The sequence below is a fragment of the Opisthorchis viverrini genome (assembly GCF_000715545.1).
Source record: "Opisthorchis viverrini unplaced genomic scaffold opera_v5_1, whole genome shotgun sequence".
Classification (NCBI taxonomy): domain Eukaryota; kingdom Metazoa; phylum Platyhelminthes; class Trematoda; order Opisthorchiida; family Opisthorchiidae; genus Opisthorchis; species Opisthorchis viverrini.
In genome coordinates this window covers 4,088,691-4,154,748 of record NW_008751657.1, presented here as the reverse complement: position 1 = coordinate 4,154,748, position 66,058 = coordinate 4,088,691, and the positions used below count along the sequence as shown (strand labels likewise).

At 42.0% G+C, this 66,058-nt stretch overlaps 1 protein-coding gene across 1 annotated transcript; it reads left to right on the top strand.

Moving 5' to 3' along the window:
• Window positions 1-29,694: 29,694 nt before the first annotated feature.
• On the top strand, window positions 29,695-38,648 carry T265_00064 (hypothetical protein; the record flags this gene model as incomplete). Its single annotated transcript, XM_009163721.1, is given in 5 exon segments — window positions 29,695-29,807; window positions 29,854-29,952; window positions 37,535-37,697; window positions 37,709-37,868; window positions 37,900-38,648. The coding sequence occupies 5 exon segments, from the start codon at window positions 29,695-29,697 to the stop codon at window positions 38,646-38,648; spliced, it is 1,284 nt and encodes a 427-aa protein (XP_009161985.1).
• Between the last annotated feature and the right edge of the window lie 27,410 nt (window positions 38,649-66,058).

The window sequence follows — 66,058 nt, the reverse complement described above, 5'->3', positions numbered from 1 at the left end:
TTCCTGTGGGGTATCGGGGATGGTATCGGGGAAATCGGCGATGTTACACCGATGAATCTTCATCAGAATTCTAAGAGGTGCAGTTGACCTCCCAAGCTGGCGATGAACTATCTGCCCTCTCGAGAGAAAATTAGTGCATGCTTAGAGGATTCTGGGAAACCCAGAACTTATCGGTTGAAAAGTTTTGGCTTCTATCCAAAGAACTGGTCATAAATTAGCTGCTACTGAGTAACCACGCCTGCCGCTTCCGACTTGTACGACAAATTAGCACCAAAGACTAAATATTCGCCCACTGCCAGTCATTCGGTTTTTTGGAAAAACTTAGGGTCTTGTCTTAAACCTTCATGCATGTGTGTCATAAGTGCCATCCAGTTGGCACTTGATTACTACGTTTATCCTGTCTGCCCGAGAGCTTTGATTCGAAACCAATGTGTCCCCTTCAATCAGTTTGAAGTTATTCACCCGGTCGGGTAAGTGACTCTGGCCGTGCTCTGTTGTCAAAATGATTAGTCAACTGTCCATTATTCATGACAAAGGAAATTTAGAAGTCCTATTGGATTTTTCTGGCACTTAACAAGTGCCTTGTGCCATCTTAAGTTTTCATTCACAACATGAATGTACTCCATATGTATCCAAATGCTGTTTGTGGAAGTTAAGTTTCTTTCGGCAGCTAGATAGGAAAAACTGACGATTGTGCAAGCTCCTTGGGACTGATTGTGTACACTATCCATTAGAATTATCTATTAGAATGAATTCAAAGTTGTCCGCCATTGTACGAAAACCGCGTTTGCAAATCACGACAGCGAATATTTGCAAGTTCGCGATATGCCAACTTGTTACTATAGCCTTCAGTGCCATTTGGACCGGTAACACGAGAATCAACTGATTCGAAGCAAATCGTTCTTTTACAAAGCCCCCAAGAGGATGGATTATACGCAGTCTGCTTTTTGTTTCGTTTGTAATGATCTTCAAAATATTAAAATACATTTCTTCACACAGCACTACTTACAATGTGGATGGAACAATTACGATCGAGAGATTCAGGTGAGATTCCACCAAAGATCGTGTTAGCACTAGTCTAATTTGTAAACAAATACACAGTCTACAAGAGCCTGTAATAGGACCAGCAGAGCTGCAGAGGTTACATTCCTACAACAGCCATTCCAATCAAAAGTCCCTGCCTTAGACATCAGACTATCCCCAGCTGCTTTTGACTACTTAATCCAAAACCCGCTTCCCAGGAGATGGTGACCTACATATATCCTTTGAGTTGTTCATTTTAGAAAAGGGCAACTGTATTTTAACAACTTGTGAAATGTGTCAGTAAAATACAGTCATCTTACGAAAGCAAACATCAACAACTGCTACTCATCGGAAGAACCAAAACTCAGTGTTTGCAGTGTCCCCTTTTTCGTGGATATACGTCTGAAAGCTCAGTGAAAATCAGTGAAAAAATCTCAAACGTAAACTTAAAATAAGGTTGCTGACAACTACTCGACAACTATCAGAAAGTGATATAATATTGCTCTTTCTCGAATATAGTACCGACTGAAACACTGAGGCTTCAAATTCAGTTGAAATGAACCATCCTAAACGGAAGATTCAGCTGGATTAAGCTGCATCTCCAGTCAAAACCAACGTTCTTTGCAAATAGGAGTATTTGGTAAAATCACGAGTCTGATTCACGCGATAAGACGTAAAGATGCGAGATAGAACGGTTGGTTTTTCTGACGTCCAGACATTGGAAATGCGTCCTATTTGCATCATGTCCAATGATGTCTACGTCAAAACCGGTCGACTCCCACAAATATAAGATGCACTAAGTCGATAACTCAAGATGCTAATCACCGAAAAAGTGACCCTTTGCGCAAATTTTTTCATTGATCTTGTCCATGAAGTACTCGATTTTAAGCGATAAATCGCACCGAATGAAAAACACACCTCACATGACGGCTGACAGCGGATATATGCCTTGAAGCTCAGCCCTGCCACCTGTATAGTAAATGCATCTGATGATGTGCAAGTTCATTCTTCCTAGCCAGAACATCATAGGTCTGAGACCTAATTACTTGCAGTTAGTATGGAATCTTTCTTATTAAAAACATTTTACCCTACAAATGGCGGAAACGAAGACAAGCAACCGTCCGGGTTGCATTTTTCAGAATCCTTTTTTTATATCGTGGTAAATCGCGGTAAATTAAGGGACCATGGTCTTCACCACCACTACTCCAATACTGGGGTAAGTGAAGGGTGATCGTAGAACAAGGTTAATTGGACAGACGTTTATTACGGCTACTTTTTATCGTTCTTGCTATTAGACTAGCAATCCACCCCCGAATAATACTTTGATCGTTCAGTGTAAAATATGCGAAGATATGGACATAAGTATGGAACTACTCCATTATGCCGTCCCATTAATAAAAACCTCGGTGAAATTTTCCTGATTTCTGCATCATGACCTTCATAAATCACATTGCTGCACTTTTGGTGAGCGTCTGGACAATACTTTTAGTGAATATTCCCTATTCTCGCTTAAGGCATACCCAACTCATTTTTATGGATTATAGAGCCACATACCTTCCTACACTCATTCTGCGGCGCTTCATTAAAGCGGAGATTCATTTTACACGCTGACCTCTCATACTAGAAAACATGAAATAACTCTAGTGGTTGCAGTTACCTTGGAACCATTCACCGTCCAGTTCAGCTATGCCACCCTTTAGTCTGTTTATGGCAACTAACGAATTCACAGAGTCCCTTTGACCGATAAATATCCTCGCTTATTTCGATGACTGAAGTTTCAAGTAGACACTATATGTTTCATCTTGATCTGTTCCCTGCAGGTCTAACTATTTCATACTCGCTTCATTGATATTAAAACCCACCTGATCATCGGTGCTTATATGGCTGCTTCAGTGAATTCAAGTGAAAAAGGATTTCGTCCGAAATAAGGGTTACTATGTATGGATACACCCAAAAGCAATGCGCCATTTTGTTCACTTTCAATCCAAGATTAGTGCAGCCTTATGCGCTTTTCCGAATGCACGTATTGTCCATACTGATAGAGAGCCATTCGATGCCCTGAAAATTGAAATCAATGCCTTAACTTGTTAAAAATGAGCCAGTTAAGGAAACTTTGTTGTCAGTGAGACCCTTTTAGTGAACTAAACACCGTAGCTCAGTGGCAGTCGCCAGCCGGATGTATCGTTTTAACTGAAAGCAACGTGTTCTCGCTGCCTATAGTAATCTACTGAGTGTTATGAAGATTCGTTTTCTCAATAGGTGATTTCAGCTTAACTGACCTCTTGCTGACCACTATTTCTAGTGCGTAGAGCATTGTAGTTACCTCGTTTTCAAAATGTAATTTTTTGCTCTCGAGAATTTCAGTTCGCAACCTTACCTTGAGGAAAATGTTACCTGTCCGTATTGCGTTTGTACGCCCAAATAGATGTAAATCGACAGTGAGTGATCGTTTGACATCATGTGGGAAGATGGGTATTATCTAATCTGCTTGAACAGTCGTGAAGATTCTGCGTTATACCAGAATTATCAGAGTCACTTAGAGTGATGGAAAAAGGGTTCCTTCAAACGGTAAGGTAGTCTGTGTTATGTTTATCCGGATTTCAATAGCTTTTAGGCGCTTTTCACTCTGTCGCACATTTGACTCCGCTTTGGAAAACTTCCGGTTAATAGGTTTCCGTCGTATACGAAGAAAAATGACTAAACAGGAATATTTCTGAAGCGGTTTTGTCCATTTTTCAACGGTCCATTTCCTGTTTCTTTTCAAGGACATTCCAACAACCGTGTATAACCTCATATAAAGGGAACGAATGTAACGAATGACAGCGTCACCGGAAGGAGCCTGTTCAAGTAGCCGAGTACCAGATAGCTTTATCAACCGTGTCTGCTCCCCATTCGACCTGCTCGACAGGAAATTCGAGGTTGCATACCTCGGTGGATGCAAAAATAACCACAGCTTGGTTGTATTCATGACCATCTGGTTACCAGATGGCCGATACAAACACGTCACCTTGTGCTTTCCTTCAACTTGGTCACGTTTCTGTCACACCGTGTCAACTGAAACAGATGGTGTCCGTTTACCTACATGACAGGCACGGACTCGATCGAGATTTGTTTGTCCGCAGATTGAACACGCATGTCTCACCTGCTGTTTGTTTGCTCAAATGCATATACAAACAAGTTCCAAGCACTATTTTTCTCACACGCGCTACAGTCTATACAGCAAACACGAGTTAACAGTTATTTGTCAGACATGTTTCTAGCCCTGGACACTCGCTAAATCAAACCGTGGAACTTAATGTGGTCGTGCAACTAGTCATAACAGATAATTTGTTGCGAGTCTCTTTGGCACGTTTGTATACAATGTACCGCTGGAAGACACTGTCATTGCGAACTGACATCTTTCCCCTCCGCACACCGCCAGAGGCAAGTTCGTTACCGTCTCATTAACGCGCTAGAAGGTTTTTCACGCGTAGATAGACCACCTTGCTTGCGCACACAATCGGACTTTCTGATTAGAAAGCAAGCATAAATGATTGTGAGAAAAAACTCTGAGGCCTGCAGCTCTTGTGTTGAGTACATTGAATCTGTACCTGAGTCTGCAAGCATGTGGTCAACAAGGACCATTGGAGGTTGAGTGTTTATAGTTTATGAGCGATGAAAATTCAGTAAGACACCTATCATCAAAACGAAGTGACCTCCTTCACACACCTCAGTCACAGTCTCAGTTACATAGTTCCACTTGTGTACATGTAACACTTTTATCGGACTCAGATCTATAATGCTACAGTGGGGTAGATGAAGTTCCGATACCGCTGTTCTTATCTGTTGAACGGATTGTTATCTTCCGCACAATTAAGTGATCCGTTTAGAATGAAGTCCTGAACCAACAAGATCATTTGAGCCAGTCCCACCGTTTGTTTGTGGACTAGATTTCCGATAGCCATCTTGAAAGTAAGGAAGAGCTGCACGGATCTCCATTTGAACGAACCACCACTAATCAATTCACAGCCGTTCAGTCGATCGTCCATTCAGGCAGCATCCTAGTAAATTGCATTCAGCTAAACGCGTAATCCACCACGTACCCTTTTCTTCTTAGCAATCCCCGTCTCATTCTCATTCTATCATCCATCATTATCCAATCTTTCCGTCAAGAGGGCACCCAGCTTGATGCTGCATCATGTCACAATGCTTGGCATGTTTATTTATGGGAAAATATGCAAAAATTCGGTCGGATTTTTATCCTTATTATTATAACATGGTCTGTTCGGAATCTGAAGGACCAATGGTTCCGAGTTCCACAGCCTGACATCCAAGCGTGTTATACTACCACCGGGCACTCCTATTTGAATCGGTGAGTAGATTAGACGTTGCAAGTATCGCATGGGTACAACATCATCACTGAGTTGCAGGTTTCCCGTTTGTTTGTAGCGTGAATAGATTTAAAATTTCTTAGCCTGTCAGTAGCCGTTCGTGACTGCAAGTGGCTGCTCTTGGTGGAACGGTTAACCATCCAAACCACTAGACGAGGGGTCGAAGGTTCGAAAGTCCTTACTGAAGTTCCTTGAAATGTGCACCGCTGATGGTTCCCAATAAGGACGAAAAAGCTGTACAGTGTTTCTAATTTTTAAAGCATAGGTTAGCTTCACCTGCAGGACGAAACCTCTATTAAGCAGTTTTCCTAATCTTTATGAATGCTCATCCGGCTACATTCTTTTGCAACACAATTCGCAGCACTAGAAACTATGTGCCAGTGGATTTCCGATTAACTGTCATTCATTCTCTACCTTTTTCTTACTCGTTTAGTGAAAATAAGTATTGTACCACTTCAAAGTGAGATGTCTGTGCAAGTAAAAATGGCTGTTCGCTTTATTTTCACCCCCGGTTGCAGGACCAAATGGTCCCAGTTGGACTGTATCCGAGTGCAGTTCCGCTGGCAAACTGTAACGAGTAGGACGGTCGGTGATGATTCAGTTTGTTCTATTTGCTGGACGACCTATCCAGATCAGTGATCGTTTTGTAAAAATTCAGAAGGCAGTTGACTGACCAGTCATCAGACGATTCGGATTCCATACGTTTTATGCTTCAAAGTCGAATTTTGTTACACCAAGTTTACAAAAGTTTGTCAAAATCTCGGATTATACAAGTCTGCATTGTACCCAAAAGGCTCGACTGACTTTTTCAATTCTTCTTTGGTGTAACTTTAACTGTAGACATAAAAATTGTTAGGATTTTCTGTTACTTTGTTTTTCTCTCCTGCTTTTTTCGCTTCAATGGTGTTTAGTCTAGTTGTACAAAATGACGCCCCTGCAAGGGGTAGGACGAAGCCTGTTATTGAGTGACATAAACACAGCGGTCTGAGAACAATAACTGCAAAAATAAAAGTGGCATGTTTTGCTACTTAGGATTGTGTAAAGGACTGTGTAAAGTTCGAATGTTTCACTTCATTAGAGCAGCTACTCGGTGTGGACAATACCACCATATTGATTTGTACTTGCATCAAACAGCTGATTTCGTACGGCCACAGTAACCCTTAAGGTGAATGGCTTCATATGGTTGGAGTGTATCATATTCATCATGAACTTGATATTTTGCGGCCGAATTTAAACAGTCTACCCCAATATTACTGGTTTATGCAGGTGGCTCTCCAGAGTTACCAGAAATTTGTTGTAGCTGATGAGGAACGCTATCGCAGCCACACAGTTAGCAACAATTCTATACAGGAAGATCGCTTATGTATAGTACTGTTTACTGACTAGCAAAGCCTTGGCTGCTCAGGTTTTTTTGACAGGATGAGTTTTGAACCAAGTTTTTTCAGTCCTCCAAAATATACAATTTATCAGCTTACTTCATACCGGAATTTCTTTGCCCATAATCGTTCTACTTAAGACACATGAGTAGGTTTCCCAAAATTTTTTTGATCTGTAGAAGTGTCTCAATAAACGACATTTTATGGTTCCGCATGATGCATAATCTGGCAAAAATGCCTCCGACACACTAAGAATTTTTCCACCAAACTGATGGTGAATTCATTCACAAATGAGCTTTGTGGACAACGTTCATTAAATTTTGTGTACTCTCACCTGTACAAGTTGTCTGATCCACGAGATATTTTGACCAAACGCCAAAGGGACCCGCTTTTAAGCGAAGTTCGATAAAAAATTAATCTCACGCACCCTGCTTCTGGAACTTGTCGCGCAAACCGGTTACTTGATCATCTACAGAACACCCGAGTACCTTAGGAAGACCCCAGTCAGTTCGGCCCTGGCAAACGAATTCCAAACCCACTTTCTTCAGGTTGTTACCATTATATTCCCAACGAATGCTCGTCACCTCTGTGGACACTTTTAACTGCCAAACATTTTTGGGGGTTCGAATTTCGTTTCCCATCTCTAATGGGCATGTTTCAAGTGGCCAATCCTCAATCACCATTTTGTAAAGAAGAATGAGCACAAGAAAAAAACGACTGCAATAAGAAACACAAAAGTTCTAGAATCAACATGACTTTTTTTGTGGCAGCATTTAGAAAGCACCCTCGTCCAAACCCCACAAGTTGACATAATTTGTAGGATGATTCTCCAGGACGTAAACACCTCTTTCTTATCGGGCGGACTACAGTACAATAAGAGCTACCAAGTCCATTGACTGAACAAATATGTTCATGAAAAGCAAAATAACTCTATAACATTTGGCAGTGGTTTTTATTTTTTCTTATGATCTGGAAATTTGAGATAATTTAACGCAATTTAAATGCGCCAACGTCACAATGGATCGACTTTGGCCAGCATAAATTCAGTCCAATGATAGTGTTGCCAGCGACCATATGTCAGGACTTATTGAGCATATAGATGACCTCAAGTATTTCACTGGTTATGGCCATCTATATGGAGTCGCTTTCGTAAAACCTCCAAAAGTCAGAAAAGCTTCCAGGTGGTGAGGGTATAAAAGGCATTGAAGCTGTCCACCATCCATGTCTAAAATATATGAAAACAAATCCCATTAAGTATAAGGTTCTTTAAAGTAAGGACAGAAAAGTTTAGAACCAAGGGTGCAATGAGGAGCGGTCGTTTCTTGCTAAGAGATGTTAGAATAAGGAAATGAGTAGCTTACTCAAAATTTTAGGTGTGTTTCCGTACTGATTGAGAATTACGTTAAAAGCGGACAGTCGGACGGTATGAAGCACAGTCATTTGGTCCACACGAAATCCCAAACATTCCCACATTCCCGAAGCTTTCAAGAATGGCTTTATTAAGTTCATAGAGTTTTTCGTATCACCACAGTATCGATTTTCTAATCTGCTTGTCATTTGGGCATGTTCTCTGTCAGGCATTGTCATACATATGTCAAAGTAAAACACGATCGCCGGCATCGCACCAAACTTGTTTGACTTCACAGGGATAAAGGCCAGAAAAATATCACAGTGTACTTACAAGGCTTTAGGAAAGGAATTTCGATGTCCACACTCTAGAAGCGTTAACATGTGGGGGGGGGGACTCATGAATCTCACAACACTGTTCAACAAGACGTAAACATCCGTCGTTCATATGTTCAGCAACCTATTTTGTTTGGGGCAATTACATCGAATTCTGCATTGGCATTGACACAGATTTCTGTTGGATTTATTCGACCGGATCATATCGCCACACACTTGACCGTCTGGAGTACCTTGACCTCGTGTTTCAACCAGGGGGTGAATTCTATGTGCAAAAATATGGAACAACTTGTCGCACTGTGTTTAAATGGTCTAGCGCAATGTCAGCGCCCCACGTCCCAAATTGGATACCAAATAAAACGTGACGGACTGAGGCTTTTACAGACGAGACTCGTAAGCTGCTGAAGCCTGGCTTAAACTCTATTGTGTCCTTATACACTACGGATATACTACACAACCTTGTCTGTAATAGAGCCATAGCACCCATCCACCAGACTTCGTATAACTTATCGCTTCACGTGAGTGTTTGGCTACTGTGTGAAGACGGACACCTTAACTGGGCCCTCACCGCAAACAACTTAAACTTACTGACCTCAACTCTCGGACGTAGTTATCATCGCGACATAGCGTTTGAAATGCGAACAGATGGGTCTGTTCGTTTTTGTGCTAGTAACCAGACAATTGATCGTAACGATCCTCACTACTCACAGAGGACCTTATAGCTATCAAACCATAGTCCTATGGTTTTGACCAATGATGTTTTCGAAGCGAAAACATGATACTTGTTTATTAGATGTAGTACACATTTCAATCTATTTACTCAAACTTAATCGAAAATGTATTCATGGAGTGGACCAGCAAAGAAGTAGCGGGACTGCGAATCGCAAGTTGTCCAGCGTGGAACAACAGTTCATTAGGCATTTCATGCGTACATGCGTATTACATAGATCAATACGTATATATTCTGTATTGGTTCTGTCTGTCCTATTAGTTGCAATGGGCAAGTGACGAGACGCAGCGAGACAAATTTGAACTATCGACCTTTGTTCACTGTCTTAAATCATCACAATCAAACACAACGACTTACCAGCAAAACAATATCCGAACTCGGTCGTCAGCTGTCAAGACGTTCAACCCAACACACAAAAACACCACAAGCTGTCGACAGCGGATCAACGAATAAGAGGCCCCGTTTACTGATCCGAATGCCCTCAAGTGTATGAAACATTGCTTAATCTATCCGTTTTCTCCATCCTCCATGAGGATCATGTCTCTCCTGACAGCTGGTGAAACACCTGCAAGTTCACTCAACTCTGTCAGTCAGCAAGCGATCCTGAACTTCACCTTGCTCAACAGTTCCTACTCTGAGACTAAGACTGAAGCATTCTTGACTGGGTCGTGACCTCAGCACCAGTGTCATGAAAGTTCATTTGAGTCAGCTGATGAACAGTACACGAGTGCTCATCATCCTATGGAGATAGAGCAGTAACATCTACATGCAGTGTACACTGCAACAAAATTCGTCTGCTAGGAAATTTCGGTGACCATTTCGATGAGAAACAATTAAGCTCGTCTCACTTTGGGCAGCACCAAGAAAATCAGGGGACACTATAAGTTCTTTACCACCCTGCTCAAGGTTGTGAACAAATAGAACCTGGTGTATAAATTGCCCTTAAGATTTGTATATGGTGGTCGGGCGTATCAAGCCAGAGCTCAGATTTTGTCTGCGTTCGAAGCGCACAAAAAATTAGAATTTCTGCCTGACACACACCAGTCAGCTACCCAAACTGGCAGACTGTCCTAGTTGAGAAATCAATGAGATGAGAAAGTGATAGTCAGAGTTAGTGGAACGATCTATTCAAAAGTTTTGGAATGCCTGATTTTCTGTTTGTGAGAGCCGAATGAATAGAATGTACATCAAAATATTCCAAGTATACCATAGGAATTTCCATAGATTTCTATTCTTTTGTACGGAAACAACATGTATTAAAAGGGTATGTGGAAACCTCAACCACTTTTCACGTCCAGAAAATTAACGATCACTGTTTACCAGTTTTTATCCGGAAGGAACAACTAAAAGAAACTGAAAGAAACAGAGCAAATCGTACTGCTCAACAAGAAAATTCGATGCTATTTATCCGAGTTTTACCCTGTAAGCCTACCCTGTACAAATTTATGGGCGAATACACGTACACACTCACGCAGAATGCGGTGACACCTCTGTGTATACACCTAAAATGGGTCTCTCGGTAACATGGCTGGACTGGGTTAGACAATCTACTCTCTGCTCTAATCTCTACTGCTCTGGTAAGCTTGTAAAAACACCATATCTTGTGAGGAATAATCGAGAATGACGTAAGCTCTAAGATAATTTGATTTCTGAACACGTTCCGGAATGATAAACGTAATGTTTTTCACCCTTTTAGAAAGCAAACTTGTATTTTAGTAGTTACGTATATTCTCATTATATTGCTTTTAAAGTTGACTGTTCTTATTCGGATGGGAGCGACGAAAATCAACAAAACCGGGCTAACTTAATAGTAACGTGTGTGAAGGGTGTTCATTTTGATTCTCATGTCTCCTAATGAAAGTGTGGTTGTGTTAACCGCATGTCTCAACTAACATCCTTTTTTGAAGTTGTAAGCGGCAACCCGATGTAGAACGGAAACAAACAAGCTCAGCCGATGTGCGGGTAGCAGACGAAAGAGTTCCGCATTGTTGTTTGTCTGACCACTGTGGAAATCGTGGCAGCGAAAACAAATTTTAGAATTTGCTCAATTGTTTTTTATTCTATAAGAGTGGTGGGTATTACCACATTGATGAAAATCGTCCGTCTGGTGATGAGGCAATAAAATGCCAAATGATTCTTCTGTCTGATTTTGTCTGAATGTTATCATGATGACGAACCAGGATTCCCAACCATTTGCGTGCGTAGAAACAAAGGTCTTCTACTGTGCTATCTGATGATGGCGCATATTGTCCCAAAAACACAGGGGCAGTTAAAAGTGCCATCTACAGCCAAGCATTTTCAGCTCAAAATTTATGGACAGCTATTTCAAAAATCACGGGATTCCATTTGACTCTGTATCTGAAGAACGGCGACTCGTTCAGCTGTGGTATTGTTTCATAGGTTTCACAACCTGTATGATTTAATTTGGGATATGGAAAGAAGCAGCTCTTATGATTTTCATTCCGGCGCTCAGATGTGGTCTACCACAACATACGTCTGGCAACCATGTATGAATTGGCGGTCTGGGAGGTCTGCACCAATTGCGACTGCGCAGTGGAACAAATGGGATTCAAGTCCATTCTCACTTCAAGTTTGAACTGACTAGCCCTGAACTTCTACCTGATCTGTACAGAATACATTCTTGTATCGAACTGCTGCTGGTGCGAGTTTAACAAAATTATCGCCTATGACAGTTTTTAACAATACAAACTTTGTTAAGTGGAGCCTTATAGCCCGATTGGGCCTACTTTTAATTTATCTTAATACTTTCGCCTAGTACTATACTGATGAAAAATCTTCCATACTACAGCTCCGGACTGAAAACCTCAGCCTGCAACTGCCTCTTCCAAGCCACGTATACCCATAATAAAGAAATAAGGCTAATCGAACTGCGGGACTGGGCGGGATTGGGACTTTTGGAAACCAGTCATCCATCCGGTCATCCAGTCTATTGAGTAGTATCGTGCTGTGGAAAACTAAAATTTTCTCTTTCCTTCATGTGCAATGGGGAAAGCTTAATTGAAGCACCGTGAATTGCTTCGAATTAAACCAAGTCGTCATCTTCCTTTGAGGATTTTATCAGTGACTCGTCGTCGACTGCTTGTCGGTTGGTTCTGTTTTTCCTGCTCATCAGCGTGAGGTTTTACCAGGCTACGCTCCTAGGCAAATTTAAACAAACTGCTCTCAGAATAAAACAACTGTTGTGGGTGTTAATAAGACACAAATATAAGCCATTGCCAAGCTCATCATGCTACACTCCTTTCCCGTCCGTGCCACAAATTCCCAGACATTTCAGGCTGTTTTCTTAAAACATACTGTATCATTTTTAACGACATCAGCAACTACTGCCACATTATATCGTGACAGTAAATTGGACGCCCCCATCGAAAGTGACCGTGATTCTGGTTGGTTTATGCAAGTCGACATCCATTCTGAGTTCATTAGGCGAATTAATTGTCTGCATGCTTTTGTATAACCAGGCTAATTCATTTGCTTTGGCCGGATAAAAGGATATGTCTGCGTTGGACTGTCTGGTTGAAATCGTGCAATCAACTGAAGTAAGCCAAGGTTCGTAATAAGAAGCGTAAGCCATAGGAAAACTCCCTTCATCTTTTGCCTAGGGCAATACTACCAGGGATCAAGCTGACCAGTGAGGAGAGAAATTCGATGTCCGAAAACCAGGAAAGGATGGAAGATGATGTGATATCTCTTTTGCGGTTGCATGGTCTTACCTTGGAACAAAAATACTGTCCATACAATCACACCGATAGTCTTCATTTAAGGATTCTGTTGAGTTGTACCTATTTTCTGCTACTTATAGACTAAAATCCAATGACCTTACCAAATTTATCAGACACTGAAGAAAGAAAAATATTGTACATGTTCGAATTTTGGGCGAAGAACGTCACTTTACCATCCAAGTTTCGATAACCATGGGTGACCTTGGTCAGCAGCGAAATAACCAGGAGAAAAAAACAAGGATGCATAAGTGGACTAATATGTATGTATGTATTCAGCTGGTTCTCTGGTTGGTCAGCGTGAGATGGTCGCATCTGTGGGTTGAAGTTGTAGGCGTCCAACCAGTTTCTTTTGATAGTATCATTTATTGTCCCGACAAAAAGCTGCTTCCTTGACGTGTTAATCAGGCTTGATTGATTCAATCGTCCCACAGATTGCATTGACTGGAACCTTGTTCAACAAGATGCCACCATGTCAGGAAGTCCAACATGGAGCAGCGGACCCCTTTTCCTAAGCTTACCGTAATGTGAAATGGTCTACTGTCATAGGCTACAGGAGTGTGAAGATTGTAAGTGCTTACTCTGGGGAACCAACATGTCCATATTCACGACAAAAGCGTGAAGTAGACGATTTACGGAAGGTCGGCTTACGACGACTGTCGATAAGTCAATAATACGCTTGAAATATGGCGAAAAATCACCAGGAATCCGATGCGTTTCCAAAACGCATGTGTTCATGAGCAAGACGTCCATGACCTACTTTTTGTGCCACTGGGCTAGGCCAGTCACCAGCAGCCAAGCAGGTAAGACTACTGAGTTACTGGCGCCAGAATGCCCCCTCCCGAAGTAGGCACTGTCACCAAACATCTCGTGGATCAGAATTTCGGATCCGCATTTTAAAAAGGAGTGCCCCAAACAGACTGCCTTTCGATCCCGGATAGTTGGGAAGTGCCATTCGGCGTTACAGCTTTTTGTGCATATGCCGTCACCGCCAAGACTTCCTCAACCCTTCGCAATTCCGTGGCGCTAAAACCGTCTTCCAGCTCCCTAACTACTGTTGTGTCCAAACTACGCCAATAAATCAAATTAATCCCCTACTTAACTCAAGAGATCTAATTCACTTTGGAGCTCTTAAGCTTGGATATAACGTTGGATATTAACAGGTATCTCAATCGTGCTCTAATGATCCCTTGATGCACCATCCCTGATGCTCCGCTTCATATTCATTCCACTGCACATAGGCCGATTTTGCCCACTGCTAGCAATAATGTTATATTTCTTGCCGATTTATGTTGCTGGTGCTCAGTATTTACGTTAAACTGATTTTTTATCCAATTATGGTTGTCTTCCAACAAGTCTAGTATTCCTTTTTAATAGAAAAATGAACCCCCTTCATCATCCCTTGCTAGAAAACTACCATCCTGGAGTTTGAGGGCTACTACAGCATTAAAATTGAAGACCTCCATCCGTAGTTTAATATTTAAGGGTAGTATGAACAAAAATTTTCATTAAGCAGCTTGAGCAAGGTCAAAATGTTTCACTGATCTCCAAACTATGCGCTATTTTTCAGGTCCAATCCTCACAGGGAACAATTAAATCAGTGATTACGAAAAAATTGAATTAGGCTTATTGACAATCGTTTATAATAAATGACATTCTGTGGCTTCCTACAGGAAGTTCATTCTAGCAGTAGTCTTTCCAACAGTTTCCTGTCTGTCTCATAAAAAAAATGGAGACTAAAATTCGGACACAGACGTCATCGAATTGCGTTTGATCACATCAAAATCTCAAACGCAGTCTTCGTGTGCATAGGCTAAAACGCGACTAGAATAGCAGCGAACAATCAGATTAAATTCTGCCATGTGGTATCATAAACACCAGGATGATCACTCTCCTGGACGAAAGGAATATCCTCCGTTTTCGGATTCCGTACAATGTCATAAACAATTAATCCCCTGTGGAAATTAAATGGCCCTGGATTAGTTCATAGATTTTTCGGCACAAATCGATTTCGGGCTCAAAGAAATTTCAGGTGATTTCAATTCCTGGCAGCAACTTATTCATGTGGACCCTAGTTTTTATCCACACATCAAACTACTGATTAAATTCAACAGAATTCACATCGACGTGGAAAAACCCTGCAATATATTTCAAAATATAATAGACAAGTAACAGTTTAAGCGTTGTGTCATAAAAAATCCTTACAATAAATAACAGGTAACTGAAGTGGATTACCGAATTTAATATTAAATATATCATTTAGAACTGTTTCATTTAATTCCATTGGTAAAAACACAAAATGAAGTTGTGTCATTTTTTACATACGCATTTTCAGCTTGTGTAACACTTTTCTGCATCTGTGTACTTGTGTGTGAGTCATACTTGAGGGTAGAAGAAGCGGCTTGCACTCTGTTTTTTTGTTTGCGCTTCCTATGTGAGCATTAGCAAACAGCCAATGATAAAAACTGTAAATTCGCTCTAGTAATATTAACCCGGTACAGGAGCTAACTAGTGAAACTTGAAAATCAAAGCGGGATGAGCCTCTCGGTTCAGCGATCCGGTGAATCGATAAACAATTATTCAACTTTGTTTGACACTTCATTTTTTTCATAGGTTGATGAGAGCTCTGTCATTTCGCTACTGGTCTGACCCTCTGAGGTTCAACAAGTAACCACACCGGACACGTTTTAGCTACCATTGTCCAAATAATGTTCGGTTAATCCATAGGGTCCACTGACTTCCTCTGCACTAAACTCAATTAAACCAGTACAGAACCAGCTATCACCTCCAGATTAACTAGCTACTTTCCTGACTGACAGAAACAAGTCATAGAGATTTTCTAGGTTTTACATGGAATGTAATAAATAACCAGCCCAACCAACTGGACTGATGCCGACCGATGACCTAAGGTCACCAGTATAGAGAACATCAAGCCAAATTCTGTACAAATATCACGATAATGAGGCCGAACAAGCCAGATGTCCCAAAAACGCACAATATATTGATGACTAGCCTATCTGGGGTGAAAACCACGTACTGATTCTGTAGAACTGGGATGTACAGAAGGCAGAACCCAACCACAGCTTTATCCTGGACCAGAAACGATCCCAACATCATTGGTTTTCCGATTTATCCCTTCCCAGACTGTATTGGCTTTTGGCTTAAGATCACGCACACACTGGCTATACAGGTTATGAACTCTTCGAAAGTGTACTTACCGCTTTTGGCGAGATACACTGGCTTGAAAATTAAGTTGATCTATTCCCCCAGTGGCACATAATTCGGAGTTCGAGTAAAACATAAGTTTGACTGAAATTTCAAGCAGTGAAAAAGGCGAAATCGGCAATGAGTTTTCAGAATGATTTCAGCATGCTTGTGAGCTTTTATGCTTGTATGCTTGTATTCCCTACTTACTGCTGTTCGGCTAACACTTTTCAAGCTTCTTCCGCTTCTGGCTGCTAGTACTGGTTCATACTTCCAGTCGCTTGTCATTGTTGTGTGCTGGATAGCCCGAGTAGTAACTCATTACAAAAGTAACTGGTGCGTCAGTCATCGGTAACGGGATTCATTTTCCCAAAATGTTATCGGAATTAGACGCTCTCCATGCTGAATACCAAATTTACATTGGAATAACATAGGGATTCATTTTCCCAAATGCTGAATACCAAATTTACATTGGAATAAAGCAACACTTATTCGATGACCTCTTGATTGCCAAGCATATAGCTTGGTGTGGCTACCATATTGTGATTAATTCTCGGCAGATTTCGGCCCACCGATCATTTGAAAAATTGGATAGAGTATCCGTTCTGGCGCCTACTTTCTTTTGCATATCTCTGGTTTGTAAAACAACCCTCTGAATATGAATTTCATATTTGTCACAGTAGATGGTGTTAATAGAGATGGCTGTACCAATAACGGCTTCATATAAACCTGAACATTCGACAAGTTTTTATGTCCATAGCGCAGCAAGTAGTCATGAGAAACTTCCAGTCAGGAAAGCTAATACTTCATTGTAAGAGTGAGAGTGTTATAAACAATGTGGGGAGACTGTAGTGAGTCCTCTCCTTGCGGTATCTTAAAAACTACATGTCGGATGGATACAGAGGTTCCACGGGAAAATTTGGTTAGAATGTAACAAAGAAAACACCAACTAAAAGGTGTTGCTGGAGTTCTTATGACAACGCCATCCGTAAGTTGGTATGATTGCTTGGTGGAAGTGAATATGATGCTCACAAGGCGTAATTTTAGAAGTTTGACTAAACTATGTAAAAGGTCCATGTACGAGTGAAAAGAGAGAGGCCCTTTGCTGCAAACCCAAACACGAACTAACAGGTGACAATTCATCAAATATGAAAATAATATTCTCACATGCACAAAGTTTTTGTAATGTGAACATTCTCACGCATCCTTTTGAAATCCCATGGACGTTTACTAACTATTAAAGAATAGTAAACGAACACTGCAAAGTGGTTTGATGATGGCCTTCAGCTTCCATCAACTGCGGGGTGGAGCCTGGACACTACCCCACAAATTACTCGTATGCATCATCAGTAGTACACACAGTTACACCGTTATGCAGCCACAACTCCAGAATGTATGTATATTTGGAACCACGAAAGTCATAATTCCTTGAGGAAGGATACATTTTTTTCGTCTCAAAGTTATAAAAATTGCCACACAGACCCAAGAGGTCCGAGCACTGTCAGTAAGCACATGTGCTCATCAGAAAGGCGCAGTCCTCAAGGTCTTGTCAAATCCCGTCAAATCACTTCCTGTCAAAATGCGCAGGATTCACGACATATACGCAGTTGCGCACCATTTTGGTATTTTCCTACAAGAAAATACACTGCGGCGTGCTGAATATCGTATCAACTGGAACGTAAGGCGGCAGCTTATTCAGTTGAAAAATGTTATAAACGAAGGGATTGAACTGGGATTCAGTTTGGTCTCCCGTGGAAACCAAATTAGTATGCAAATGAGTATTTTCCATCAATACGTTTGAGTTTTTAATTATATGGTTCCAACAGAAGGTAATATTGATTGTCGTGAAATGAAAATTGAATCCAATTTTTCTGGCTGCTAAAGTCTGGTGATACTGGTTTTGCCTGAAGGGAATACTGTGGAGTAAAATAACAAATATAATCGACGTGAACTATTCACATGTCCTTATCTGTTTGTGTAGTTTCAATCTCTTGGTCCTTCTTCTAGTTTTCACGAGGCCCATTTCTTCCATGGTCATGAGGATGAGTTTTGTGGATTTGTACCAGTTTCTTCCGGACGAAATCAGTTTTTCCGCGTCACATATGTTCGTAGGTCTAAAGGAGTAGGCGCAAAATGTTACATCCAAATGCAGAAAGCTCCCTTCAGTATTGTAGTCAGACCACGTCTGATCAGCGAGCGACTACTTTGTAATCGTTGTTGGTTTCTGAAATTGTGAATTAGCTTCTCACCATTAAGTCCTGATCCCCCAGGAACTTCGAACTAGCCAACATTTTGATGAAGATTTCGCCTCTAACATGCTGCAAAATGCACTGGACCCCATCAATGTTTAAACAAAATGACTACAAGATAAAGTAACTATTCAGGCACTTAAGACCGGCCAACAGTGAACTGTTTTGAGTAAAAATACGTGCGAAGCACAGAGTAGTTTTTCCACAACAGAATAGGTTTTTCACAACAGAGTTATTCATCTTGTAGCTTCGATATTTCGTTACTGTTGCATTTGCTTAATATGTTGATACTTACAGGTTTTCCCATAACAGAATAGGTTTTTCACAACAAAGTTATTCACCTCGTAGCATCGATATTTCGTTACTGTTGCATTTACTTAATATGTTGATACTTACCTAACCGTTGTTCAGTTAAACATCCTTAGGATTTTTATCCTCCTGGCACCATTGATTACATCCGGACAGATGTGCTTGCCCATAATTTCACTTGTTTCCTACTTTGCAGTATGATCGTTTACAGATTCGGACCAGAGCGAAGACGGAATCAAATAAGGTATTATATTCCACCTGTTGTGAATTTACACACCAAATATAAACAGTCACTATAGTTTAACGAACGCACTTTCCACGTGGAAAAAAGAAGGATATGCATGGTAGCTTACCTTACCATCCAATTTAAACACGATGCCAACATATCTGCCCTAGTTTCAGGATTAGGTATTTCCTCCGGCTACTTTAGACAGTATTCCATTGTTTTTACACTTTATTGGCCTCCCAGTGTGTCCGCAATCCAGGTACTGCCCTGTTACAGATCTTTAAGACGCACAACATTTGTCGGTGAAGGACATGCAGTTCAATGAATGAACCGTCTAAAAATACCTAATTGTTGCCGTGCAGCTTTAGCGAATATTGCCTTCTGTGTTGTACAGCAAAATGACGACCCCTTTCCCTGCCTTATTTTATTTTGAGTGAGTAAGCTTCACTAAAAATACCTAATCGTTGCCGTGCAGCTTTAGCAAATATTGTCTTCTGTGTTGTACGGCAAAATGACGACCCCTTCCCCCGCCTTATTTTATTTTGAGTGAGTAAGCTTCGGTTTATTTTGTTCTATTCAAAGATGCGAGTGAGGTTTAGGACAGTGGTAAACGTTTCAGTCAGGATGTCATGTTCCTGAACTAGAGTCGCACCACAGAGGCAAACTGTGTCCAACTCGATTACTGAAAGTTCTGCTAGCAGTCGGGTCTCAAAACGCAACAAACTGCCAGGCGGAAAATCTTCCATTCAGGTTTCCTCTTAGTTCATGGTACTTTATAAAGAGGAAATCATTCCAGAAATTGAGAATAATTTGAGGTGTTGCCTTGATAGGGTTTCCTCTAGACTCACCATGTACCTACACCATGAGTACGGCGCTTGTTTGGTGTAAGTGCTTCCAGAACAGCTTTCCGTACATAAGCCACTCCTAGACGCCTGACTGATGGATATCTACCTAATGTGCTCCCTATAGCTTTTATATGTAGGAGCAGCATCAGCGATCAATCATTATTAGGGATTCGAAAGTCTTAGTGGATCTTCAACCCCGATTTCCTATGCGGAAATTACAGCAAACCATAAGTTGCATTATTCTTTTGCTAAGGTCCGATAGAGGTGAAAACAGTCAGAAGCTGCTTTGGGGAAAGGTACGCAACTCTGAAACCATGTCCATTCGTATTTGACAAGCTTATAACCATCGGAATGGTGGTCACCCTGAAAATGATGTGATCCCCACGCTGAAAATGGTGACTCTTTTTGGAGACGCAGAAGGCATGTGAACTGTAGTGTAAAGTTTCTCCCCTGGAGGTAATTTCTGAAACGCATCTACTTTTAGGTATAGTTCACGCTATTATTTGTGTGACCGGTGGTCTAAGTACCTTTTTGAACATGCACTAAGTCAGTCCTTTTTGGGCACCATGTGGTGTCAGCGCATTGCAAATTCGGCCAACCATTATTGGCTAGTTTTATTATGGCAGCCAATACATTCTTAAATGTCTTTTAAAGACAGAAGTTTTGCAGAGGATTCGCATGTAGGATGTTCAAAATCAGTCTAAACGCTAAAGGGGCTGCATGATCTTAAGGAGCTTTGTAAAATTATATGAGCGTCCAATAAACGGTCACCTTAAACTCCTTCTGAAGTTGACTTCTGGGGTCTATTAATCTTGGTCAGCTTCGCTGCTGAAAACTTTCCAATGTTTTGCGGCTCCATGTTTCCTTTCAGGAACACCTGCGCAACCATCGCCTTAGCTATATGGCCGATCCAACCAGCGGCCCTAGGTTTTTTTCGGCGGCAAAGCGAACACTCAAATCGTGCCCGGTAACATCCAAATCGAATAACGTAAGTGGTTGTAGCTTGATATACACTAGGTTTGTCAGATGCCTTTCTACAAAAAAAGACCCAAATAGAGGATTTCGCCCACCGGACATGACATGAGATTTGACCGCAACGAGGAGTTTAATTGCATGACGAACATACCCTGATGCGTTTCGGTGCCCGTAGCTACAAACTGCAAATTTTCTGGCATGAACAGGATGCAGTTCTCCAGCAGAGTACTTAATCAGGTCGAAACTTGCGACGAACTTTTATGTACATATGACCCATGAATAGGTTATGTGCATTTCGTCAAATAATACCGTTTGAGAACAAGTGTTGTAATCAAGTCCATCCAGCACACCAAAACTAATAATGTGCATTACTGTATGTATAGAGTAGTGCATGTTGATAACGAACTAGCTTGAATCATTGCGATTGTTAGGCCCAGTTAGATGCCGCAAGCACCGGAACGACTGTATTAGACGAAGGTGCTCGTGAGTGGTGTTATGAATGCCAATGCATTTTCGGATGGATGGACCGTTTAAAGCAACAAAGCGAATCAGCATTTCGACAAACGGAACGGCTATATTGGTTGATTACACGTTCGTAATAAACACATTTCTACAGATCGCCGCCTGCTCGTCCCAATCAACTTTGCTTTTCCCCTATCTTCCCTTAAGAAAATCTTGGCTGGAAGGTCGCCCATACTAAAAACCCTCAAATGAGATTTGATGCTGACAGTGAGACCAAACTATGCTGAAAAGTTTAGAAGCACCGTTCAGTTGTTTCATCCTTTCTGGAAATCATCACCAGCATGTATCTAAATAAACTTACTCTCGAACCCGGGACCTTCTAAACAGTGGTTGAGCACTTAGCAGTTTGGCCTAGAGTGGTTTAACGGCAGTGTGATTGACTCTCACAGAATAGTGCGCTACTCATCCTTCAATCACAGGAATCTTACCGCCTGGTCACGTACTGACTGGCTCCCCAGGTGGTGACTTTACAGAAGGAAGTCTTACTCGTCATGTGAAAGTATCATTTAATGACTGATCATAGTGCGAGATTCCGTAATTTTCAATTGAAACTTCGTCTTCATGAAGTATTCAACCATTGACCGGAGGGTGGCGGGTTAGAAACTCTGAATTTTGTGAGATGCGCGCAGCTGCTGATTCCCAAAAAGAATGAAGCAGCTGCACCGTTCTTCCCCGCTTCTCAGCATAGCAAACAAGGCAATCCCATTTGAAAATTACAAAATCGCCTCACACTATGCACAAAAATCGATTTGGGAATTGATTCACATGTTCCAGAAAACAGCTTTATTTATCTTAGCGCCATTTATTCATTGTTGCCTTGATAACAGCTAGGAGGAGACAGTTGTTCGAGGACAGTCCTCCTGGTACACGTTTGAGCCCACCTTGGCTTGTTTGCGTTTTTGATGGCATACACCGAAAAGCGGTTATCCAATAAAATAGGTGAAATAGACGTGGAGGGATTTCATCCATGACGCTCAAAATTTGCTGGCGGCTTCTCGCGGGTCTGAATCCCGTGCAAGGTGATTTTTCATTTTGTTTGCACTGGGTGTGCTTATTCACACCCCAACCCTGAGTTTTCCTTTGGTGGAGTGTGTGCACTTGCTAAGTAAACACAGTGAATGTTTGTATCCTTTTATATAAAAGTCCATCACCTGTCTTCAAATACGAAGAGCTCCCGGACTATTCTCAGAGTACTTGTAAATACATACTTCGCTTGAAAACCACTGATCGCTCGCCAGTTGTCTGCTAGTACCTCTGAAACTCCTCTTTTCATTTTTAAGAACTTGCTGTGCACATTTGTGATAAACAAGACATGATTACGAGAAAAATTGTTAAACGGACCATTTTGAAGAAATGTACGTGAGAGCTGTTGGTTTTAATCAGTCAATTGAGTAAACGGATACATCGAATAGCAGCGACAATGGGAACTGTTGCTACTGTTGTTACACTGGCCAGACCACCAGCAATGTTTAACCAAGTTGTATGTGTTTCCTTCTGGTTTATCTTCGGCGAAATTTTTTTATGAACTGGCATTCGTTAGGAGAAGAATATGAGTGTGGTGAATCACGAGGAACACTGTTGGCCAAATTTTGACCTCAGTTTATTAAACTTTTCAGGTGAAAATATTAGCTCTGTTATAACCACAGTATGCAAGTCTGAGAGATTCAAGTGTGACAGGCTGTGATTTTCTGCCGTTTAAAAATGGATCTGTGACGAGGATTCGGTCACGCTTTGGTTCTGATTTACAGACGAGTGTTGGTTCCGTCCACAACTTGATAAAATGAAAATGTGCTGGCTCACTTAGAATACTGTCTTACCTGTCATTGCTTTATCCGTCTAGAAGTGCATATAGATGGGACAATAAGTTGTTCACAATATGTTGACCCGATCTGAATGAGATACGAGGAGAACCATTTGTTACCGACCAGCGTGTAGTTCTTCTGAATTGGAACTATCAACTAATAACAAAAGATCACTACCACATAAGTGGAAAGTACTGAACAAAGAACGAATGAAGGAATCGATGAGACAATAAATCAATAACACAAAAAGCAACACTTGGATCGATCTACTATGCACATTTAACTGTCATGGCACATACAAGGGCGTGGCTAACATTAACAACTACAATGTTACCAACTACCAAAAAATGCTACCAAACTTATGGCCAAGTTACATAATGAGGTATTCGATTATCTACCAGCACCCACAGTAGGAAAAATTTGCAGCCCGATATTATCATCCCGTTACTTGGGATTAGCCAATCGGAATATATATGGATTTAAAGCACATCCACAAGAGAGCGAAGCAAGTACCAAGTACTTCGCATGTGTCCAACAGGCCTAAAATGATTCACAGAGCCCAAGGTCACATGAACACACCTGCGAGAACAATAAATTTCGTGATTCTCATTCATTACTGCCGCTTGCATTGACCTGCGTCCGCTTATGACTACGTTTATGGATTGAAGATCAATGGCGAACTTATTCCCCATAACGACAGTGAGGACTAGTTGCCAGGTCCCGTTCACATCGTTTCACCCACACACGAATCTTAGGCTTAGCCTGAAGCGCACGCAAACACAGGCCAGCGAGAATTTCTGTGCGATGCATGAAAATTTAATGCCCCCATGTGTCTGAGCGGTAAGCAATCCTGAGAGATATGATACCCGCCATGAATTTTAGGCTTAGCCTGAAGCGCACGCAAACACAGGCCAGCGAGAATTTCTGTGCGATGCATGAAAATTTAATGCCCCCATGTGTCTGAGCGGTAAGCAATCCTGAGAGATATGATACCCGCATATTCAATCTACAACAAACGGGTTTTATTTGGCGCATGAAACGAAATGACGTTGAAGCTATAAACTTGTTGGCACTGGATTCAGAGCTGATTAGAAGTCACAAAGGTTCACACTATTAAAAAAATACCGTAAAGGGGCCCGCCTACCGAATGGAGCACGCATTTTACCAACTGATATAAGCTGCATGATTTTTTAGGAGACACCGCCGAATGGAAGCCGCAACAAAAGAGAATTCACAGAAATTCCCACCAGATTTACGTCGACATTCAACTGCTCAATAGGCCACCTGTCCTCACTAGGAACTCTAGTCCGAGCAACATTTTAGCCTATCATCATACGGCCTATAATATATGGGATATCACAGCACAAATAGCCTTTCGAGTACCGGGCAGCAATATCAAGCAAAGTAACGTAGAACTGGGCAAACTTATTAACGGATTCCAAAATCCTCAGGACCATTTTGAACATAACCAAGCCAATATTCATAGGAGATTTCATAAAGGAAACTACTCACAAGGTTGCTGAAAACTTTTCGACAGCCCACAACCGGTTTCGCCCTTCTTGGGGCCCATCAGGTAGGCGCAGTCCCCGAGTTTCCGTCAACCTTATCATCTGCTTGAACCCAAATTGCACTGTTTTCGAGAAAGACACTCATTTGCAAATCAATTTGGTTTTCACGGGAGACTCAATTGAATCTCTCGTTTATGATGTCCACCAGCTGAATGTGCTGCACACAGGCCGCCTCATGATTCACTTGGCACGATATTCCAGATATCGCAGTATGTTTTCATAAGAAGGGCGAAACCGATCGTGGGCTGTCGAAGAGTTTTCAGCAACCCTGTGAGTAGTTTCCTTTATGAAAATATACTGCGATATCTCGAATATCGTGCCAACTGTAACATGGGGTGACTTGTGTGCAGCACATTCAGCTGGAGGACGAGATATTCAATTGAGTCTCCCGTGAAAACCAAATTGATTCGCAAATGAGTGTATTTCTCATAAGAGATTTCCTCTATAATGTTGATACCTAGCTATTTGAAAATTCGTGAGTACCTTATAGCCACTTAACGTGGAGTTCGCATGAACCACTTACTGGTCTTAGGGAACCATACTTTATATGGTGACTGAGACGAAACAAAAAATGTTGGCATCTTACTGTTATAGATAAAACGTCACACTGAAATTTCGAGGAACATGCGAGGTCTTAATAAAAACAGAGAATGTATATAAGGAATGTGATCAAGAGGGTGTCGAAGTCACTGGAAATTAGTAAGACGAATAAATGAGAATTATGTGTTGAAGTTAAGTGCCGCAAATCTGATCAAATCGGAAGCCTCCTCAAACCTCACTTGAAATTCGTCAGGCATACAACGAGCGAAAATTGCTGGCTAAACAAGTGGACTAGGATCTAGCAACCTGCTGGGTACCCCGATCAGTTAAATTCTGGGTTTCCTAGGGTTTGAAATCGCATGCAGCGAGATCCACTAGGAACCTGAACAGGTAGACACATATATCCCGCAACATCCAGGTTCATGAATTCCGCCTGCATTTCGTGTTAATATGTCACGGTCCGTTTCTCGCAAAATATTCGCCATTAAATGTTTACACGCTAGAACGCCACATAATTAGTTAGCGGTTTTTGGGAATTCGTAGTCTATATCCCGAGCGAATTAAACTGACGGGATTGATTTTTCACTTCCTCTATTTTGATTCCTAACCATGGTCCACGCTTAAACACCATTTCGCCACAAAGCACACCGAATTCAACCAAAACCTGCTCCCTTGCAGATGCCCTAATGATCAAATATTTCATGGAAAAATACACTCCCTGGATGTATTACCAGATATCAACAAAGTGAACCGAAAACTAGTTAAACCTAAAACAGAAGCTGATTACTAAACGCCACCAAAAATTTTAGTGTGGTTTCTGGATATCCCTTCAAGATATTATGTCTTTAGTTCATTCAACAAAGATTTTGAATTACAAAATCGTGTGTATTAGAATAATATGAAATAGAAGGCTTATTCAGACACAGACACACTATAAAAAGAAATAAAAACACAAAACAAGACATGCGTGGCGCTAACAGGCGTTATCCAGTCCCTCAGGTTTGTAGCACAATTGCAGCTTGGGATTGAAATTAGAGATATTCATTATGATTCGCACCACTCCAGGATACAGACTATTCAAACACCAATACAGATTTTGTGTAAAAAAACAATCTCTGGAATCTCCCATAAGTTCTATGAAACTTTTCCTTGTTTTGATTTGAGAAACCCCGAGCGAAGTATCCGAATTAGGGCAACAAACCCTTCTCTTTTTTTGCCATCCCTACTGGGAGAGCAGAGCCAATAATCTGTTCCCCGTACGATAAAAAAGTACGATGTCAGTTGATCCCGAAGTTACGCCTATTCCGTTTATGGTGCAACTGACGTGTCTGCAGCATTCCAAAGTGGGACTGGCAGAAAACTGTGAGGTGCCCAAAGGGATTCGAGCCTGGGCCGTCTAGACTGAAGTTTTCAATATCGTCTAATTGGCTACACAAAGTAGTAAGCCTTCGAGTTTTTTTAGTTTCTTGCAGCTTGATGGCAAAATGTAGTTTACAGTGATTGGAAATAATTCGCCAACCCAAAAACGGAAAATGATGTCGCACAAAAGAGTTTGCTTCTAAGGAGATTTATCTGGAAGGTATGTGAGCAATCTGATCTTTTTTCTTCGAATGATGATGAAAATCCTGATGGCAGAAATTTGTACGAGCAATCTAGCCTTGTTTCCATTAAGGAACTGAGTGGTTCGATAAAATATGTGCGCCACTGATATCTCCCTCATCAGAAAGATGGTAATCAAATGTCTCCGATTCTGCAGCTCGCTTGCTCAAAACTTGGCCGTTATATGCTCTTTTGGCGAAATGGAAAATGCATCTGTCTACGGCTCTAATCCCGTGGGAAATAACAAAGTTGTTTCGAAAACGTCTGCCTAATTGCCATAAAAATGTTTTGTCAGAAGAGCGCTCCACTAACAGGTGCAGTAAAACGGCCCTGTTTGGAGGACAGTAATTAGGCAAGGGATGACAGTTAAACAGAACAATTATTGTGCCAAAAATATGAATGTTACGCACGTGTGACATGTGAAGAGTGAATCGACACACGCATTAATGTGTGCGTGGTTTCGCACAAGGCTGTTTTATGCAGCTCCATCAACGATGAATATTTGCCAAAGTCACACATTTTTCAGTGCACGAAAAACAGCTCTCGACTAACAGCTGACTTTTCGCCCTATAAATATACACGCACCATTTTGAATGGATTCAGATCTTCGGCACACATTTCTGCTTTAGCTTATTTCACTCTTATTGTTAATTCGTAAATTAACTAACGCAGATTAACGTCCAGTCAGAATCATCCGACAAGAAAAGAAGCGAAATCGTGGTTTTAAACGCCAATTTTTACGTGTCCGCCTTTCTAACTGATAACTATTACCTGGCATCATTTATTATTCTCAAAATTTAACCTCTCATTAGCTTTTTCAAACCAGCAGAAACTCAACTGATCGAGCGACTGCCATACCTATGACATGGATTCAAACTTGAACCGAGATAAACAGGTTGTATGTCAGCTGATCGGCATGATGATTCGAAGATCAATCCGGCACGCAATAAAAAAACCCGTAGATAGTTTGGGAATTGAAACATGATATAGTAACATAAAAGTCTGTGGATCAGAATTATTCTCGAAGTTTGCTTTGTGGTCAGTTTTGTCCGTTCACGATAAAAAAAACCCGTAGATAGTTTGGAAATTGAAACATGATATAGTAACATAGAAGTCTGTGGATCAGAATTATTCTCGAACTTTGCTTTGTGGTCAGTTTTGTCCGTTCACTTTCAGACCCTTCGTCCCCGATGGACCGAATCCGTGCGAACGTGGTATTTCTCAGTGGATGTTGGCATCCTTCGAAAACGTCTATAATATGACGCATCTCAAGTCGTCGGGAAGGAAATAAACCATTACGCAGTGTCATGGCTGTTCGCTAACTAGGACTACGCATCTACGTGGTCTTTTCTCTTTGGCTTGTCCACTCGTTAAAGTGGAAGTAAACTAGTTTCCTGGTTCTTCATTTTGGAATTGGCGTCCTGCTCTGTAAGCCCTACACCGATTGTCACCACCTTGACAATCCGGCCGGAATATTGGTTTGTTGTCCTAATCGTCCAGACTCGGGGGCGTGGGGTGGTCCGTTTGTTGTAAAGACGTGACCGATACTCGTGAAAGTCACTTCATACCATATCAGCCATTGTGTAGTCACACCAGCTTGGGCGTCCCGCTGGCTGCATAGAACAAGGTGAGTGAAATGTTAGATTTAAATAGGGATGAGATGGCCCAACTGGTTAGAGCGTGGAAGGTCCGTGGTTCGGACCAGACCTCTGCCTCTCCCCCTGTCTAGCTTGGACAACCTGGGAGTATCCAAGCCCTCGTGCTTCCTTCGGACGACATGGCAGCTAGGCAATGAAAGGGTTTACAGTTGAAGGATTAATATTATTTATTAAAAATAGCTTTATGTTGTAAATCTGGTTCAATCTGTCTAGGATTGGTGTTCATTAAAAAATGTATCCATTTGCTGGTGGACCCACATATGGCCACACTTCATCACGGAGGAAAGCAGCCGATTCGAAGCTATTCCCCTAATTTAACCACATTGTGAGAGAACTGGGTTAAAGTTATTTCCGAATACGCACCATAACCACAATAACCTCATTCAGATCAGTTCAAATATTCCTACTGGTAAAAAAACGATGCTCATTTTAATTCAAAGTCCAACATTCAGTCAGTTTCATCTGACTCTCTATCTGTTCTCGTGATACACCAGTTGCTTCCGTAAAAACTGCTTTAAATTGATGTTAGGATATTTCCTGATCCCGAACGAAGACTTTGTGGCCCTCAGTTTGAGGACAAACCACGTGTCCATAGACCAATTTTCGAGCTCAGATATAACGCCTCAAGGTTTGAATAACCATGCGAGTGGAACACGTCGCTCAGCTCCAGTCATATTTTTTCCGTTTTTTTCGAATTGAAACCTGCCATCCTTCTGATTGTACATCATCTCCATTGCACGCCCTGATAGAACAAAAACCCACATACCACTGAAGCAGGAATTGGCCAGAAACTGTGGCATCACAACTGATATGTAGGTCTGCAAAGTCCGATTTTGCTGGTAGCTTGTTCTGATCTCTCTAAGTCTACTGATCCCTCAAACCAAGAAATATTTCCAAGACATGTCAGGCTGTTATCTTGATCCGTGTTTATTCTCGGTAACAGGTTGACGGGAACCCTATCTTACGCCATATTCACTTCATGAATAAAAATTAATATATCTTCAAGCTGCTTAGCAGCCTACACCGAAGTGTGAAGAGATATCTTACTTTTCCGGACTGCATAGTTCTAGGTATAGTAAAACATCGGAGTCATGTTGTAGGTCACTGCGAAAGGGTAATTATTGTTTTCGAGAAATACACTCATTTGCAAATCAGTTTGGTTTTCACAAAAGGCTCAACCGAATCTCTCTTTTATGATGTTCTACAACTGAATATGCTGCACACAGGCCGCCTCATGTTTCAGTTGGTACGATAATCGAGACATCGCAATATATTTTCATGAAGGGAGCTACTCACAGGGTTGCTAAAAACTCTTCGACAGCCCACGACCGATTTCGCCCTTCTTGGGGATCATCAGGTAGGCGCAGTCCCCGAGTTTCCATCAACCTTATGTTCCACTTGAACCCAAATTGCATCGTTTTCGAGAAATACACTCAGTTGCAAACCAATTAGGTTTTCAAAAGAGACTCAACTACCTGATGAGCCCCAAGAAGGGCGAAATCGGTCGTGGGCTGTCGAAGAGTTTTTAGCAACCCTGTGAGTAGCTCCCTTCATGAAAATATATTGCGATGTCTCGATTATCGTACCAACTGAAACATGAGGCGGCCTGTGTGCAGCATATTCAGTTGTAGAACATAAGGTTGATGGAAACTCGGGAACTGCGCCTACCTGATGATCCCCAAGAAGAGCGAAACCCATCGTGGGCTGTCGAAGAGTTTTCAGCAACCTTGTGAGTAGTTTGCTCCATGGTAATTATTGTTATTTATTCCCGCTAAAACGGTCATGTCGGAAAGAAACCTGTTTCCACGACCTAAACTTCTGAAGGACCGAAACCTCCTGGGGTTCTGTCTGTTTAGGAGAAAACTCTACTGCATTTTGGCTTAGATATTTCTAGGCTCATTCCGTTGGATAAAAACGGAAACAGTGAACGAATGGCAGCTGTCAACTTACTGCTATCTATGTTATGAAGAAAAGATACAGATACAGAATGGAAAAGACAGACTAGGGGAACATCATAGTCGAGACTCATATTTGTTAGTTTCTCTGTCAGACACCACAGCAATGCTAGCAACCCAATAATCTTGAAGCCCAAATGAATTCTTGCGGACATTCTGGCGGTTTTCACTAGAACCACATTTTACCTCTCAATTTTAGTTCACTCGCACGGTACATGACATAGTACCAACGGTACGATGTCTTTCAAAGCTGTCTGTGTATTTATGACAAAGTTGACGATAGCGGCTATACACAACGATTACTATATCATTGTTATACGTGTTCTGGAAGGCTAAGTACAGGTAAAAACACTTTCTTGACCCGAAAACATCAGTGAGCCCCAGAAGGGTTCCCGAACACCATGTAGGATCTAATTTCTAGCCTCGGGATAAATTTTTCCCAGGTCCCTCTCTTTGCTGCTTTCAAGGAGTCAAAATTAATCCCCCCTAGGTATTCAATGAGGTTTGGAATCTGTGTTCTATTTACAAGACCAGGTTAATACCGGCTTGCATGACCAAGCTACGAGTATAATTCTCACGACCTACAGTTCATGTATGAGGCTCGGGTAGTATTCTTCCCGCGGATTCTGTCACAAGTTGCACCGGAAGGATTCCACCGACGAACGAACGTTTTGGAACCAAAAACTAAATACCTACGCGTATGCCATATAGATAAGCATTCAAAGCCTGTTAACACAACAAGTACTCGCTGCATGCATATTGGCCAGATGGGGACTCTGCTGAATAATCAAGTGCCTGACGAACAAGTGATATCATATCTTATCCAGTTCTGATTTCACATCAGTCCCAGTAAGCCCTCCACAGCTGAAGTCTAGGATGCTGAACACTCCTCCGAAAGCTTGTTGGTTAAATTCTACCTGGAGATCCGTTAGACGTACGTTAAGCTGATATCATTCAATAACGCGGAAACAGCCTTACCGTATTATCATTCTGTCATTGGTTTGGCCAACCCGCCGGAAAAATCAAATAAGCCGTATCTGCCTACAGACCAGTTTAAAAAATATCACCATATGTACTCATATAACCCAAATTTTCCACATAATTTCTTATCCAGGAATTGAAAACAACTTTGCTTATTCACAACAGACAGAGTAGTGCACAATACTCGAAAGATGTATGTACTAAAAGTCATTAAATAGAAACCTGCTAAAATAACGTGTTGAGTTGCAGTTAACTTTGATAACCGCCTGTCAACTCCTGGTGTTCTGGTGTACAATTGTTTTTGATGTCTCCTAGTACCACATTTTTCTGATAACTGACACTAATTTGTTGGCCAGGATAACAACCGAAGTCGAGAATCAGTTGGGTGGGAGAGGCGTCTGGATTCCCAAATTGACAGTATAATTGGCACTATCCTACTACTGGTACTACCAAAGTGGATGACTGTCAAAATGCATGATGTACGATTAACACAAGCTGAACACGAATCTCATAAATTTTGTGCTTCAGAAAGCTTGTAAAAAAATGTCCGGATAGAATGCGTGAGGACTGATGTGTAGGTTCACATCTTATTTACGTCCATCATCAAAACGACATTTAAAGTAAACTGAACTGACACACACAGCTGCTAAGTGTTGGCTAAGAGTGATGCGCGCAGCGGAAAGCAAACAAAGACGCTTGTTAGAACGAATGCAGTGCAGTGCAACACAAAACAACGCAGTAGGTGGGCTTTTTCATGGTCTCCGATGCCTGAGGGATGCGCGTGTGCATTTTGCTCCAAACAACTACTATACTTTCACAGCGAATGGAAAAGTTAAAGGCAGCTATTTATTATTGTTCTGGGTTTCAAACGAATGTAACCAGCTATTTTCGTTAATATATAAACAGCAGACGCAGTTAACTTTGGGCTCACAACCCTGCTTCCCATTTTCCGAACATGTTGACCAGTTATCCAGTGCGAATTTAACTTACACAGCGTTCCGTTGCATTGGTGGCTGATATCAGTTTCCTCATTCCAGACGTCAATTCTGTCACTAGTACTACTTTGAGGAAAGTAGCCTTCAAGCTGACAGATGGCCAGTAAAACAGTTAAGCTGGGTATTTTTTGTACCTGTCACCATATAGTCTACTGATGGGTTGGGATTTTGATTGAGTGGCTGAAGATGAAACGATCAGTTGATGCTGATCGCAGACGTATACAGCCCGCTACTGACTGTCTATCTGCGAACAAGTTTGCATGCGAACAACTTATTCACTTTCTCGTCCTATCAGATGGCATTTCTCCAATAAATGAAGGCATTAGATGAAGTTCAGGAGAGGCGTGTCAAAATCCAACACTGCCAGTTTACCGCAATTCCACTAATTGGTGCGTACTATCCGGTAATGGATTGTTAAACACACTTGTACACACGTTTTACACTAGGCGGTTTTTCCGGAGCTATATCGCATACCACCCATGAGCATAAGAAGTTAGTCGAAAATGAAAGGCTGAAGTTGCTGAGCTGACAACAGTTGAAAATCCTCTACCAGTTTGTACATAATGATGACGATTATCAGTTATAGCAGTGACGGGGTAGCTTACGCCACCAACCGAATTCCGTAGTCGTCAGTATAACTGATGGTTGTGTGGGGGGATTTGGTCGTTTTCAATTGAAATTTCGTCCTATCACTGAAGCCATTCTATAGTAAAAAGCCAAGAAGCACTGCACAACTGTTTTGTTATCATCAGCACTTCGCACTTCACGGAATTCAGAGTTCCGAACTCAAAACCTTGCGGCCAATGACTGAATACCTGAACATTTGGACACGAGCAACTAAACGGAATTTTCATTTAGAGAAGATATGCCGTCACTCATCCTCCAAGAACAGAAACTATATTAGTAAAGTACTATCTGCAAAGGATATCCAATAGCTCCATCATATACCAGTGTGCTCCTGATCCATGCACAACGCTGGGATATTTTCAGCCTGCAAAAGCTCACATTATCTTCCGTTCCCGCGCTTCTCGCCTCTAGCTGGTTAACCATACCTAAATTATTTTCACATGTGCTAATGCACTACGCACGCAAAATGACTGAGTTGGGGTACCTGAATTTCCACGGGTGACATAGTTCTGTTTGTCTAATGAGATATGCCTTACCCTTTATTACTTAAACCGTCCATCGTTCAGTTGATACTGGAATCTAAATCTGCGTGAAAAAACGTGTGACATTTTGTAAAACTCAGGAGGAACTACGGCAGTGGTGTGCCTTATCTACTTGTAGATACCAGAGTCTTCTAGTGCAGTCCCGAATGTTCACAGTTAGACCTTAGCACAATTCTGTGGTGGTGTCTTGATAAAACGGAAGCATAAGCACTCACGTTACGAATTTTCTCCGTGTCAATTCAAATGCGAAAATGGTGGTCTTAGTAACGTGAAATGTGGAAATGTCTCGTACAATTCATGCACCCCAAGATTTTCTGTTTTGCTGCAGAGGTATTGAATTCACCGCTAATTCCCTGTACTTAGAAATCCACAAAATTAAAGTAGCTATGAGGTGAATCACGTGTTAACGCCACTGTTCAGCATCCGCATTCTAGACTGTTGAAAGCTGTCAACCAATACACGAATAATTTGTTAACCACGTGGCAGTGGACTAAGAAATGTAACCTAGACTTAGCTTAAGAGAGTTTGGGCAGATAAGCCACTCCAAATTGCCTTAGGATAGGTTTACACGCAGAAAATTGAAGGGTGGTGCTGTTTAGATCCGAAAACGTTCAGATGTGGTGCGCGGTTTTGCGCTATGATGATAAATGAAACAATAACATAATTTGATCTTTAGATTTTCAGTGAGAATGAACTATGGAGAGTCACGAAATAATTGCTACGGGTTAGGGGACTGAAGAAAATGTTCGCACAGATTTCCTAGCAAGCATTCGAAATCTTTGGGTCTACTGTACGGTTGCAGCTTGTTCGGAGACTCATTGAACCAAGCCAATGGTTTTCTACTTCTCCAGGAGTAATCACAACCAATCACTCTGGCTGCTGGCGCACTTTCCTCATGAATGCCGAAGCCGTCCTCAATGTTGAAACAGCATTTGTACACAAAGTCCCTAATCAAGGTTTTTGTGTTTCGCTGTCAGCATAATCTAAGGCTTGGTGTTTTCTCGTATGGGAAGTGAAACGTTACCGAAATATGAAGATGATCTAGTACTGTCTTCACTTTGCTCGGTATTCTGCGGTCTAATAACAGCAGGCAAAATTGTCCGAGACTGTCGATCAACAGTTCGTCGGCCGTCACAAGAAGACATTTCTACCGCTACCATATCAGTGAATTGCTTGACTGACTCGGCAAAAAACCTACTATGCACAGAGCTGAGCAAGAACAACACTAGGAACATCACGGTTTAGGATATCCAAAGATATGATTCTTGTGGTTGAAGTGGTAGGTGCTCATTGGCTGATCAGAGGAGCGCACACACATGCAGAAGCGTCGCATATGTCCAGCTGGCCTCACACGAAAAGCTTCGATACCCCGACTATCATTGAAAGCAAATTATTGCCAGACCGTGCCCTGGACACTCAACCGAGTTGCAAAAAAACCAGGATAAACTCTAGCCTCACGTCATCGCTAGTTAAGAAGTAATCCTACCCGGTTGTTGATCGATCTTCTTGAGGAAATATACGTCCTATTCTCCTCCGTGAAGTTCCACCTGCCTACTTTGCTGTTGCGGAAAAACGACAATTCCATGCAATACCACTTATGTTAAGTTCGTTTGTGGAGATGGAGTAACTTTCTGGTAAATGGACAGATTCACTAGCACCAGCAGAAAAAAAAGATAACTTTTTCGAAACTTTTTACTTTTGAACCGATAAACCAAGGAATTAGTTGTTCTCCTCTTCTTTGGAAGAGATTTGTGGGAATTCGGGTGAGTTAAGACACACTGCGAAAGAAAATAGGGGTTTAGTTTGTTATATTTCATAATGTAACATCAATGAACACCCGATTGCATGCCCTCTCTTCAGGAAAATACATTCCAGGCAGCGAAGGTGATTCATCCGGTCGCTGACCAGTGGGAACATTATCGCATGACGTCTGAATGGGAACAACAAAACGTTTGGCCGCTCGATTCTCCACTTCCCAGGAAGCCGTTTCAAGAGCCAAACAAAAGTGTTTTCTACCGTGAACGGTCCGTTCTGAGAGTGGGTTCATCACTGGGTTACGTCCACAGAACCAGTAAAAATGATCTATACTGTGAGTCGCTCTCTCTAAATGGTAGACCCTCTCTGGGCGTATTGTTTCCGAATAAACCAGCGATACGGAAACCACTGCCATATACAAATAGTTAGCCTCCAGCGTCTATTGATGCACGAACCTGGACGTAATTCCACTCACAGCGCACTGATGATGTCATCTTGATTGATGATGAAACGTTAGCAATCAAATTTCCCAGCTTAGCGGACATACCAGCAGCGGTCGGTGAGTTCCTTCAGTAATGGAGAGGCCTGTATTGCTTCCTCAATGAACATACAGTCGATGCACGTATCCCAGCCACCAGAACGTGATTTTTCGACGGTAGACTGTAGAATGTTTGCAGATATACACGTGCGTATTAGTCGTAAGAAAGCTGGAATGAGTTGTGATGCAGTGCTGCTTGAAAAGTTGGCTAGTGATTTCATATTCAAGGTGAAGGTTTTTGAATTCACTTTTCTGTTTAGTCAAAGTGGCGGCAGACTAGGCTTTTCAGGACTGTGATACCGTAAAATTGCCACATATATTACACGAATCTACTCCCGGAAACAAGCAACACAGCCTAGCTGACGTCCAAGAATTTTGGCAGGCTTAGTTGCGGTGTATAACAATTAGAGAATACCATCAATGAGGAAGACGTTTCCCACTGGTTCATTGTAAAGCTTTTCAGCACACTGAGTATTTCGTGCATACTCGTCCACCAGTGAATGAAGCAGTCCGAGGAATTATCTGCATTGATTGGTGTGTGAAACTGTTTTTGACAATTAATGATTGGGACACGGGTACCATGGAATTATTTCGAGTATGGAAGAAAGGAAAGTGAATTTAATAAACCCGGAATACTGAAGCATGACTCAACGATAAAATTACCACCACTTTATGCAGTATACAGACAACTAACAACTTAAGCAATACTTCAGTTACTATCGAGCAAGAAACTCCAAGTCTCAGTGGTTCCGAAATTAACATTCTAGAATACGACTCAAACTTGGAAAAATTGCTCAAAAGTATTCTTTCAAACTTGTCGGGAGAGCTTACATGGTTCCAAAAATTACCACCTTTCTTATTTAATTAAGTCCGTTTTTGAACAATGATCCAAAGCGGGATCAAAAGTTCCCACCTAACTTATGAACTGGGGCCTAATTTTCGATATATGATGATGATGACTTGTAGCGTTCTAGCAAATATTCGGATAGGTTGATATTGGTGATAACTGTTCTCCTAATTCCTTCACATTCGTTCACTTCGGAAACAATGTTACCATCTGTTTGAAACTGTTTTCTCTGCATCCAAATTGCAATTGGCTGGTGGACAAGGACTCACTCAATTGTGTACAATAGTCACTCACAAACAGACCAAATGAGATGGATACAACGCGTGGGATAGGAATAAACAATATTCAATACGTATGCCTGAACTAGATGGTCTATATTAAAATGAAAATAACCTTAACCTAACAAGTGCTCAGTGTTACCCACATTCAAGGCAGCTTACAACTGTGGTGTCGGGAATGCTTCCCGAAACCATTAGAATAGGGTTGTGGGCAGCTGGTGTTCTTGGAAAAAAGTAAGACGGTGCATTTTAGAAAGGCTGCGGGAAAATCCAAGGCCTCATAGGAATTTTAAATGGCCAAGAAACTGGAGTTGAGCGAGAAACCAGAAGAGCTTGACAGCACATGTGTTCTCAAAGGGGAAAAACGAGCATTCGTGTCGGCGGTAACCAAGCTCAGTTTCATCTATGGCACCATAAAACGTTCCATACAGGAATTAGTGTGCAGGGTGGATCGAGTGAACAGCTTTGAAAATAACTTTGTTCATCGAGAAATACTCTCATTTACAAATCAATTTGGTTTTCACGGGAGACTCAGTTGGATTTCTCGTTTCTGATGTCCTCCAACTGAATGTGCTGCACACAGGTCGCCTCATGATTTAGTTGGCCCGATATCCGAGATATCGCAGTATATTTTCATAAAGGAAACTTTGTTCATCTTTCAAAAAAGCAAACTGCTGGCTACCTGTTCATCATCATCATCATCGACAGCATAATATCAGTGTTCAACACTGACGCTTCACTGTCGTACAACCTCGATTTATTTGTAAGCTTTAGTGTGAAGAAAAGAATAGAGGTGGGCGAGGATGGACTACAAGCATTCAGAGGTGCTTGCACCTACAGACACTGATTCAGTTAATCTGGATAGAAACTGACAACAAAAACGCCAGTGACATCGGTTGGCAGCCATATTGTGCAGCATTTCCAACCAAGCGCAGTGAGTATCACGCGGTCCCCATCCTAGAAAGCGATTAGCACTGACAGCACCCAAGCTTTTTGTAACCCCTCTGCGAGGTCAAGGGTTGGCCACCTCTCTGCTCCCGCCACCCTTAACTGCGCACGGAAAACAGCACTCCCTGGCAAACAATGGTTGGATATATGTAACACATGTCCCAACCAACGCAGCTTCTGGTGCCGGACACACCCTTCAACTGAAGTACCCGTTGCACAACCAAAAACTCGCTTTCGGATTGCCTCGTTATGGTTTAACCGATGCCAACCGACACGTGCTATGGTTCTGAGACAACAATTTCTGAAGACGTCCCAGCTATGCTGCTCGAACAGGCCAAGTCTCACAGCCATACAACAAAACAGCCTGCACTGTAGCTTGATACACACCTCCGTTGAGATTCAAGGATATATCACTTCTATGCCACAGGTGTCCCAAATTAGCAAACGCGTCCCAGGCCTTGCAGATTCGTGCATCGACCTCATCTGTCACACTATAATTAGACTAATACAACATCTAATCTACGTAAAATGCTTTACAACTTCCAGTACCTCTCCCTGGATTGTGAGTCGCGTGTTCAGTGACTGCATGTCCATGAGCATGACGTTACACTATGTAGGTACAGAGTGCATACCAAAGGAGGGGATGGCTGTGATCAATTCATCCGAAAACAACTGCGCCTTCTCTTCGAAAATGAAAACGATGTTGTCTGCATATTCTAGATCAATAAGGTTTTCGTCAAAGGCTATTTTAACACGACAGTTTTAGAGACCTTCCAGCGTTCATGTCATGATTTCATCGATGGAGAGCGTGGGGATCCCTGACGGACAACGTTTTGTGTACGGAATTTTTTGGAGAGCTCACCATATACACTCACACATCCGGAAGTTTGAAGATACAAAGAGCTTATTATGTTCACAAACTTCCTAACCCATGCAGTTGGACAAAGCATGCGGGTGTGCAATGTTCTTGTAAATCAAGGTAAATCAAGGTAAATCAAGGTTATATTGGTCTAAAAAGCATTTTGCTTTACGATGACCAAAGGATATTGGTGTGTGTGTATGTATACAGATAAACGGAATGATATGGCATATATGTTCTATTGTTTGTAATCTGCATCTCAAATATTGATGAGGGAAGTTGGGTGAGATCGTATGTATTCGTCAAGGAGTTTAATGTACAGCACCTTTGTCCTGTGGATCGGTTGTAATCGTACACAGTGAAATACAGAAGCGCACTTGTGTTTCTCTTGCCTTCCTGGAAGTAAGGATACAGCACCCGTCTGTCTTCAATCTTGAGTAGTATTACTTTAACAACGTTTGGCTAGACCGATTTATTGTGGTCCGCATACATTAACGTGAACTCAGGAATCTGAAAAATGCCAAGACACATCTGTTAATGTAAAACGGTGCTGGGCATCAAACGCACGAGCGCACACCTGATTCCCAGAATCATCAACAGAACCACTCGCTCCATTAGAATTGTGGGGTACTGTTGAATTCTGACGTGAATTAATCGGTTGTCTAATGTGATCAAACCATGTGTCGCTAGGCTTAACACACTGGTACACGATCACCGGATTACGGGACGCAAGAACTTGAAGTCATTCCCTCGGAACTATCCGCGGAACTCCATCTGTTGAAATCCACCATCCCGGGGGCTAATGAGTTAGGATCCAACGTTTGAGTTATCCTTCTGGTAGGGTGAAACCTGACGCGGGTTGACAACTTACGGGGATAAACATTACAAAGAAATCTACCTTCGGGAGGAAAAACATGTGTTGTTTACTTTTTAGAGGAAACTGAGTAAAATGATTTATGTGCACCTGATTTTCAAGTTATTCATGCAAACTTGGTTGTCAACTCAGGTGGACGGAGAAAAATATAGTCTGAAACTTGACTGATTCGCGCGAACAATTCGTTTCAGTTGCCTACACCTGAACGCATCGATCAACACTGGCCACCCGTTTTCGGTGCGACTATGCTTCTGACTTTCATCCTGGCTGTTACGCGCAGCACTCTGAACAAAGGTACGGTCCAAGTAAGTAAACAATGGAAACGGTTTTTTTTTGTTTGTTGAAAAGTAGGACGTTAGATTGTTTGTAGGAAGGACATACCAGGCTGGCTATTCATTGAGACTAGAAAAGACTTGCAGTGAAGACTTCAGCTTTGCGAATGATATAAATATATTCTATCTTCTTTATTTTTTTGCATTACACGAACGGATAAATCAGAAGGGGAGCATTGTTTTCGATATATGTTTATCCACGAAGCCACTAAAGAACTGATCATAATTATGGTAAACCCAGGGCCATTCTAGCTCCAAAACAGCGTTCATGTCATGATTTCATCGATGGAGAGCGTGGGGATCCCTGACGGACAACGTTTTGTGTACGGAATTTTTTGGAGAGCTCACCATATACACTCACACATCCGGAAGTTTGAAGATACAAAGAGCTTATTATGTTCACAAACTTCCTAACCCATGCAGTTGGACAAAGCATGCGGGTGTGCAATGTTCTTGTAAATCAAGGTAAATCAAGGTAAATCAAGGTTATATTGGTCTAAAAAGCATTTTGCTTTACGATGACCAAAGGATATTGGTGTGTGTGTATGTATACAGATAAACGGAATGATATGGCATATATGTTCTATTGTTTGTAATCTGCATCTCAAATGTTGATGAGGGAAGTTGGGTGAGATCGTATGTATTCGTCAAGGAGTTTAATGTACAGCACCTTTGTCCTGTGATCGGTTGTAAATCGTACACAGTGAAATACAGAAGCGCACTTGTGTTTCTCTTGCCTTCCTGGAAGTAAGGATACAGCACCCGTCTGTCTGCATTCTTGAGTAGTATTACTTTAACAACGTTTGGCTAGACCGATTTATTGTGGTCCGCATACATTAACGTGAACTCAGGAATCTGAAAAATGCCAAGACACATCTGTTAATGTAAAACGGTGCTGGGCATCAAACGCACGAGCGCACACCTGATTCCCAGAATCATCAACAGAACCACTCGCTCCATTAGAATTGTGGGGTACTGTTGAATTCTGACGTGAATTAATCGGTTGTCTAATGTGATCAAACCATGTGTCGCTAGGCTTAACACACTGGTACACGATCACCGGATTACGGGACGCAAGAACTTGAAGTCATTCCCTCGGAACTATCCGCGGAACTCCATCTGTTGAAATCCACCATCCCGGGGGCTAATGAGTTAGGATCCAACGTTTGAGTTATCCTTCTGGTAGGGTGAAACCTGACGCGGGTTGACAACTTACGGGGATAAACATTACAAAGAAATCTACCTTCGGGAGGAAAAACATGGGTTGTTTACTTTTTAGAGGAAACTGAGTAAAATGATTTATGTGCACCTGATTTTCAAGTTATTCATGCAAACTTGGTTGTCAACTCAGGTGGACGGAGAAAAATACAATCTGAAACTTGACTGATTCGCGCGAACAATTCGTTTCAGTTGCCTACACCTGAACGCATCGATCGACACTGGCCACCCGTTTTCGGTGTGACTATGCTTCTGACTTTCATCCTGGCTGTTACGCGCAGCACTCTGAACAAAGGTACGGTCCAAGTAAGTAAACAATGGAAACGGTTTTTTTTTGTTTGTTGAAAAGTAGGACGTTAGATTGTTTGTAGGAAGGACATACCAGGCTGGCTATTCATTGAGACTAGAAAAGACTTGCAGTGAAGACTTCAGCTTTGCGAATGATATAAATATATTCTATCTTCTTTATTTTTTTGCATTACACGAACGGATAAATCAGAAGGGGAGCATTGTTTTCGATATATGTTTATCCACGAAGCCACTAAAGAACTGATCATAATTATGGTAAACCCAGGGCCATTCTAGCTCCAAAATATTGGCTTATTGTATCGCTTGTTGTGTAGGCCAAAACATTCCGACCTGGCAGGTTGGTCATTTGACTATGAACATCCGAAAATCGTATTCTGTCGGTAACGGGTTCGATGCGATTGTAGGACTTTCTGACCGCCTATGAGAGCTAAGTGCTTCCAGCAGTCTAAATTACCGGCTGGGATCAACATGTTTTATCGACCGACTAGGACTGTACGGTCATTTGACTCATCCATTTGCAGCTCACTAATCACGGCTCGATTGAAAGGGCTTAAGTCAAATGCCTGTCTCAGTCGTGAAGCCTGTTCCAGTTTGGTAAGGTATCATGCTCAGTGCAAGCAATAAAATGAGTGGGTGCGCTAATAAACGGTCAATTTAAACGAATTCGATTACTCGAAATCGCCTTATCGCCTCTCAGTGCTTCCATCTTACTTTCACCTGGTCGTCAGCTCATTGACTTTTCGTCTTATCGAACCACTAAGCCATCAAAACGGAACTTACGGTGTGTTAAAAATTTAATGCATGACACCTGAGTAGCCTCAACTGGCTAGCTTTCTCAAAGCGGGTGCGGGTTCAAACTACCTTGACAGGATAGTTAACAGCAGGTAATCAGTTCTCCGGCAAACAGGCACATTACAGTGTCAAAGTTCACAAAGCAGATAATGGTGAGCGGAATGGGGCTCGCTTGTTTCGGCTGCCAAACCGGGATCAATTTCACGGTGCTGATCTCGTAGTGCGACCACCGGGGCGTCGCGTCACGACAAGTCAGAACAGGCAGAGCAAATGTGGACGAACGCGGCTGGGAAAGCGGGCGCAATAGGGCACACACACGTGCAGTCATACAAAGCGCTCGGCAGCTTTAGTTTCGATATGCAGTGCGTTCTCAGCAAAGCGACCGTGCTCCAGATGTATTTGGGTATTTGTATACACCCCTGCACCATAACGTGCCATCCTTCGGTTGACTTATTTAATCTCGCACCGACCAACTTCAATCAGATTGCCTTTCGTAATTGTCTATACTTTGGAGAGTGAACTTCGCTCAGCACTAGCGAATTTGTCAGTCTCAGTAGTTCTTTTTTATCTACATTCTTTGATGCTGCTTCAACAGGGCACCTCATTGAACAGTTTCAGCAGCTACTGTCGGTGAAAACGCCAAAATATGCCACGGTGTCTCTCAGACCCCAATGATTTAGGAGTTCTTCAGAAAAGCAAAAATGTTCGATTGAGACCATGGTCCTCTGATTATCACTGCCCCACAAATCACCAATAATTTCGTTTTTAGAACATCTATTTTCACATCAACTCTTACTAACTCGACTGCAGCAACTTCAAGCTTCTCTTTCAAGTGAGCCTGTACTTCTGCACACATGACCCAGCCATCAGCGAAGGCAAGAACAATGGGTACCGGTATTGTTCACTTGGCCAAGGTTTTCTGTATTTCGCTGGGTGGGGTGTGCGTATCGGTGGTTTTGACTCAGGCCAGTCTTCGTCCCAATAAGGCGGCAACAATTAGCGCAGGTCAAATGGATGACCACATTCTTGTTGGCACATTCAAGGACGTGAACACGATGATGGACTATTAGGCCAGCCTTCGATTTGAAGCACTTGTTACAGTCTCTCTAGATGAGCCCATGGAGTTCTCCTGTGTACTGTTTGGAAGCATTGCAGAGGCGCCAGATGAATTGCGTTATATATTTTCGAAAGCGGCCAACACGTGAAAGCCACATAATATGGTTGGTCCTGCCTAGAGTTGCTGAACTCTTAGCTGACTGACGTTCTGGACGACTACTACGACTACTGTTTATTATCATTTGTATCCGAACAGCATGATCACCAGCATCAAAAAGTAAATCCGGGTGAATTGTACAAGGGCATACAGAGGGAAATTAGATAAAACGTCAGAAGCGTTCTATTCTGAGGCATATGTCCAACATAATACACAGTAATCAGCATATATTTTTCATCCCGGAATAAATGCAGCTTACAACGTTCAGCCTGACGAAAACTGCCAAGTTCAGAGAGGTGACCGCTTGATAGCTGAACTCTTTGTGAGGATTCGATCCTTTACCTCAAAAACGACCCCTTCCCCCGAAACCAGCACAATCAAAGGGAACAGAATCTCCCTCGACTAAGAGCAAATTTACTCCCAAAAGATACCACTTTGCTTTGTCACTTCATCTGGTCTCTAGCCTTTCTCAGAGTTTTCCCTAAATCATGTGGTTTTTGTAGATTCCTCGGAGAAGCCCAGGGAATCGTAGAACATTATGGTGTACACTATCCTGCTGCAGTACTGCATTCACTTCCAGAGAGAGGGGATCTTAAACTTTTTCTCCTTTCGAGTCGTTTATTAGGACTTCTGACCTACTCATTAGGGACGAATTTTCTTTGTCCCCTCTTACGTTCTTAGAGTAAGATTACTCAGGTCCCCTCATGAAGAATGAGTTACGTTGTGCGACTCTCAGGCAGGTGGATCATATTAACACAGGGCCATATTGAATTGGTCTTAGTTGGAGGGGTAATTTCCGTTGAGAAAACTTCACAGGATGTCATTCCGACCTAACCGTAACATCTTACTTTCGGCTTGATATGGATTAGTCATCAGACCATCGTCTTTCAGAATGCCACCCGACGGCAATCGTAGTTCCTTGAGCTCAAAATAACTCAGTGGCTAAAGCGCGGAACTACTGACCGGAAGGTCTGTTTGACCGCAAGTGACCAAGCCTAAGAACCCTAGGATTATTTCGGGCCTCACATATGCTTCGAGCTGCACGGCATCTATGCGCCGAAAGGATGCCACGACAGAATGGTTGTTTTTTGTCATAGTTGTCTGCTAAAATTTTGTTTAGAACGTGGTTCCCAAACGCAGTGTTCCGGATTCACACGTGGATAGTTAATGACCTACTGTTACCTTAAGCTAATCAAAATCTTCAACTGGTTGTAACCCCGACATTGTTGGAATGAAACGCATCTGTACATTGATTCTTTGTCAAAATTCTTGACGTGTTGCCTCGAACTATCTAAGTAATGTCAACCACTTGGCCATATCATAAGTGTCGATGAGTTCACCATAACATGAAAACAGTAAAGTAAACAGAGAAAATGTTCTCAGATAACCTGACAGTAAGTTGGTGTTTTTGAACAAACCAAAGAATAAAGCCCATAAAAACAATAACGAAGAATTAGGGACACAACAAATTAAATATTACAATATTGAAATATCAAATATTAAACATACCAGGTGAAAACTACTGATGGAAACTGAAGTCACAAAGCATTTGTACGTATGAATCCACAGCGTCATTAAAATGCCACTTTGTTGCACCAGGCTATAGCAGACTGCAAGGATGACGCTGTAAGAAAGTTTGTCGTGCAAACCAGTCTACAACCCAATATGATCCGCTTATCAACTATCAGTCCAAATTATTTTTGCTTCCTTTTTTCCGGAGGTTCCTCACTTCTAGGTCTTCGCTACCCTACTAGTGACTGACTAGTCAACAGACTAACAAGCGCTGAGCGTTTGTCATTACACAAATGACTTTTCATAATATAGTAGAAAATCGTACAAGCAATGGGGCTCTGACTTCCGAACAAGCGTTTACTTGGATAGCACTCGATGTTATGTTCAAAATCAGAGAAGTATTTACACCTGCTCCAGTGGTACAAAATTCAACGGTTCGTTTCTTTCTTTCAAGATATGGTGCATTCCCTTAAGAAAAGTACCCTCAGGAGTGAACAAAACCAAGAGGCAACTTCCATTAGTAAACTCCCTCGGAGAAGGCACCGGCGTCGGTACCTTGAAGTTTTCTCCAGAACGGGTAAGCATTTGTCCGGACGGATTTACGGCAGCATCTCTAATCCTCAGTAGAGTTCACGAAGTCCCCCAGAACATCCCCCACAGGGACTCATAAAAGGTGTCCACTTCGGATATGTGGCTTTCACTAGAAATGACATAATCCCTAGAAAAACATAAAAGTGAATAACTCCAAGTATGTTCACCTGAGAGGGGGTTCATGCACACATTTTAATTGTTTTTTATTGCATGTTACACAAGCGAACACATAACATGGAACCCCAATTAACTTGGAAAAGCCATTTGAACTTTGCGTGAGATCTCACGTAGATAGTACGATATCAGAGCACATGAAAATTCAGACCGCGAATTTCATATGCTGTTCTTTATTTGTAGGGAATTCTGTGCCACAGGGATATAGACAGTGGGCCACCTTGGGAGCATGGAGCGATCCCAGAAATACATCACCATAGGAACAAGTCTCACGGAACCCAAGTGAATAGATCATATTTATGGACTAGTCTCTTTTGGAGAGGAATGCTCTGTTATTATACGCCTCATGTCACTATGGTCATTATTACTATTGTCATCATTATTTTTATTACTATGCTCATTAACAGAGCATTTTGGCGACCGCAGCTGTAGTGGATGGATATTTCTATGCGACTTTGGGTCCTGGATAAACGTACGTCAGAAAGTCACCTTCATGCATCGTTAACAAATGATTAGGAAAAGCATGTGTAGATTTGTATAGACACATGAGACTAAATTAACCGGAAATTTCGCGTTGAAATTTCCCTTGCTAGCTTATTTGCGCTGCCCGTGAGGTTAGATTCGCGAAACTAACTTCGAGCGTCTGACTACAACCAGTTGCTCCGGAGGGTTTACTGTTTTAGAAGGGTGCACTATAAAGGGTTGTTCTTGTGTCAATTTTTGCCTTTGTAAAGGCAATGGTTTCAAAAAGCCAGATAGCCATCTTCTTCCTCTTTCATCTTACCACAATGCGCGAAAGGCATCTTCCTCAACTCCTTCTAACCGCTTCTTATTAGATTTATAGCGCAATGTAACTGATCGACGTCAGAAACGCGATGATAATAAACCCAGCTCTGTGTCAACTGCAAGAGATAATTCTAATTATCGAAAGGCTGTCCTTCGACGAGGGCGTGAAAACAGACAAAAGCGACTTAATTAAGCCCGGACTTCTGTGTTTTCCTTGGCTGCTACAAACAACTTACGAACAGACAGAGTGAACCGTGTTTAGTCCAACCTTAGAATATGGCAGGAGGTAAGAACAGCTCGTTGTAGTGAGACAGTTATGAACTTTAAAGCCAAACTGTAATAACATAACCGGACACATAGAGGAAAAGTCGATGGCTCAGGTAGCGTAGATGGTGGTCGTTGGCTTGTTCGCTGAGCTGGGCGATTTGATTGCAAACGTTTCATCACCAGTCGAGTTGACATCATCAGTGCGTTATTGGGGAGCGTAGTAGTGCGTAGCGATGGGTTGGTGGTTGTGCCTGACACATTATTCTTTAATTCTAGCTGACTGAACCACTAGAGTGAGAAATCTGCTGTGGTTTGGATTTGTAAAGTAGGCTGTGGAATAGACCAACTTTGGTTGCCTATTAGGACCTGGTGAATTGAAAACAAGAGTTTTTCTTCTGAATCGTCCGAAGAATTTTTTCTACGCAATAGGTGACGAGGAAGAATGAGAAATTCTATCCCATAGCATCAATTTATTCGTCGGTTGAGATACATCAACATTTTCCCCGTTGTTGACCTCAAACACCATCTGTGTTCTAGTTCCTGTTTATTCTGGATGAATAGCCTACCAGCAGAATGTAATTAATTTGAAATCAATTAGTTAATTGCTTCTGGAATATCGTGAGCTGAAACAGGTGTGGCACTTTGCCTTGGGCGTATCCTGTTGACAGTGCGTTTATCTGTAATGTACTTTTAACCGACCCAGACAAGAAACTGTTTGAAGAAATTGTTGTCAAAGGAAAGTGTTTCTGCTTCTTTGGCTGTTTTATAGGTAAGGCAAATTTTTAGTAGTGGGATTTTATCGGTTAGGTTGCACTTGTTCACGACAATTTTCACCAGCCTGGCAATGCTAGCGCGTTAAACCAACCCGAATTTAACGAAACTGTTTTGCACAGGAACCGAAGATGGTGTGGTGAGTGGAATACTTTACTAAACTTGAGACTCTACATACCAGATTCTCAGCTCAGACATATAGAGCAGTGTATAACAAATCGATCACTATTTTCACTATGGAGTATGGGTTGCATATCTACTGAAATTGGAAGTGATTCTCACGTCTGCATATTTCACCATTCTCAAGGTATATACCGAAAGTTATGTTGCCTTTTAATACAGAAGAGGAATTACCTGTCTACGTTACTACTATATGATGTATATGAAGTAAACGCGCGCTATACCACCAGTCAGCTGTTGGATGACCTTCCAAGGTCAGCGTCCGAAAACCAGCAGTGCATGACGTATCATTTATGTTATTTACGTGTCTGACAGGAACACTTCTGGGATGGATACTTTAACATTTTCTCTAGTATTTTGGTAGGCATGTAAGTTAGTGGATGTGCAAAAAGCCAACTGCATAATAATGGTGTAAAACACGCACCGGCTGGTTCTTTTTTAAATGGGACATCGAAACAGAATATTCAGTCGTCGCTCCAGGACTGGTAAATTTTTATCTGTCCCTGAACTGACTTATACAGACGATCGTGTGAAGATTTCGTCCTACAAGTGAAGCTAATCTATGCTGAAAAACCGAGAAGCACTGTACATCTGTTTCATCCGTATTGGGAATCATCGGCAATGCGCATCTCACGAAACTCCGGAGAGTCTCGAACCCGCGACCTCCTGGCTAGTAGTTTGAACACTTAACGCTCGTGGCCGAATGGTTAAGTGTTCAAACTACTAGCCAGGAGGTCGCGGGTTCGAGACTCTCCGGAGTTTCGTGAGATGCGCATTGCCGATGATTCCCAATACGGATGAAACAGCTGTACAGTGCTTCTCGGCTTTTCAGCATAGATTAGCTTCACTTGCAGGACGAAATCTCCACAAAAATCTCAAATCTCCTCACACTACCAACAACAGACGATGGTTTGTTTTGAATAAATTTTGACAAATTATAATTCCCTGTTGACATCTTTGTATCCAGAGGTGGCTGGACCTTACCAGTGTCAAATGTGGACGTCACGCGCAATTCACATTCGCGGCCGAAGATCTTTAGCGCAACCAGGATATCAGTTAGACGAATGTTGAATTCCAAGTGCACGTCCCACGTACGTTTACTCCTCTTATACCGCGCGTTGTAGGGACCATCTTCAGTAGCTGAAAGGCCAGTTGTTATTTTCCAAAACCAGGTGTCTGAGTTTTATTATCACCGCTTGTGTTCACTTTCTTTATGCAAAGCTCGTCAGTTTTCAGATTGGCTAACCAACGTTTGTGGACACTTTTACTGTCCATGGAGGGCTCATTGACAGCAATATGCGCAACACTATACTTTCTACCTTGCTTTTTAAGAAGACATATCCGTTATTCAAGCCCAGAATTGGGTTGCAATCTTGAAGAAATGCGGTTGATGATACCGTTGATGAATCGGGAGACGTTGCTTGAAACAAAGAAACTGTTGTGCAGAGTATGCGTCCACACTATATACACAAAGATATTCAATTGCCCGATACTCCGCAAGCTTCCACAATCGATATAGGATTGCTTGTTTAGGAAACAAAAGGGGGTTACTCATAAGTGCACACTTGTTTTCTTATTTTCCAGGCGGTTTGTCATCCCGAATAATGTATCATTCCTAGTAATTGATCTCGAAAGCTTGAGTTTTCAAAGCGTTGGAAATAGCTCACCAAAGCGACAGCTGGTGTGCTTTTCTGCCAGTGATCTATTCGCAGATTCCTTTCGTGTTTTTTAACCAATTTCAATCTTGAGGCTTACCGTCGATACGCGTCTCATCACCCGATCACCGTTTCCGGCCTCCTTCTGTTGTTTAATCCCTGACAGGAGAATCTCATTCCCATTAGGATTCAATGGCTTGGGCATAGAAAGTCAGCGACTCAACAGATGACAAGCGGAATATTTCGGTATCCTGGTAGTGTAGCCGAATCGCCTACTAATGGTTCATTTACACAGCAAATAAAACCAAAAACCAAGTGAAACCAATCATTCCAGTAAAAGAGACACCCTTGAAAGCTTTTGACGGTTTGGCGTTAAAGTCGAGTGTTCGCCACAAAATAATTACACATAGGACTGTTACTTGCTTTCTAAATCCATCTAATTACTGTTTCACTTCACAGGCAATGTGAACTGTGACGCAGCTAATCCTACTGAAAGTATATTAGTGCGATCGTACTTAAATGTGGACAAATTTTACACCGAAATCGTGTGTCACAGTTCGATTTTAGTAGGCTTTGCATGTATCGAAGCGCAGACTCCTTCTTCTTGACATTTCATGAATTGTGACATATCGTACAGTGAACTGCAGGAACCTCTCTAGGCTTGATGATCTTGTTGGATAAAGTTTCGTTCGGTCCCAGCGGATGCCCGTTACCACACCGCAAAAGTGGTAATAGATAACTTGTAGGTATCTCAGTTGCTCTGTAGCTAATTATTTGTCCTCCTCGAGACATTGTATGTATGTATTGGGAAATNTTCAATGGCTTGGGCATAGAAAGTCAGCGACTCAACAGATGACAAGCGGAATATTTCGGTATCCTGGTAGTGTAGCCGAATCGCCTACTAATGGTTCATTTACACAGCAAATAAAACCAAAAACCAAGTGAAACCAATCATTCCAGTAAAAGAGACACCCTTGAAAGCTTTTGACGGTTTGGCGTTAAAGTCGAGTGTTCGCCACAAAATAATTACACATAGGACTGTTACTTGCTTTCTAAATCCATCTAATTACTGTTTCACTTCACAGGCAATGTGAACTGTGACGCAGCTAATCTTACTGAAAGTATATTAGTGCGATCGTACTTAAATGTGGACAAATTTTACACCGAAATCGTGTGTCACAGTTCGATTTTAGTAGGCTTTGCATGTATCGAAGCACAGACTCCTTCTTCTTGACATTTCATTAATTGTGACATATCGTACAGTGAACTGCAGGAACCTCTCTAGGCTTGATGATCTTGTTGGATAAAGTTTCGTTCGGTCCCAGCGGATGCCCATTACCACACCGCAAAAGTGGTAATAGATAACTTGTAGGTATCTCAGTTGCTCTGTAGCTAATTATTTGTCCTCCTCGAGACATTGTATGTATGTATTGGGAAATGAAACATAAAGTGTCCATTAAGTCACACTGTAAGATCAACTGCACAAGGTAGATTTAAACAACAAATTAAGGATAGCCTTCATCAAGACAGGCTTTAAATGCTTTTTATAAAACAGCATAAGCTTGTCTGATACTTACGCACAGTAAGACCGAACCAGTGCTTCCTAGTCCGGCCACACCTCACCGACTGAAAATGTTGGATGCTCCCTCATCGTACCATTGCAAAATTGTGACGGTGTCAACATCTCCTAAGATATAGGTCAAACTCAGCTAATCGGACAGATAGTGTGACTAATGTTGACTTGCTTAAAGTATCATGATTCAATTGTTCCCTCAGTTCTTTTCTCGGCAGCATCATCATTCAGATCAACGAACTGAAGACAGTACGAGAACGCCCAATGTTAGCTGTTGGGACAGTTTCGTGGTATGTGATTGCGGGCATTAAGGCGACAGTGCTTTTTACCAAGGACTTTATGCTGATCGACGACCACGCCAGGATACAGAAGTTATTCCCAACTGTAGTTCTTATTTGATCCCGGTCAGGCAACTTGAGCAGTGATTGTTTGAAGTTTTCAGCAGGTAAGAAGCTGGCGGCCTGGCACAGTAGTGCTGGTCTTGGCTGCAGATCATAAAGAGTACTCAAAATCCGTAGGAACGATTCCCTAACCATAGAGATACTCACGCACACGTTTCTCTGTGTACGATGTCATCACCCCTTGCGTTTACTATGCTTTACACGAGGAATGAGACACAAAAATTCAAGACAAGTAATCACAATATTTTGAATATTTCGTAATGAAACCTAATGAGAAGGATTCCTCGCAGTAGAGCCGATCTTCTTGAAATTAAACCGCCATCTTCACTGACTAGCATGACCTACTATACAGCCTTTGGAAAGTAGATTATTGTCTTGTGGGTTTCACCATTCGTTGTGCGAATCATACACGTCGAGCGATACGAGTTTTGTTCAGAGAATAGAACTGTGCTCTAACTACCACACAGAATATTTTTAACACTTGAATTTAACTTACGATCTTGTTAAAGTTTTGTGTAATGCCCCTTAAGCACGAGTCTGTAGTTTAGGAAATTTGTTCGGTACAGGACATACTATGTATCCAAAAGCAATTAATACTATTCGCTGAATGAAACGGAACGTCGCTTGATACAATACCACTCACATGATTAGCGAAAAACCCTTAGCATCCCACGGATTTCCTAAGTATCCGTCACTACAAACTCATCCACTCGGTATCAGTTATGTCCCCTAAAATCAAGCACAGTTCTTCACACATATAATCTGACTTGATGTGTGGTTTTAATATTACCCGTACAAACACAGCTAGGTCTTAACTCACCTTGAGTTTTATCCCGTTATAACCTTCAGGCTCAACATGAGTTAGGCCAATGGCTGTCAGTGAGAGCTACATTACTGAGAGTGTTAGTTGTAGGTTGTTTAGAGATCAGTCTACAGGATCTGTCTCCTGTTCAGTGGCAATTACTCAAGCTAATCTACACCAGGGCGGAGGCTACTGAAACCACGTTTCGTGCTCATTAGAGCTCAAGGCACACCGCTCGTCGTGCAGGGGTTCAAATCCCAGACACATGACAAGCCAAGCGAGCACGCCGCCACTAATCAAAGAGTGCACACTTGGTACACCTGAGTCATCACAGCTAAGCAAAGTTGACCGTTCAAGTGAAATTACTCTCCTAAATCAACCGAAATCGAGCGATGCAACGGAATCGCTTGTCTGCACGACCAAATAGTGAAAAACTGTGATCGAAGCGGCAAAGCGGTGGTCACTCATCAGTAGGTTACACGAACAAAGAGAGGAGAGGGAGAATTCCCCTTTCGCGCAAATGAATCCGCAGTTGAATATCAAATACACGATCACAGGTGGACGAATGTAAATAATGAGTCGCTGTAGTAATGCAGACCTCTCGCACTGGCTCACAAAAATTGACAGCAAAAATTCATTGAAATAAATAAAGCACAAGTAAGTGAACGGAATATTTCAAAATAAGATATCACAGTTTTCATGGCCGACGCTGGAAAGAATGGGCAACCGAACCGTAAGCCAACAAGGCCTGAGAACCGAAAAAAATCTACAGAAATGACTCTGAGCTTTTATGGGGTTTGGGAGTGGAGTACCTTGAAGGGCACCAGTCCAGAAATAAGCTTTCCCAAAGCTAAAGGGGAGCAAATGCCACAGGGATAATGTAGTAGTCGGTAGAATAATGGACAAGTTATCAAAATCCTTAAATGAGTGAACGTAACGCGACCCCTGTTTACTTTTAAGACTACACAAAATCTCTTGTGTCTATCCTAATTTCATGAAAAGAAGCAAAAAGAAATCAAAACAGATAGGCTGAATCCAGCCATTTCCCGTATCTTATCAGTTGTTTTCTGCTTTCAAAATCAAGATAAATGTATGATAAAGGGAAGAATTTTGGACGGAACACAATAATCATTCGTCCCTGATCATGGTGGGCATATGTATTGGGATCGCAAGTGTTTCACTTCCAACCTTATCAAGGTAAGATGACGACGGCCGAAATTCCGGTCGCTTTCATTAATTGAGTTTTCAGCGTTCAGTCATCGTCCGCACAAAACACAATAGACGGCTTTTGTTCTGATGTTTAGGTTGACAGTCTTTTTTCTCTGCATTCGTTTCAATAAACCACGGTGCCAGTGCTTGCACTGGACCGTAGTTTTGAACCCTTCATTGCCCACCTCTCCTTAGCAATTCCTGTGTTAACCGTCCGCCATTTCTCCCGACTTACTTGGTACCGTAAGCGCATTGAAAAGGCACACAATGGAGAAGGTAGCCAAAAATGTTTTGTCTATTTTTGTTACATTTTGTATTCGTCCGTGAGCACGACCAGGATCACTTCGCTGTAATATCTTGTAAAAGTCTGCTTCGACCGTCACTAAACCCGTCGATCATTCTGGCCCTCTTGGATCATGAATACGTGAAGATGTTTTTATAGACGTCATCTTGTTCTCCTTTTCGCTCCAAAATAATCGTTATTTTGCTTTTTGGCTAATCTGTATTGAGTGTATTTTTCTAATATTTTAGTAGAGCCAGTTGTTTCGGCTGTGGTGATGAACGGTTGACCAAGGTTCTTTTATGTTCTCTAAAACAGAAGCTTCTGAAATCAATGCAACTTCTCATTTGGTTTGGATTACTGCAGGCCTATCTCGTGAATGACCATATTTGTTTCTCATCATCTTGGCATCCTTCGTGTTCAACCGTGAATTCACTATCAGCATGGCACTGAGACAGGCATGTAAAATGCCATCTGAAAACAAGCTTCATCAGCCTAGCTGATATACATACAAACTCGGTGGGACAGAACCAATTTTCTATTCCTCAAATGTCCCACACGGATATAAGCTAAAACCAGCCCATTATCATCTTTTGGTTGTTTGGGGCTCTAGTTAAAACAGAACTGAACATCTTTATTGCACAAGAGAATCAAGGATGGTGAACGATGGGTGGGCATTCTTCAAAGAAGTGACATCCGTAAGAAGAGGAAACACGTAGATACCTTATGTCACGGGAAGACATTTGAATTTTGAGTCATACTGACAAGGAATCTCATACACTGTGCCCCGCTATATTCTGATTAGTTCATGGAGATTGTGAAGTAAACGGGGTCAAGCAGTAGGGTCAGCACTACATCATAGGACCTATCAGCCGCGAGGAAATTTCGAAGATACCGCGGAAGGAAACAGGCTGCGGCCCATGGAGTGTGAGCTCAGAAAGTGCAGGCTTGGCTATCAAACAGAGTTTGTTCACCTGACTGAATTACGTTCAGTCGCTTGTTCGCCTCTTCAATTATTGCCACGCCCGGCACTAGCTCCGTTCCCCAAGACCTTCGTTCAACTTTAAGACGTAATCGTGGCTATTGGCGATTACATCCTAATAGGAAGGTCGGATTTATGATAAACAACCCCAGAATGTCCGGGACTCACTTAACCCCCACTAAACCCGCAGTAGGGAAGCTGTCAAATATCCAGACCAGAAAAGCCCTCTTGCGATTGAATACTGAGGCATTTAGTCAATTCAGTAACGGTCAATGTGTGTTCAGGCATTTCATAAAAGCAGGCTGGATTATGATAGGTGATCACCAAATGCCGATCGTACAGCCTGGATCAATTTCAAAGTGCCCTTTAAATATTTCGGGACCCCTTATAGCTCTTGCACTCGTTTGTTGGCAATAGAGCTGTTGTAGTCCAGTCTTTTTCTAACGCCAAGAGACTGGAGCGAAGAGAGCAGTTAGCAACGACACAACCCCAGAGGCATGGTCTGATATCAAGTTTATAGCGTTCTTATTTCTTCAAATTTCCGGTAGAGTTGTCCAGTTAGGTTCCCATATAGTATTTGTTGCTCATGATTCAAGTGGTGTGAACTATGATGGCTGGCAGGCTGTCTACCCCATGGCATATATTCCATAGCCATTGAGCATCACAAATCTACTAATCCATTTGATCAAAACAAACTTTCTGAAATGAGACGCTTCCCCAGAGATTCCATGTATCCAGTACTATTAAGTACTCCTACAACAACAACAACAAGGAGAAGAAAGAATTCAACTATTTCGCGTACAATCACGCACATATCGAGCAATGATGCCTATTCCTTTTTATGAAAATTATAATAAATCGACAGGATTGAGGTGGGACTATTTGAGCGTGATTTCGTTGTGATGTCACCCTCGCTGACCCTCGTCACTTCGTGGACCGTTAATGATTACTAGTCTGACGGTTCGCCCTGCCTACGGGTAACTGTTCTAGTCTGATTGACTGCTTCTACTATCCGCAAGATGAGCAATACTACTGAGAAATTCGTTCGAAATTCATCATCATAAACCCAACAAAGTCAAGCAACTTAACATTTCTTCTTTACCATTGTGGCAGTAATATTGCGTATCTGTAGGATGGAGTAAACCAAATGAATAGATTGCGCGCTGCATGTGTTTTCTAGTTATGTCACACAAAATAACTAGTGAGCTTTCACTATTCATTTTGAATGCTATGCCTACGGCATCGTCCTGTTGCAAAATCGTGTAAGCCTGCCTCTGTAAATCAATTTGTTCAAGAGTCGCATTCGGGTGTCTGCATAATAAATAACACACTTGTGTGATTGGAAAGTAAAATAAAATATCTTCCTATCCAATTACTTGAAGAAAACAAACCTGCGTTTAACTGTTTAGTCTACCGTTCAGTATGAGCAGTTGTCTGCTGCGCTTTCTATCGGGGTTGTTCTTCCAATTGAGTGCTTGCATTTTCCCACAATTGCTCACAAAACACGCACGAATGAGTCAAAAGTGTCTAGGTCATGTGGGTCGATAGGGAATGTCTAGAAGGCAAGTAGTTCCGAAGCCTTAATGTATAAATTTTTCTGGATAGATTTTTCTGTTTACGTTAAATGTCGTGTAATATGTTCAGAGAAACCCATTTCACTGGGTAAATCTTTCTCCCGCTCAGAAATTTTATTTCTGCTCCAGTAGGGTGTGACTAACATCCTAGTACAAAATGAATGATATCCAAGAAGTATATGTTAGAGTATACAGCCGAAGCCACAAAAAGTCTGATCACAGGTGGAGCGAAATTGTGTGTGTGCTGCACCTATGTCAAATCGAACGTATTAACTCGACCCACCGTCCACCGCCAGTGTAAAACTTTAATGCACATTTGCCTTATTTAGCTGACATGATGCGATGAAAGCCATTCTAGGTCCATGTGATTAAAATCAGCCTAAGGATCCCAGCCTGTGCGCGCGCAAGATTGATAGGAGATTCTCGATACCGCTAACATCCATCTACGTTTCCGTTAGTGTCCCTTTCAGGAGAATCGAAATTATTTACTGGAACGTACACACGATAACGGTATGATTTTCTGCTACTTGACATCCGAACCTACGAGGTTGACAGGCTTCCGAAAAGAAGCACATTTGGTGGACTAGAAATTTGTGGGTGGAATTCAAGCCAACTGTTCCAAACGGTGAATCCTCGTGGAGTCTGTAAACTAAATTTTAAGGGCTACTACCAAAACTCAATTGGAAGTGAAATTTGGTCACCAATTATAGCAGTTAGGGTCCGGTTACCCCATACCCAATATCTCATGTATAAATGGAGCACTTTTACGCACACTTAAACTATGTAAAATTGCACACAAAATTGGTCTGGTTAACTCGATCCCATTCACAAATACCTAATACGGTATCCCCCTTCGGTAAAAACTTCAGTTGAGGAGAGATTTTTCGTCAGAAGCTCACCTTGAGAAAACAAGGGCCCAAAAACCTAAAAGGGAACAATTTTATATCCCCGAGATGTTTGCCTGGCTTCCCAAAATGCGATTAACCCTACCATATGAAACCCAAATTGGATGATACCAGTAGTGGGCTGTCTGTAGTTTCCATCGACCTTGTGAGCAGTATCACATCAAGCAGCATTCTGGATGTGACTGTTTGTATAATATAGTAATAAGACAAAGGTGTGCTTTTCGTTTTCACATCCGCAGCCATCACTGAAAGCCGTCAATCTCGCAACGCAAATAGACGTACGTAGGATCCACACAATGGAAAGGAGCCAAGCACATAGTGGGTCAATCAGGCCTTGCTTGTAGGTTTTGTCAAGGTCTGTTTGCATACCAATTTGGTAGGTATCAAATGCTCAACACAGTCCCACCGAAAGCTTGCAATTTCAGGCTGATGTCATGCAGCAAAATGCAGGATGTTTTGTTGTCAACCTGGTAACCAGGAGGACTTAGGATCTTCTGACAATCGTTCCATTTAGATCATGATACGGCACTTGTACAGCATATTCATTTGAAGACAGCTGCAACAAAGAGATTGACTTGCATTCCTTTTCCATTAACACACCAAACTCACTTTTAGGTGGGTTTTCATCTCCAAGACCATTTTTAGTTGTTTGAAGATTCAGATGCATCCGACGTGGGCCGTTAGCGTCGTGGTGACATTCTGGGCTCGCATTTCAGATTCCCGAGGTTCAACTCAATGAGCGTTCGAGTATATGCTACTGAGGAGTTCCAGTAAGAGTGAAAGTCGACTGCAGTGCTTGTTCCCTTTGGTGTTGACTCACCAATACACTCGTGCCTGAACAGGACGAGGACCATTCATACGGGAGTGGTGTGATGCGGATTATTTCTAAATGCATCAGAAACTGTTGAAATGAATCTGCATAATCGCTATCATTAAACGTGTGTTGCTTACTGTGAACCTATAAAAATCCCATATGTGATTCTTGGACTAGCTAACTATTGGCTTATTCAGACAGTCAGCTGAATAATTCAGTAGCCGTGGAGTCGGGGTGATTCACAGATTCAGATGGCATTAACAGAGGACTCATACAGGACTCTATCGAATCTCTGGTTTGTGATATTTTACCATAGTTAGCCTAGGAACTACTCGTAAAGTCCAACTCTCCAGCTGCGCAAACTGATCGTCGGAGGCTTGGTTCGAACAGTAAAGGTGTCGGAATAGCTATGCATCTCAGGAAACACGGTCGCGTGTATGTGCGTACTATCCAAAAGGTTTAGCTCTTACCTTGAGTCCCGCTTTACAGTACGAGAGGGTGACCGTGAAATTCCATCAGAAAATATTACCATTTTAAAAAATCGAAGTGAAACTGTTTTGAAATTGACTGTGAGAAATTCAATCAGTTGAAAACTCGGATTGCTGAAGAAGATTCTATTAGTGACCGTCAAACGTGAATTCCACCCACATTACAGAGACCAAAATTCTGGTACAGCCAGAAAGAAGTCGCCGGTAGCCTAAACATTTTGTTCAGTGGGCACGTTTTTTAACTAAACCATTCCTTCCGACAGTCCACAACCGGTTTCACCCTTCTTGGGCTTCATCAGGTAGGCGCAATTCCCGAGTTTCCGTCAACCTTGTGTTCTACTTGTACCCTAATTAGACAGATTTCTCATTCACAAACAAATTTCTTCTGGACACGAGACTCATCTGAATCCATTTGAATCTCTTGTTTATGGTGGCCCGCTTTAACTGAATGTGCTGCACCAGACGGACGGAAATTTTGGAGTCGCACATACCTAATGAGCCCCAAGATGGGCGAAACCGAAGGTGGGCTGTGGACGGTGTTCGGCAACCTTATGTGTGGTGTTTTCAGTCATTCTCTTCTTTCAGAAAACACTTACTACCGTTTCAGAACTAGATCCAGTTGGTCGTAGTATCAGTTGACAGTCAATAGAACTGATGACTAAAAGTCAGTAAGGTGGAATTTTAGACCACCAGCAACGCGAAACTGGTTATGGAAACGAATGCTCGCGGGGTCCTAAGATGGCAGTACTCCTAATTAGTCCCGATATAACTCCATAAGCATTGATCTGGTTCTCAGCACACCTCTAAGATGGCAGTACTCCTAATTATTCCCGATATAACTCCATAAGCATTGATCTGATATCGTTTGTCTGAGAGTTATCCTGTTAATCAATAGTCAAATTTAGGTAAGACTACAATCGTCATTCATCACGACTTAATTTAATTTCGCAAGCGACTAATCTTTAGCCAGGTTGTCTTGGGATCATACATTTTGATTTTCTGTTTTTAGCTTGCTTTTAGTAAGGCTGGACTGAGTCGGGATGCTATTTTCTGTCTTCTTTCGAGGTTCTTTCCACAGCTATCCAAATGATCTTTTGAGCAAAATTTGAATTTCAAACTGCTCTTGGCAAGATGACGGGCTAGACCTCATATTTTGTATATGGACAAACTCGGTGAGAACTGGATGTTTGTTGCCGCTACCTGAGTTAGTTAGCAGAAACTTGAAATTCGTAGTACGTGTGTAGGGATCATGGTGCTGAAAGGATAACCTAACTAATTCACACAATGATCTAGTAATTAGCGATATCCTGTATCCTGTTAAGTTAGTAAATCCCATATATTTGCAACCACGTTCTCAAGAGCGGGCAGTGGTAATCGCCGTATAGCGCTTAACATGTCAGCAGCAACCGAAGAGTTGGGATGTGCACAACTATCAAAAAGATAAACAGGGTATCTCTGCTGCGATCTTTATAGTTTACCAGTAGAGTCCTCTCTGAGTAAAGATTAGCAGTAAACATTTAGTCATACCTTATAGCCAAGCACACTGTGACCATAAAATCATCACCGGGGCTTGCAATGATTCACGGACTGGAATGAGTGATGTTAATGAGGGTCCCGTTTTGCCATTAATCGACGCAAGCAGGAAACTACATCTTCATATAGCGGGGTTTCTCACGCATTATTTCGCATCATTGATTCCTGCCTTATGAACCGTTACAGATGAAGGCAACGTTGTCTTAGGACGGGCAACTGAGTGTCCGTTTCTGGCACATCGAACAGATGCATTTTGTCGTAATAAGATGTAAACTAGGCATATCAATGTTTGTTTCAATGAACAAGCATTTCCGTAACTTGACTACATTATGTGAGGGCGTATGTATTCACTAGAGAGTAGTGAACCCTGAGTAAACGCTCATATCTGCGAAGATTGTGTGGATTTAGACCAAAAGAGACCCAGCTTACCATAAGACTCCAGATAGACGCAAACACTTGCTTATTTCGTTCGGTCGACTGAAATTCCTCTGAGAAGGTCACATATTGTGTGCTCCTTCCTGTCATTTTCCAAACTATCCCCATGAGCAAAACCACCTCTTTATACCAGTCCATCTCACAGGTTTCATGGGCTTTCTCGCAATTCGTTATGAACCATAAACCGACGGTATGCTGCATTTAGTTTTCAACACATTTAAATGGACTATTTATCGTTAAACCTTATCAGACCGATTTTTTCTCCAGATATACAGTTTCTGCATCAATTCTAACACGTTTTAATATCATTCTAAAAGACTTAAACACGCACAAGAAGCACGTAAACGAAAATCCTCATAAAATTAAACCTCTAGTTATTTATTTGCCTATCTCTACGGTTCAATGGTAAATCTCAGGACCCTACTTTCGTGTGATTTAACGCTCCACTAAACTGGACCTAAAGAAGGAAGGAAGTAGTCAACAATCTGAACTTTTCAAATAAATTCTATGTGTGCACCAAGAAAGAGTTCAAATAACTTTGGGACTTTTACGGATTTCTAGACTAGCAGCACTGAGTAAAGTGTTCTCCTGGTACAGATCGCTAGGTTAGTTAGTCGTTTCAATAATGTGTAAAATGGTCTAAAGGAGTCTTGTGTTGACCGACTTAAAACCATTTAACTCAAGTTCGATGTGAAGGAAGCTCTAAAAAGTGATGGTATGTGTGTTATCAGAATCATTTAAGTTAAGAGTTAAAGTGGTGCTACTTCGTTTTGCGAAATCTGGGATTGGCGTAACCGTTGGTTCGTGGCATTGATTGTGGCGTGGGCTACTAACATGGCGATGAAGAAATTTTGTTCAAACTATTTGTGAAACAACAAGTGTGTGAAAAATTCATACACTGGAGCGCAGGGGATGATAATAAATACGCGTTACTGAATATAACCCAGTAAATTTATTTACGTCTCGACAGATCACGCTGATTTTCCAAGGAAGCTTTTATGATTGCACAATTCAAAACCAATGGACAAGTTATGATGACTTTGTCTATGATTATGTGATATGCATGTGTACCCTCAAAACCGCATACAACAGGACATTTTGGTGTTTACCTATGTTAACGCCCGTCAGTGATTTTACTGATGAAAACTGAAAGGTTTGTGCCCTTAGATCGTCGTCTTTCTGTTACCTGTTTCCATGACTACTCTACAGTGAAGACATTTCATTAGTCTGATTCGAACGCTGAGAGTCCATTGATTCCATAGCCACACTCAAAGTTAGTTTGCCTGACGAATTCGACAGTGGTCAGAATGTTCACTTCAGTAACCTAATCAGCAGATCGAATCTCTCTAAATCGAAACGTGACCATGTTCTAGGATGTGATTTATGAGTAGCTGTATGCACAAAAGCCACGAACCTCAACTCTTTCCTCTCATAATGTTGCCCGAGTTGCAGAATGTGTGATTAGTATCTCATACTACATTGAGTTGGTCCTGTGAAACGATTACTCACTGTTTATCGCAGACGTCAAACGTTTCAAGCTGAACGTTTCAGCAGTATTCTTAGACTGATTTGGCAAAGATTGTAAAGAGTATTGACAGAATCTAGGGTTGACTTAGGCAAAGACGCCCAATGCAACCAGTTTCGTGCCAGAAGATGTACAACTCAGTTTCACACCGAGTCATCACAACTAATTCACTTAGACACTGTGGGGAAAAACCACCATCGTCTAAAATGAAGACTGAATGGTGNCCGCATGATATTTACCAAGCCACAAATTCTCAAACAATAGAGCCGAATATGTGAGTATGGTTCCGTTCAGTAAATATCATTTGGACTGTGTATGACAATAGTTGACCAATGAGTTCAAAGTTGTATTGTGTGAGGTCCTGGCCATAAAAATTTATCGTATCACCTCCCAACGCTTTATAATGTCCGAGGATTGAAATAGATTTCAACCGATGTCAGTCGCCTGTGCTTGACGGAAAAAGCGTTTGGGGAATCGAAACTGAACGCCAGGATGGTTTTGGGATAAAAGGATTAGCAGTAACTAGAAACAGTCCCTGTTTGCGCTTCAGGTTATGCACGAATTATGGGTGCCGAAAGGTCCAAAGTGGGTTGCTTTAATCGGGGTTCAGGTAGCACCGATGCACCGTTTAAAATATGCGCTGTCCTTCTTTGTGCAAGTATCGGTGTTCGTAATTGGGGATCTAAACACTCTTACATAAAGTTTCAAGATGAACTCAGTGGGTTGGCGATTTAGACAAGGGCATTTTTCGCGAACATGGCATTTTTAGCTTCAGGAGACTAGTATGCTCTCGAGGGACACAGGAGAACGTTTCGTCCAGCCGAGCCTGAATTGATGTGTATTTGGGTAAAAAGCAGTCTTTTTGGTGAGACCTCGGAATGCTCAGATCATGAGACTAAGAGGACGCGGGTTAGCTTCCAGTAAGAGTATTGGTTTATCACAGATTTGCAGGTTTACTGAGAATCATGCCAACCAAATAAATTCTTGGCTTCAGGCAACTCTCTCTCACTTATCAATTCCATTGACTTCGGATCCTCACACTCAGGTTGTGCTTTATACTCCATCGGTTAACTGAAGCTTTGTCCCTTGAAAATCGCATCGTCCATCCGGCTTTATAACTGCCTCGGATAACCCGTGCCCCGTATGATAAACTGGACCGAAATAACAGGCGCGGAGATTGTGAGGTAAATTAATTTCGAATTTTCATCGAATTCGCAAAGGAGGATGGACAATGCTTCCAGTCTGCCTAACACGTGTTCACCCCTGGACTGATGGAGATGATAAGCATCTGTTTGTTCCTGCAAACGGCCATGTTTTCACATGCATTTTGGAATAACGGACCAGTCGCACATGTTCCATGTGTTCGGCTGAGAGGAAGCGCAGTTTACATGTTGTTGATAGGCCCGGTGTATGCTTTGTGTATCATGGTAGCAGACTTGAAAAAGAGGGTTACAAAAACAGATGTTTTTATCTTCAGTCTCAGTTATATCCGCAGGTGGTGCGTTTGGTAAACCTACCAGGGCGGAGATTTAAGTGAATCACAGATTCGTTCCGACGCCCGACACAGCTGTTCCTCGATGGAATGTTTCGAATAGCCCATTGCCTTACACGGACGTTTACGTATACAGGTAGTACTGTTTTACAGCATCGAAAATGTGAGGTACGGATGGTTTGTCTACCTCATACAGACTGCACCGACAGCGGATTGTAAAGGCGAGGCAATACAAGGCTGAAAAGCGGGTTCTCGCGCCTGCATACTGGGGTAAAACCAAGACGAATGCAATACACCAAACACTTTGCGGCCCATTGGTAGGGTCGAGTAGACCACTGTCAGTGTGAATACGAATAGACTGGGCTATAGAATGATTATTACTTAGCATGGGAGTACAGAGAATTGCATGAGCGAGAAATATATCCGGAGCACTACCTGTGCAGGTGGCTGCATGATGTCAGGTGGGAATTAAATTTACCCAGAGGCGAGTACCCTCATAATAACGTTGTTTTGTGGAGCGAAGTAAATACTGATAACCGTACGCCATCAGCGCGAATTTCGTAGATTGTAACGCACACATGAGGGTCACCAGTTTGAAGACAATGCTTAGGTGTACCTCGGGTAAACCCGACACGTGCATTCATGATCGTGTGACAAAATCAAAAGATTAAACTCCTGACCGTTTGTGGAAGGATATTAAGCGGAGCAAAACAACCGATTCTTTGTGCATGAGGCTTATTCGTTCAGCTCATCAAACTAGCAGCTGGCGGTTTTCTAGAGCAGTACCATCTTAAACCCGCACAGTTTCAAACACATGCCCCCGATACTGGTTGACGGTTTCTCTGTCTGTTCGCTTGCTTCCGTCAAGTGGTTTTCATTTGACACGCTCTGCCACAGCATAGATTATACGGGAAAAACAGCGATCCGTCTGTAAAATGTCAATGGATAAAGTAAGTTTTCCAAAACTTGGCTTTCTATGTTACAAATATGGAAGGTAAATCCGCCAAGATTCTAGAATTGGCCTTTGTGACAGCCGTCTTTTAGGCGAAAGCAAACCCGCCCAGGCGCTCTAAAATCCCACTACAACAAGTCATCATCCATGGTCACCGATTTAGTGACTGCAATAACTGTATTTTTCTCAGCTTAGTTCTCGGTCTGAGCCTCCCAAGCTAGCGTTCACGTCAAAACAACCACCAAAGGTTCACAAGGTATACTAACGCCCGAAACGAAGTCAGGAACACTTGTTTAGCGTAGGCGGCAATAACTTTCTGGAAATTCCGGCGCGTTCTTAATGCACCATTGGCATCCGGCACTCGGCCAATACTGGGTCATGATTGGATGTTGGGTCCACACTTTCGACCAATCAGATCTCAGCTTGATGCCGGACCGGCAAGCCTCCCGAACTTTTGGACAGTCTTGCCTGGGATGGGCTTCTCGGCCGTAGCAGCACCTGAATGTATGCGGTAAAGCGGGATCCGTGTGGAATTCCGCCTGATTAAAAATTCATATGAGTTAGGCATCGCCAAACAACTGAAGACTTTCCTGCAATCCTGTGTTCAAGTGGCAAATAAGGATGATGACTGTGGTGACTGCTTGCATGATGAGTTCCAGAAAGGGTAAGACCAGTAGTGCAGTGTCCGGTCTGAGAAGTGAAGTTATTATCAAAGCAAATGGGGTACATTTCCCTCCCAAATCTCTCAGAAAAGTAATGGAAAGTAAGTACAGACGTAGGAAACATGTACTGATCGAGGTTGCAGATAGAGTGGTAACTTTCCAGCAGATTGTTTATGATGCAGAGACTGTAGGTTCTCACATGGTGGCATACCTCCTGACTGTGGTTAAGTAATCTGTCTGTTCAAAAGAGAGGGTGGAACATCCCCGGATGGATGGACGGATAGGCCTTCTAACTAACCTTGAAACTAGGTTGGGTCTTATGTGCAGCTCCTGACTTTTCCGTGGAATTTTGGGGACTCTGCCGCCTGTTGTATTCGGTATCGTAACAGCTGACATCGCCCATCTGTGAGCGACATAGACCAGCAGCATATGACTAGTCTGGAAAGCGACCACAAGTACGTCATTTCACAATGTGTGGAACATGTGACCGATTTTATTGCTAATATCGTGAGATATTCGATCATGGCTAACTTTGGGTCATCTGTCGTACACTATGCAGATGCGTACTCCAAAAGTTGATCACTAAGCCACTGGATGGTAGCGGCTGCTCCATGTATTCTGAGGAGAGTTGTTAATAAGTTGTCGGTAGGGTCTCAAGAACATATATCATATTGCCTCCGTCTGCTGTGATTGTGCTTCTCACACAAGGCTATTCACTTTCAAGAATTTCTCACGACAACATCCATATCTTCGGAAATTCACCCTCTGAGCCCATAACTCACCAAAATGGACTATTCTTAGTCGGTACAAGTATGACCGAACACCGTTGGAAAGAGATTCTACAAGGTGCGAGTCGCGGGACTACCAGCGCGATCTGAAAGGTGCTGAAAATGATTTCAACATGCTTAGGACAACAATTTTAGCTCTACCCACTCCCGATTACAGCCATCACCTTAAGTAAGTGGAAAGTCCTCGATATATATGTATATATATATATATGTATATATATATGTTGT